The sequence below is a fragment of the Oncorhynchus clarkii genome, chromosome 9, assembly GCF_045791955.1.
Source record: "Oncorhynchus clarkii lewisi isolate Uvic-CL-2024 chromosome 9, UVic_Ocla_1.0, whole genome shotgun sequence".
NCBI classification, from domain to species: domain Eukaryota; kingdom Metazoa; phylum Chordata; class Actinopteri; order Salmoniformes; family Salmonidae; genus Oncorhynchus; species Oncorhynchus clarkii.
Window position 1 is genome coordinate 2,175,878 of NC_092155.1, and position 66,060 is coordinate 2,241,937.

The following is a 66,060-nucleotide window of genomic DNA, read 5'->3' on the forward strand; positions in this document are numbered from 1 at the left end:
TGCCTATAATTGGCGTCGTCCGGGTTTGGCCGGAGTAGGTCGTCTTAATTGTTATTAACTGACTTGCCAAGGTTACATTTAAAAATAATCTGAACAGTAGACGGAGATAGATATCGCGAGATGACATGAAGTTTAATGTCCATATCAGAACACTAGATGGAGCTAGATATCGCGAGATGATATTCAACTAGAAGTACTGTAAGTGAAAGTGAAAGTAAAGTGTGAAACTCCACCACCCTTTTCTCCCGTTATTTCTTAAACAGACGCAGTGTTACATTCTGTTTGTTGACAAATTAGCCTTTCAACTGTTTTGGTTTATGTTTCTAAACTCCTAATCATTTTATTGACCAGTTACAAACAGCTTTACCTTGGAGTCAGACTTGTTTTGTTAGTGAAATGAAGACCGTTCCGACCTCGGCGGTCTGGTATTTTGGGATTCTGTTCATCAGTGTATCATTGATAACGACAGGTAGGACACAACATTATTCCTTCATTATTTAGCCTGTAGGATATTTTATTATCTGAACATAATATTAACAAGAAAGAAACGGGGAGAATTGAAGTGCAGGATCAAAACCGAGTGCAGGAATTGTAGATGTCTTGTCGTCACTGTGTTGTTGTCTGATCAGACCGGGCAGTTTGGGTGTGGTGGTGCTTTAGGGTGGTGTCCGCGGCAGACACTGCAGTTAGGGTAATCTCCATCTCCATCAGACTGGAGAGTTTGTGGTGTGGTGGTGCTATAGGGTGGTGTCCGTGGAAGACAGGACAGTTTGGGGTGTGATGGTGCTATAGGTTGGTGGTGCTGTAGGGTGGTGGTGCTGTAGGGTGGTGGTGCTTTAGGGTGGTGGTGCTGTAGGGTGGTGTCCGTGGAAGACAGGACAGTTTGGGGTGTGGTGGTGCTGTAGGGTGGTGGTGCTGTAGGGTGGTGGTGCTGTAGGGTGGTGTCCGTGACCGACAGGACAGTTTGGGGTGTGGTGGTGCTGTAGGGTGGTGTCCGTGACCGACAGGACAGTTTGGGGTGTGGTGGTGCTGTAGGGTGGTGGTGCTGTAGGGTGGTGGTGTTGTAGGGTGGTGTCCGTGACAGACAGGACAGTTTGGGGTGTGGTGGTGCTGTAGGGTGGTGGTGCTGTAGGGTGGTGGTGCTGTAGGGTGGTGTCCGTGACCGACAGGACAGTTTGGGGTGTGGTGGTGCTGTAGGGTGGTGTCCGTGACCGACAGGACAGTTTGGGGTGTGGTGGTGCTGTAGGGTGGTGGTGCTGTAGGGTGGTGGTGTTGTAGGGTGGTGTCCGTGACAGACAGGACAGTTTGGGGTGTGGTGGTGCTGTAGGGTGGTGGTGCTGTAGGGTGGTGTCCGTGACAGACAGGACAGTTTGGGTGTGGTGATGTTGCAGAGTGGTAGTGCTGTAGGTTGGTATCCGTGGAAGACAGGACAGTTTGGTGTGTGGTGGTGCTGTAGGGTGGTGGTGCTGTAGGGTGGTGGTGCTGTAGGGTGGTGTCTGTGACAGACAGGGCAGTTTGGGGTGTGGTGGTGCTGTAGGGTGGTGTCCGTGACAGACAGGGCAGTTTGGGGTGTGGTGGAGTTTTAGGGTGGTGTCCGTATTTACACAATACTTCGATATGGCAGTGACTGTTTCATAGCAGGTTAGGAGAATTAGTTTAATTATTTTAAGGTTAGGAAAAGGGTTAGTGAACACCGAGGTAAAGACAGATTCTGGTCTGAATTGAAGAGATACAAAGAATTCAGATCGTAAAACGTCTTGTCTTTAGTATGAAGCTGGCTGAAGCTAAGGTCTTTATATCAGTACCATTATAGATTAGGGTAATGACAATAGAGATAGGTCTTTATATCAGTACCATTATAGATTAGGGTAATGACTATAGAGATAGGTCTTTATATCAGTACCATTATAGATTAGGGTAATGACTATAGAGGTAGAGGATTCATCTTTATATCAGTACCATTATAGATTAGGGTAATGACTATAGAGGTAGAGGATTCATCTTTATATCAGTACCATTATAGATTAGGGTAATGACTATAGAGATAGGTCTTTATATCAGTACCATTATAGATTAGGGTAATGCCTATAGAGATAGGTCTTTATATCAGTACCATTATAGATTAGGGTAATGACTATAGAGATAGGTCTTTATATCAGTACCATTATAGATTAGGGTAATGACTATAGAGATAGAGGTCTTTATATCAGTACCATTATAGATTAGGGTAATGACTATAGAGATAGGTCTTTATATCAGTACCATTATAGATTAAGGTAATGACTATAGAGGTCGAGGATTCATCTTTATAGCTGTGACATTATAGATTAAGGTAATGACTATAGAGATAGAGGACTCATCTTTATAGCTGTGACATTATATTGTCTGGTCAACTGTAAAACATACAGAATGCTGCAGGGTACTGACCAAGACCAGACGGAGAGAACACATCACACCGGTTTTAAGGTCTCTGCACTTGCTGCCTGAGAGTGTTAGAACGATTGTGCACCTCAATACATATCAGACATGTTTTTTTAGTTATGTACCCAGGTAGCACAAACATATGGGCTGATTTCCTGTTACTACAGATCTAAAACTGCTCTGGTCTGGTAGCTGGGTCCGGTCTGAGTCCCAAATGAATTACTGTACAGAGTAGGCCGGAGTCATTCAGCCCAGATCTGGCAGCCTGAACTGAGCCAAGCCTGCCATTTTAGGGCCAGATCAGCTCATCAATGCCCCAAATCCACTCGATTCTACCTCCTCTTCCGTCACTAAAAATAATATATGAAATGTAGGTAGTAATATTTATATGAAATGTAGGTAGTAATATTCATATTAAATGTGCCACCCCTCAACAGGCATTATGTATTAACAGTAGCATGGATGTATCCAAATAAATTTCACTAGAAAACAGATTCAACAAATTCAGCTACTTTGATGTGATTCTATCTGACCTGACCATGTAAGCCGTAGTTTTCTAGCTAGCAAGCAAGGGATAAGAACGTTACCGGCCTGCATAGCAATCAAACCAATAGAACTAACTAACTGATAGAACTAACAACCAGTCTGCTTCTCTAACAACCTAACTGATAGAACTAACAACCAGTCTGCTTCTCTAACAACCTAACTGATAGAACTAACAACCAGTCTGCTTCTCTAACAACCTAACTGATAGAACTAACAACCAGTCTGCTTCTCTAACAACTTAACTGATAGAACTAACAACCAGTCTGCTTCTGTAACAACGTAACTGATAGAACTAACAACCAGTCTGCTTCTCTAACAACCTAACTGATAGAACAAACAACCAGTCTGCTTCTCTAACAACCTAGCTGATAGAACTAACAACCAGTCTGCTTCTCGAGCAACCTAACTGATAGAACTAACAACCAGTCTGCTTCTATAGCAACCTAACTAATAGAACTAACAACCAGTCTGCTTCTATAGCAACCTAACTAATAGAACTAACAACCTATGTTCAACCTTCCATACTGTTCAACCTTCCATACTGTTCAACCTTCCATACTGTTCAACCTTCCATACTGTTCAACCTTCCATACTGTTCAACCTTCCATACTGTTCAACCTTCCATACTGTTCAACCTTCCGTACTGTTCAACCTTCCATACTGTTCAACCTTCCGTACTGTTCAACCTTCCATACTGTTCAACCTTCCATACTGTTCAACCTTCCGTACTGTTCAACCTTCCATACTGTTCAACCTTCCATACTGTTCAACCTTCCATACTGTTCAACCTTCCATACTGTTCAACCTTCCGTACTGTTCAACCTTCCATACTGTTCAACCTTCCGTACTGTTCAACCTTCCATACTGTTCAACCTTCCATATTGTTCAACCTTACATACACTTGGAAATGACTTATCAATGGACAAACAATGATAATAAACATAATTCTCATTCACTGTGAGGTTTACCAACTCAGAGACGTATGGCCTCTGTTCTATGATCACACCAAGCACACTCTCATTTCCATTTCTCATAGAACACTGATGAGAACGTGTCCGCTGGAGCTGTTGACTTCTTCCATCTCAACTTTCTCCTTCCGGTTCCTAAGAGAGTGACAGCACAAGACTTGAAGAGCAAAAAGAAACACAACACATAACAGTATTAACAATGTGGTAAGCTATACATTATTATATATGTGCGCAGTCTTATGTCTCTCCATCTGGTGTCGGAGGTGAAAGTGTTTCTCCTGACAATTGGCACGAGATGATGTAGACTATGGCTCTTTACTATTATTTTTTATTTTTTATGTCACCTTTATTTAACCAGGTAGGCCAGTAGAGAACACCTTTATTTAACCAGGTAGGCCAGTTGAGAACACCTTTATTTAACCAGGTAGGCTAGTTGAGAACACCTTTATTTAACCAGGTAGGCTAGTAGAGAACACCTTTATTTAACCAGGTAGGCTAGTTGAGAACACCTTTATTTAACCAGGTAGGCTAGTTGAGAACACCTTTATTTAACCAGGTAGGCTAGTTGAGAACACCTTTATTTAACCAGGTAGGCTAGTAGAGAACACCTTTATTTAACCAGGTAGGCTAGTTGAGAACACCTTTATTTAACCAGGTAGGCTAGTTGAGAACACCTTTATTTAACCAGGTAGGCTAGTTGAGAACACCTTTATTTAACCAGGTAGGCAAGTTGAGAACACCTTTATTTAACCAGGTAGGCTAGTTGAGAACACCTTTATTTAACCAGGTAGGCTAGTTGAGAACACCTTTATTTAACCAGGTAGGCTAGTTGAGAACACCTTTATTTAACCAGGTAGGCTAGTTGAGAACACCTTTATTTAACCAGGTAGGCCAGTTGAGAACACCTTTATTTAACCAGGTAGGCTAGTTGAGAACACCTTTATTTAACCAGGTAGGCTAGTTGAGAACACCTTTATTTAACCAGGTAGGCTAGTTGAGAACACCTTTATTTAACCAGGTAGGCCAGTTGAGAACACCTTTATTTAACCAGGTAGGCCAGTTGAGAACACCTTTATTTAACCAGGTAGGCCAGTTGAGAACACCTTTATTTAACCAGGTAGGCTAGTTGAGAACACCTTTATTTAACCAGGTAGGCTAGTTGAGAACACCTTTATTTAACCAGGTAGGCCAGTTGAGAACACCTTTATTTAACCAGGTGGCCAGTTGAGAACACCTTTATTTAACCAGGTAGGCCAGTTGAGAACACCTTTATTTAACCAGGTAGGCCAGTTGAGAACACCTTTATTTAACCAGGTAGGCCAGTTGAGAACACCTTTATTTAACCAGGTAGGCTAGTTGAGAACACCTTTATTTAACCAGGTAGGCCAGTTGAGAACACCTTTATTTAACCAGGTAGGCTAGTTGAGAACACCTTTATTTAACCAGGTAGGCCAGTTGAGAACACCTTTATTTAACCAGGTAGGCTAGTTGAGAACACCTTTATTTAACCAGGTAGGCCAGTTGAGAACACCTTTATTTAACCAGGTAGGCTAGTTGAGAACACCTTTATTTAACCAGGTAGGCTAGTTGAGAACACCTTTATTTAACCAGGTAGGCCAGTTGAGAACACCTTTATTTAACCAGGTAGGCTAGTTGAGAACACCTTTATTTAACCAGGTAGGCCAGTTGAGAACACCTTTATTTAACCAGGTAGGCCAGTTGAGAACACCTTTATTTACCCAGGTAGGCCAGTTGAGAACACCTTTATTTAACCAGGTAGGCCAGTTGAGAACACCTTTATTTAACCAGGTAGGCCAGTTGAGAACACCTTTATTTAACCAGGTAGGCTAGTTGAGAACACCTTTATTTAACCAGGTAGGCTAGTTGAGAACACCTTTATTTAACCAGGTAGGCTAGTTGAGAACACCTTTATTTAACCAGGTAGGCCAGTTGAGAACACCTTTATTTAACCAGGTAGGCTAGTTGAGAACACCTTTATTTAACCAGGTAGGCCAGTTGAGAACACCTTTATTTAACCAGGTAGGCCAGTTGAGAACACCTTTATTTAACCAGGTAGGCTAGTTGAGAACACCTTTATTTAACCAGGTAGGCCAGTTGAGAACACCTTTATTTAACCAGGTAGGCCAGTTGAGAACACCTTTATTTAACCAGGTAGGCCAGTTGAGAACACCTTTATTTAACCAGGTAGGCTAGTTGAGAACACCTTTATTTAACCAGGTAGGCTAGTTGAGAACACCTTTATTTAACCAGGTAGGCCAGTTGAGAACACCTTTATTTAACCAGGTGGACTAGTTGAGAACACCTTTATTTAACCAGGTAGGCTAGTTGAGAACACCTTTATTTAACCAGGTAGGCTAGTTGAGAACACCTTTATTTAACCAGGTAGGCCAGTTGAGAACACCTTTATTTAACCAGGTAGGCTAGTTGAGAACACCTTTATTTAACCAGGTAGGCTAGTTGAGAACACCTTTATTTAACCAGGTAGGCTAGTTGAGAACACCTTTATTTAACCAGGTAGGCTAGTTGAGAACACCTTTATTTAACCAGGTAGGCCAGTTGAGAACACCTTTATTTAACCAGGTAGGCTAGTTGAGAACACCTTTATTTAACCAGGTAGGCCAGTTGAACACCTTTATTTAACCAGGTAGGCTAGTTGAGAACACCTTTATTTAACCAGGTCGGCTAGTTGAGAACACCTTTATTTAACCAGGTAGGCTAGTTGAGAACACCTTTATTTAACCAGGTAGGCTAGTTGAGAACACCTTTATTTAACCAGGTAGGCTAGTTGAGAACACCTTTATTTAACCAGGTAGGCCAGTTGAGAACACCTTTATTTAACCAGGTAGGCCAGTTGAGAACACCTTTATTTAACCAGGTAGGCCAGTTGAGAACACCTTTATTTAACCAGGTAGGCTAGTTGAGAACACCTTTATTTAACCAGGTAGGCCAGTTGAGAACACCTTTATTTAACCAGGTAGGCCAGTTGAGAACACCTTTATTTAACCAGGTAGGCCAGTTGAGAACACCTTTATTTAACCAGGTAGGCTAGTTGAGAACACCTTTATTTAACCAGGTAGGCTAGTTGAGAACACCTTTATTTAACCAGGTAGGCTAGTTGAGAACACCTTTATTTAACCAGGTAGGCCAGTTGAGAACACCTTTATTTAACCAGGTAGGCCAGTTGAGAACACCTTTATTTAACCAGGTAGGCTAGTTGAGAACACCTTTATTTAACCAGGTAGGCCAGTTGAGAACACCTTTATTTAACCAGGTAGGCCAGTTGAGAACACCTTTATTTAACCAGGTAGGCCAGTTGAGAACACCTTTATTTAACCAGGTAGGCCAGTTGAGAACACCTTTATTTAACCAGGTAGGCCAGTTGAGAACACCTTTATTTAACCAGGTAGGCCAGTTGAGAACACCTTTATTTAACCAGGTAGGCTAGTTGAGAACACCTTTATTTAACCAGGTAGGCCAGTTGAGAACACCTTTATTTAACCAGGTAGGCCAGTTGAGAACACCTTTATTTAACCAGGTAGGCCAGTTGAGAACAAGTTCTCATTTACAACTGCGACCTGGCCAAGGGCTATATCTGTTCTTAGGTCTGCATTTTTTGAAAGGGGCATGCTTATTTAAGATGGTGAGGAAGGCACTTTTGAAGTACAACCAGGCATCCTCTACTGACGGGATGAGGTCAATAGCCTTCCAGGATACCCGGGCCAGGTCGAAATTCAAGTTGCACCCTCCTCGGCCTTGCTATCTCACTTTTATTTGAATGTTAACTGGTATAATAATAATATAGCAATAAAGAATCAGAAGAAATATAACCCCCTAATAACCAATACAACAGGCTTTCACCAGCTTCTCTGTTCTAACCCCTAATAACCAATACAACAGACTTTCACCAGCTTCTCTGCTCTATCCCCTAATAACCAATACAACAGGCTTTCACCAGCTTCTCTGCTCTAACCCCTAATAACCAATACAACAGGCTTTCACCAGCTTCTCTGTTCTAACCCCTAATAACCAATACAACAGGCTTTCACCAGCTTCTCTGTTCTAACCCCTAATAACCAATACAACAGGCTTTCACCAGCTTCTCTGCTCTATCCCCTAATAACCAATACAACAGGCTTTCACCAGCTTCTCTGCTCTATCCCCTAATAACCAATACAACAGGCTTTCACCAGCTTCTCTGTTCTAACCCCTAATAACCAATACAACAGACTTTCACCAGCTTCTCTGCTCTATCCCCTAATAACCAACGGAAACTAATACATTCTTTTTTTTTAAACTAGGCAAGTCAGTTAAGAACAAATTCTTATTTTCAATGACGGCCTAGGAACAGTGGGGTTAACTGCCTGTTCAGGGGCAGAATGACAGAGTTGTACCTTGTCAGCTCTGGGATTTGATATTTTCGGTTACTAGTCCAACGCTCTAACCACTACACTCTAACCACTGGGATACGCTGCCGCCCCTACATTCTAACCACTACACTCTAACCACTACACTCTAACCACTAGGCTATGCTGCTGCCCCAAAGCTTTGCTCCTTGAACCACTAATTATATTGGATAACATTTGTGTTTAAATCTACTTGTAAATATGCATTAAAAACCTAACTAAAATGACCTCTTTCAGGCTATTGGCAATGTAAAATCTTTGCCAGGAAATGGACAGTAGTTTCCCAATGACCCTCCAGACTGTTTCTTTTATAAGGAAGTACTTCCAGATGTTAACATGTGTATTATGAAGTAAACAGTTATTTAACATGGTGTAGACTGCATCACTCATTCCCTCTATATATTAACACATTCGATTATAAACAGTTATTTAACTTGGTGTAGACTGCATCACTCATTCCCTCTATATATTAACACATTAGATTATAAACAGTTATTTAACTTGGTGTAGACTGCATCACTCATTCCCTCTATATATTAACACATTAGATTAAGGCCAAAGGTTTTGAGAATGACAAATATTAATTTTCACAAAGTTTGCTGCTTCAGTGTCTTTAGATATTTTTGTCAGATGTTACTATGGAATACTGAAGTATAATTACAAGCATTTCATAAGGGTCAAAGGCTTTTATTGACAATTACATGAAGTTGATGCAAAGAGTCAATATTTGCTGTGTTGACCCTTCTTTTTCAAGACCTCTGCAATCCACCCTGGCATGCTGTCAATTAACTTCTGGGCCACATCCTGACTGATGGCAGCCCATTCTTGCATAATCAATGCTTGGAGTTTGTCAGAATTTGGAGGTTTTTGTTTGTCCACCCGCCTCTTGAGGATTGACCACAAGTTCTCAATGGGATTTAGGTCTGGGGAGTTTCCTGGCCATGGACCCAAAATATCAATGTTTTGTTCCCACTTAGTTTTCACCTTTGCCTTATGGCAAGGTGCTCCATCATGCTGGAAAAGGCCTTGTTCATCTCCAGAAGTTGTTGTGTTCTTAGGCAAAATTGTGGATGAGCCCACTCACTTGGCTGAGAAGCAACCCCACACATGAATGGTCTCAGGATGCTTTACTGTTGGCATGACACAGGACTGATGGTATTTGAGAGTGGGGGTATATCCCTGCGAGATCTGTAAAAAAAGGACAGAAGTCCCAGTTGCAGTGAGTTTTTTTTTAAAGACGAGAGTTCTAGAAAATAGTGAGTTAAAAAACAAAAATAAAATAGGATAGGATATTTGAACACTGTTTGATTTACGTGTAGTAGCAGTATCATATTGAGAGATGATGTATCAATAATAGAGATATTTGAGGAAGTACCGGAATAGGACATGAAGTCCTGTCCGTATTCTCCAGTAATAGATTCACAGAAGTCTATGGTATCGGTTCTAATACAAGGTATTAAGTGCCGTGACCAATTAATTATTATCCGGGGAAGAGTGTAGTGCTATCTTAGGAAATAGTTAATAGAAGGTGTGTATGATCGACATGAAGAAATCTAAAACACCCTGAACTCCTGTTGGGAGTGTTTAGGGAATAATAACTAGAGGCATGGCGACCAACAGACCTGTTTCTCCCTGTAATATAGAGATAGCGGAATTTAATAAATGCGCTGAAAGAAGTGCACGAGCATTCTACCAATTCAGCTGGAATATGGGAAAAATTTAGCAAATTAGAGAAAATTGGACAACATTTTCCTGCTGACGGAGAATTCAAATCAAATAAATAATTCAGGGAGGCAATTATGACTTGGCACAAGGACATAAAACCAGAATCAAAAGCTCAATATACCAGTGTTTAGATGTCAGCATTATATCAACAGAAAATGCGTAACGATAAACCCAGAAAGTGTAACACCAGAACACTAATACAGAAAGACTGGGGCCATAGAAAATATCACTAACTATAATTTCAATGACCATACCCATTACCTTCTGGTGTAGACCCTCTAAACCAAAGAAACATGGCGGAAAGCATCAAAGCATAGGGAGACCGAGTGTTTTAGCTGTGTGGCTATTTGGCCATTGGAAAAGGGAGTGTAAAGTGGGTGTGGTCATTGGAGAAGGGAGTGTAAAGTGGGTGTGGTCATTGGAAAAGGGAGTGTAAAGTGGGTGTGGTCATCGGAAAAGGGAGTGTAAAGTGGGTGTGGAACTGTATTCAGAGGAAATGCTGCCAGGCAAGCGTTTGCATCATTTTCAAAAGATCAACAACTACTCGTTTTGAGGTTAGCAAGAATGGAACTTTCACCTAGCGGTGTCTCTGTTCCATCGATATACATAGAGATTAAAGTTGTGAAGGAAGACGTATGAGATAACGTTTTACCTAACTGTTCAGTAAAGGCCAGGGATTAAATATTGTGGGATTCCTTGCGATGAGAAATTGGCTAAATTTGCCGCAGGAAAACATATTTTGGGTTGAAGATTCTAAACGCCAGGGGAACGGATTCTAAAGGTAACACATTTAAATATGGCCAAACATTCCTTGCAAAATGCAGGAGGCCTTAGGGTTTATTTAAATCATGGGACATTTTATGTGGTTTTATTTTTAAATACATTTACGTTTTATGTTGTCTTATTCTGGAATGGGATTCTAGAATGGACGAAAGGGTGGAGGGGTCACGAGGAATTAGCATTGGGGTTACCAAACCTAAAAGGAACTTATATATTTTTTTATGTGGTATGATGGAGAACCACATGGGGAAAAGGATCGGTGGTGAGATAATATGGCCGTGTTGTGGGATTTATAGGATGAAATGTTTTGAAGAGGTATTTAAATGGTTTCTGAAGGACAGGCAAAGAAAGGAGGAGGAAACATCTGAATGGTGAGGAAAAGCCTTGAATATTAACAATTCCTAATGAAGAATGATCAAGTTCATTATGAATTAAATAGACGGTTCATTATATAATTCACGAGAAACACCAGTCTCTATCCAAATTGTACCATTACTTTATGAGATACTACCATTTCCTTAGGGAGTTATAAAGAGTTGTGATTCTAAGTTGATTAGTTAAGTGAATTGGTTTATTTTTGATTTAACGTGTTTTTTTTAAATCACGTGTTTGAAAGTGGTAAATTCCCTGAGGTCCTGGTTTTTGGGCTACTTATACAGTGGTACTGTGTTCAGGCTGCATATAGGAAGGAAAATATGTGTTAATAAGGGATGACAGTTACTTGACATGGACTGTGATTTATGTGTTGTGTTTTTATTTTGATATAAATTTCACCAGAGGGATCGTGGAATTCTGCGAAGGGTTAGGGTGCCATCTTCATGATCTGGTAACTCTTCCTAGAGTGTTATGTTGTTATGATCTGTGCTTTTTTGAGGTTATCATGGAAGGTGACATCAGATCGTGTTTTAATGCATGAATTTTTGACCACAGACAGTGTGTGTCAACCTCAAAACCCTCCCTAACCGACTGAAGGAAGAGCGACAAAGGCTCTGAGAGACAGTGACTTTTACCACTCTGAGTCCGGGCCGTAAACCAGGGCCGGGGTGCTGAGAGCGTGGAGAGAGAGAACAAGCTCAGGTGAGAGACTCGTGTACGTGGGGGAAACGGAAGTATCTCCTTGGATATTAAAATCGGGACATTATCAAGGGCCATGAAATGTGACAGGCAAAAGTTTACATGTGCCTTTGGGAAAATTAACTGTAAATGACATCTGAACAAGACACGCCAGAATGATAGGTGCAGGGCGACGGAAATGGGAGGGGGTATACGCCTTGCTAACTATTTAAACTGGGAATGCATTGAGATCCTGATCTTTCTTGACCAGGCCACTCATGACAGGACAACAGGGACAAAAGGGGGGGCTGTAATGAGAAGAGTTATGACCGGCAGTAAAAGGTGGTTTATAAATGTGTGTTCTCACAGGGACGATCGAAGTTGATAAAACTGGAATTGGAGCCTAGTCTCAAAGTGAGCGCTGAGGTCAGTCATTCTAGATTCTGGTTGGGATAAATTATAAAATGTTTTCGTTGTGATTGGGATACAGCGAGAGAGAATTGCTAAAGCACGATGAGGGGTGGATACGCTGCTAACATTTATGCGGCCGAGAAACGTATCTCTCAGTGTCATGATGAAGGGAGGTGGTTTGTGTGGGGGAATCACTGGACGCCCTCGTGGGATCTAACCCATACTCTATCATTACATCTAACCCATACATCTAACCAATACTCTATCATTACATCTAACCCATACATCTAACCCACACTCTATCATTACATCTAACCCATACATCTAACCAATACTCTATCATTACATCTAACCCATACATCTAACCCATACTCTATCATTACATCTGACCCATACATCTAACCCATACTCTATCATTACATCTGACCCATACTCTATCATTACATCTAACCCATACATCTAACCCATACTCTATCATTACATCTAACCCATAACACACTATACTCCTCTATCACTACATCTATGTGAGAATGCTGTTCATCGACTACAGCTCGGCATTCAACACCATAGTACCCTCCAACCTCGTCATCAAGCTCGAGACCCTGGGTCTCGACCCCGCCCTGTGCAACTGGGTACTGGACTTCCTGACGGGCCGCCCCCAGGTGGTGAGGGTAGGCAACAACATCTCCTCCCCGCTGATCCTCAACACTGGGGCCCCACAAGGGTGCGTTCTGAGCCCTCTCCTGTACTCCCTGTTCACCCACGACTGCGTGGCCACGCACGCCTCCAACTCAATCATCAAGTTTGCGGACGACACAACAGTGGTAGGCTTGATTACCAACAACGACGAGACGGCCTACAGGGAGGAGGTGAGGGCCCTCGGAGTGTGGTGTCAGGAAAATAACCTCACACTCAACGTCAACAAAACTAAGGAGATGATTGTGGACTTCAGGAAACAGCAGAGGGAACACCCCCCTATCCACATCAATGGAACAGTAGTGGAGAGGGTAGAAAGTTTTAAGTTCCTCGGCATACACATCACAGACAAACTGAATTGGTCCACCCACACAGACAGCATCGTGAAGAAGGCGCAGCAGCGCCTCTTCAACCTCAGGAGGCTGAAGAAATTTGGCTTGTCACCAAAAGCACTCACAAACTTCTACAGATGCACAATCGAGAGCATCCTGGCGGGCTGTATCACCGCCTGGTATGGCTACTGCACCGCCCTCAACCGTAGTAAGGCTCTCCAGAGGGTAGTGAGGTCTGCACAACGCATCACCGGGGGCAAACTACCTGCCCTCCAGGACACCTACACCACCCGATGTCACAGGAAGGCCATAAAGATCATCAAGGACAACAACCACCCGAGCCACTGCCTGTTCACCCCGCTATCATCCAGAAGGCGAGGTCAGTACAGGTGCATCAAAGCTGGGACCGAGAGACTGAAAAACAGCTTCTATCTCAAGGCCATCAGACTGTTAAACAGCCACCACTAACACTGAGTGGCTGCTGCCAACACACTGACACTGACTCAACTCCAGCCACTTTAATAATGGGAATTGATGGGAAATGATGTAAATATATCACTAGCCACTTTAAACAATGCTACCTTATATAATGTTACTTACCCTACATTATTCATCTCATATGCATACGTATATACTGTACTCTATATCATCGACTGTATCCTTATGTAATACATGTATCACTAGCCACTTTAACTTCTTGACCATACTTGAGACGCAGACGTCTCAAGTAGGCACCTGGAAATGCAAATGCGCTACGCTAAATGCTAAATGTACTCGTTACAACTCAAACCTTGATCAAAATTCACAAGCAGGGTATTGAATTAAAGCTACACTCGGTGTGAACCTAGCCAGCAAGTCAGATTTTTAAAATGCTTTTCGGCGAAAGCATGAGAAGCTATTATCTGACAGCATGCACCCCCCAAAATGCCAGCACGACACGTAAACAACAGATTTTGCGGTAGCCGGCGCTACCCAAAACGCAGAAATAAAATATAAAACATTCATTACCTTTGACGAGCTTCTTTCTTGGCACTCCTATATGCCCCATAAACATCACTATTGGGTCTTTTTTTCGTTTAAATCGGTCCATATATACCCAAAATAGCTTTGTATGGAAGCTGTGTCATTCAGAAAAAAACATCGTTTTTAAAAGCTGCGTAATTTTTTAAAATAAAAAAAGTCGACGATAAACTTTCACAAAACACTTCGAAATCCTTTTGTAATCCAACTTTAGGTATTAGTAAACGTTTATAATCTATCAAAATGATTACAGGGCGATGTGTATTCAATAGGTCCTCGCTTGCAAATCAATGGCTGCCAATGTCTTCATTAACAACATCCGGGTGAAGACTGGGAAAATGGATGCCAGATAGATGGATTTTCCAACAATTAATTCAATTGAAAATGACGACAATGGCGACATCGTGTGGAATTTGTATGAATTGCAGGCAGGTCGATATTAAATTCTGTTCTCTTTTAACAACTCGTGGAAGTGACTTATGGAAATTATTTTTAGCTTTCAGAGAGCAGTTTTTCTTGCGTTTTTCAATGAAACACACGATCTGTTATAGTCACAGCCGTGATTTAACCAGTTTTAGAAACTTCAGAGTGTTTTCTATCCACACATACTAATCATATGCATATACTATATTCCTGGCATGAGTAGCAGGACGCTGAAAAGTTGCGCGATTTTTAACAGAATGTTCGAAAAAGGAGGGGGTAGAAGTAAGAGGTTTTAAACTATGCCACTTTGTTTACATACTCATCTCATATGTATATACTGTACTCGATACCATCTACTGTATCTTGCCTATGCTGCTCTGTACCATCACTCATTCATATATCCTTATGTACATATTCTTTATCCCTTTACACTGTGTACAAGACAGTAGTTTTGGAATTGTTAGTTAGATTACTTGTTATTACTGCATTGTCGGAACTAGAAGCACAAGCATTTTGCTACACTCGCATTAACATCTGCTAACCATGTGTATGTGACAAATAACATTTGATTTGATTTGATTTTGATCTAACCCATAACACACTATACTCTATCACTACATCTAACCCATAACACACTATACTCTATCACTACATCTAACCTATAACACACTATACTCTATCATTACATCTAACCCATAACACACTATACTCTATCACTACATCTAACCCATAACACACTATACTCCTCTATCATTACATCTAACCCATAACACACTATACTCTATCACTACATCTAACCCATAACACACAATACTCTATCACTACATCTAACCCATAACACACTATACTCTATCATTACATCTAACCCATAACACACTATACTCTATCACTACATCTAACCCATAACACACTATACTCTATCACTACATCTAACCCATAACACACTATACTCTATCATTACATCTAACACACTATACTCCTCTATCATTACATCTAACCCATAACACACTATACTCTATCACTACATCTAACCCATAACACACTATACTCTATCATTACATCTAACACACTATACTCCTCTATCATTACATCTAACCCATACATCTAACACACTATACTCTATCATTACATCTAACCCATACATCTAACACACTATACTCTATCATTACATCTAACCCATACATCTAACACACTATACTCTATCACTACATCTAACCCATAACACACTATACTCTATCACTACATCTAACCTATAACACACTATACTCTATCACTACATCTAACCCATAACACACTATACTCTATCATTACATCTAACCCATAACACACAATACTCTATCACTACATCTAACCCATAACACACTATAATCTATCACTACATCTAACCCATAACACACTATACTCTATCACTACATCTAACCCATAACACACTATACTCTATCACTACATCTAACCCATAACACACTATACTCCTCTATCATTACATCTAACCTATAACACACTATACTCTATACATACAGTGTTGATTTCCCTCAAGAGGATGGAACATGGATTAGTGATCCACACTTCCATGTCAGGTGTTCGTGCCTATCAGGTAAAATGGAGGAGAAGGGGAACAAAGAGAAAATGACATGACTTGGGAACACCTCTCGGGAAACCTGGCGCCTAAATGGGAAGACTGGGTGAAAGCACGAGGAAGCATCATTAGGGCTTTATAGTCCGGCAGGAAAGTGTCCTGGAGGCATAGAGTCAGGTGAAGAGAAAGTGGGAATTGTCATGGTTTCAGGCTTTGGTTGTCATGCATATATAATTATGCATAGCTTATCACATTGTTAACACTGTTATTTCTTTGTGTTTTTTGTTGCTTTCCAAGTCTTGTGTTTTGTGTGTCGTTTTGTTGCTTTCCAAGTCTTGTGCTGTCACTCTCTTAGGAACCAGAAGTGGGAAGTGCAGAAACTGAAAGCTGCTCCATCTGTCATTGAACGAGACGGCCGATTCAGCTGGAATTACATTTTGTTGTGTGATCATAGTTCAGAGGCCATAAGTCTCTGAATTTGTTCACCTCACGGTGACTGTTCATTGGTTGTTCATTTGTTTGTTTGTTTAATTAATGTTTTATAATAATTTGTTAGGTTTTATTCATGTTTTATTATCATTGTTTATACATGTATTAGTAATTTCCAAGTTCATATGAGTTGAACATTAGGATGCTATTGTTCAAGACGAGGGACTGTTGGGTTCCACATTTTGAACATTGAGATATTAATTAAACGAAAGAAGCATAGAATCCAAGGAGAAAAAGACTGGGCCTCTGTAGAAAAACAGATAGCTGTGGAATGGGTTGGAATGAGTTGGAATGAGTTGGAATGGGTTGGAATGGGTTGGAATGGGTTGGAATGGGTTGGAATGGGTTGGAATGGGTTGGAATGGGTTGGAATGGGTTGGAATGGGTTGGAATGAGTTGGAATGGGTTGGAATGGGTTGGAATGGGTTGGAATGGGTTGGAATGGGTTGGAATGGGTTGGAATGTGTTGGAATGGGTTGGAATGGGTTGGAATGAGTTGGAATGGGTTGGAATGGGTTGGAATGAGTTGGAATGGGTTGGAATGAGTTGAGGGAGTAGAGCAACGGTTGAGATAGGGGAGACAGATGGACATCTGTTGACTCGGGGACAGAGGGGTTGAGATAGGGGAGACAGATGGTCGTCTGTGGACTAGGGGACGGAGGGGTTGAGATAGGGGAGACAGATGGTCGTCTGTGGACTAGGGGACGGAGGGGTTGAGATAGGGGAGACAGATGTTCGTCTGTGGACTAGGGGAAGGAATGGTTGAGGTCAGGAGGTGAGGTCAGTTCCTCTTAAGTTAGTAATCAGGGTTTAGTATCTGGTTACCTTCTTCCTGTTGAGCATAAGATGTAACGATTGGAGACAAGAGGGAGTGTCTTAAGTGGGACATAAATATCTGGATGGAACAAATGTTGGGTTGTCTGATTACAGCTGTACAGAACCTTTGGGAAGAATTCAACTTGGTTAAAGCTTCTCTAGTGTCCGTGGGTTATTTACTCTGAAAAATAAGAACCTAACACAGGTAACCATGGAAGAACAATGATTCCAAGCACCACCCTCCTTTTCAAGCTTCCAGTCTGTTATTCGAACTCAATCACCATGACAGAGTGATCTCCAGCCTTGTCCTCGTCAACACTAACCTCTGTTAACGAGAGAATCACTGACATAATGTCAGCTGGTCCTTTTGTGGCAGGGCTGAAATGCAGTGGAAATGTTTTTGGGGGATCAGTTCATTTGCATGGCAAAGAGGGACTTTGCAATACATTGCAAATCATCTGATCGCTCTTGATAACATTCTGGAGTTTACCCAAACTGCCATCAAACAAACTAAGGCAGCAGACATTGTGGACTGTAGACTGTAGACTGTAGACCCATACAAGCTGTGTAGCTCTCGTAGTAGATAAACTGTATGTTCAGAAACACAAAGACTACTCCATGTCTAATCTAAAAATTACAATGTTCTCATAGAGGGGGCAAATAATGAAACACACAATTCTAGCCATGTTAGGGATTGAAATAACAAAATATAGGAAAACAATAAAATACAACAATTGATAAAGAAATAAACTACAACTATACCAACCAAGACAGGGAATGGTGAAAATATATATATGTATTTTAGTATTCAACTGTATTTTTTAAAATATTTTTCCTTGTTTTTACAGTATTTTATAAATAGATAAGACAGCATTAGAAGAAAGGATAATTAGCTAAATAATAATTATTGAAATAACACATCTTCAAGTAAAGGAACTGGAACAGTAAAGAACTGAATCAACATGGTAAACACACAGCAAACACAGGAACAATATGTGGGGATGGAAGATGGGTTTGGAAAAGTGTTATGTGAGTGAACAAAATGTAATGGTTGCAAATCCCAGAGCCCATGTTTGTGAGCAGGAGTGAGAGAGAGCTTTCCATTTTGTGCAGATGAGGGATATACATTTTAAAATAAATTATTAATATCGTTTATTTATTGTCCTATCATGACACCTCATGATGCCTGGTGGCATAAAATCATCAAAAAGTCTGACTGCAGAGATGCTTGGGGAAAAGGTCACAATGGGGGGCCTGTGTGTGTTTCAGGGGACAGGGGTGAATCTGATCTCCTTTTACTTGACAATGGTCACAACGGGGGGCCTGTGTGTGTTTCAGGGGACGGGGGTGAATCTGATATCCATCACCTAGGACTTGACAATGGTCAAATCTCAAATTTTTGGCATATGGTACTGTATTCATTAGTGGTAGAGTATGGAACTGTTTAACATATAGAGCTGATGGTTGTTATGGTACTGTATTCATTAGTGGTAGAGTATGGAACTGTTTAACATATAGAGCTGATGGTTGTTATGGTACTGTATTCATTAGTGGTAGAGTATGGAACTGTTTAACATATACAGTTGATAAACAGTTGAAGTCGGAAGTTTACATACACCTTATCCAAATACATTTAAACTCAGTTTTTCACAATTCCTGACATTTAATCCTAGTAAAAATGAGGATCACCACTTTATTTTAAGAATGTGAAATGTCAGAATAATAGTAGAGAGAAGGATTTATTTCAGCTTTTATTTCTTTCATCACATTCCCAGTGGGTCAGAAGTTTACATACACTCAAATAGTATTTGGTAGCATTGCCATTAAATTGACTAACTTGGGTCAAACGTTTTGGGTAGCCTTCCACAAGCTTCCCACAATAAGTTGGGTGAATTTTGGCCCATTCCTCCTGACAGAGCTGGTGTAACTGAGTAAGGTTTCTAGGCCTCCTTGCTCACAAATGCATTATCAGTTCTGCCCACACATTTTCTATAGGATTGAGGTCAGGGCTTTGTGATGGCCTCTCCAAAACCTTGACTTTGTTGTCCTTAAGCCATTATTCCACAACTGGAAGTATGCTTGAGGTCATTGTCCATTTGGAAGACCCATTTGCGACCAAGCTTTAACTTCCTGACTGATGCCTTGAGATGTTACTTCAATATATCCACATAAATGTCCGATCTCATGATGCCATCTATTTTGTGAAATGCACCAGTCCGTCCTGCAGCAAAGCACCCCCACAACATGATGCTGCCTCCCCCGTGCTTCACGTTTGGGATAGTGTTCTTCGGCTTGCAAGCCTCCCTCTTTTTCCTCCAAACTTAACGATGGTCATTATGGCCAAACAGTTCTACTTTTGTTTCATTAGAAACAAACAAAAAGCACGATCTTTGTCCCCATGTGCAGTTGCAAACCGTAGTCTGGCTTTTCTATGACGGTTTTTGTAGCAGTGGCTTCTTCCTTGCTGAGTGGCCTTTCAGGTTATGTCGATATAGGACTTGTTTTACTGTGGAAATAGATAATTTTGTACCTGTTTCCTCCATCATCTTCACAAGGCCCTTTGCTGTTGTTCTGGGATTGATTTGCACTTTTCGCACCAAAGTACGTTCATCCCTACGAGACAGAACAAGTCTCCTTCCTGAGCGGTATGACGGCTGCGTGGTCCCATAGTGTTTATACTTGCGTACTAATGTTTGTACAGATGAACGTGGTACCTTCAGGTGTTTGGAAATTGCTCCCAAGGATGAATCAGGCTTGTGGAGGTCTACAATTTACAATTTGCCCCCTCTATGATGTCTTGGCTGATTTTCTTTGGATTTTCCCATGATGTCAAGCAAAGAGGCACTGAGTTTGAAGGTAGGCCTTGAAATACATCCACAGGTACACCTCCAATTGACTCAAATTATGTAAATTAGCCTATCAGAATCTTCTAAAGCCATGACATAATTTTCTGGAATTGTCCAAGCTGTTTAAAGGCACAGTCAACTTAGTGTGTGTAAACTTCTGACCCACTGGAATTGTGATACAGTGAATTATAAGTGAAAATAATCTGTCTGTAAACAATTGTTGGAAAAATGACTTGTTTCATGCACAAAGTAGATGTCCCAACCGACTTGCCAAAACTGTAGTTTGTTAAGAAGACATTTGTTGAGTGGTTGAAAAACGAATTTTAATGACTCCAACCTAAGTAAACTTTCGACTTCAACTGTACTTTACATTAACAAAATGCTCATTGCAATTTAAATGTATATATGTCGTTGTTGTCTTCTCTGTTGTAATCTGATCCGTCTGCTGGAGAGTTCATCAGAGTCTCTCTGGTTGTGTTTCCCCGAAGATCAAAGCCTTTCGTTGTTGTTAGAATGGATACTTCAGAGTACCATTCGGAAATGTTCTCATAGATAGATATTTCGGCGGTTGTCTGTATCCTCGTTCTAGGTTCTCTCTGTGGTAACAAAGGATTTTCAAAAGATCATTCTATAGAATGGAGAGAGAGAGAGTTTCGGTATTTATGGGGGGGTCATAAACCGGTGGGGGGGGGGGGGGGAAGAGAGAGAAAGGGGGTTTTCTGACCATCACCCAACAGGGCAAAGTCTTTGCAGAAGCTACAATCTATCTACAATATTAAAGCTGATCTACCCCCTAGAAAATAAAGGGATCACAGCTTTCACCTGGATTCACCTGGTCAGTCTATGTCATGGAAAGAGCAGAGCTGTGTTCGAATACTCATACTAACAACACTAACTGTACTATTTGTGATGTGAATATAGTATATAGTATGCTTATTGGTCATAGTATGGATACAGTTAGTATGCTTATTGGTCATAGTATGGATATAGTTAGTATGCTTATTGGTCATAGTGTGGATACAGTTAGTATGCTTATTGGTCATAGTATGGATATAGTTAGTATGCTTATTGGTCATAGTATGGATACAGTTAGTATGCAAAAAGTTCCCGGATGTTGTACTAAATTCGCCAAAATATGAGGTATACTCGCAGAGGACATTATTATCAACGTATTTTAGGGCCCACAATGCAATTCTTCAGGAAATAGAGGTTCACATCAGCGTAGCCTAGTGGTTAGAGTGTTGGACTAGTAACCGGAAGGTTGCAAGTTCAAACCCCCAAGCTGACAAGGTACAAATCTGTTGTTCTGCCCCCTGAACAAGGCAGTTAACCCCACTGTAGGCTGTCACTGAAAATAAGAATTTGTTCTTAACTGACTTGCCTAGTTAAATAAAGATAAAATACGATTTTAAGAAAATTATATTATACATCAAACTTGCCAGTATATTTACTACTGGATATCTAACTACCCAACGTTTATTGACTTGATTATTCCCATCATTCTTAGCTTAGCTAAATGGTGTATTCGTTGTGCTTTCTCAATGGACATTCGGGTGCTTTTTCGTAAATTCGCTCTGGATATCTACACTGATTTCAGAGCACTCTTGTCTGAGTGTACCAGAGCACAGAATAATGAATTTATGAGTGCTCAACACCCTTTGAATATGAATGATGTCAGTTAACGTCAGCAAAAAAAGCTAAATTAAATTGTTGCCAACAGCACAGTTAGTCACCTCTCTAAATAAATGGTCAGAGTGGTCTCATTTGTGTCTGGAAGTAGCTAGCAAGCTAGCCAGCTTGGGTACTTGACTACCGTTGTAAGGTCAGAATGCTCATATCAACCCTACTCCTCGGCCCGAGCGTGTAGTTTGTGCCACGAGAGCGAAACACTTTGATTTTACAATCTGACAATGCTCTGAATTTATGAGTGCACTCCGGCACTCCAGATTAAATTTAAGAACACACCCGAAGTCGTAAAATGTCGTAGTCATTTGTTACGCTAACTAGATAGTAAGAGGTTGCATAGCAACAGCATCAACTTCCGGTAGACAGGCGAAGAGCTAGTACACTCAACTGAAAGGATCCTGTTCAGTTACAGTATTCTAAAATGAACTAATAGTATGTAGTATATACTCAATAAGTATGTAGTATACAGCATGTTAGTATGGGTATTCGAACACAGCTCAGGTGTTCATAATGTTTTGTATGCTCAGTGTATAGTTGGCCTACAACTTGAGTTACTTAATGAGAGGGAGCAGCATTGAGCTAGCAACGTCACTTCCTGGAGTAGCTAAAACTGTCTACAAAAATGTCCCACATGAGACACCACCTGAGTCTTCACATAGGTATGAATGGTGTCATATGGGCCAGAATCAGAAACAGGAAGTTACCAGGTGTCTTTAACTGTGTGTCCTTTGTTTTTCTCCAGGGTCGTCTGAGGTTCAGGTTGTTGGACCGGCTGACCGAGTCGTTGCCTTAGCTGGTGATGACGTCATTCTGCCATGTTCCCTGAAACCCAATGTCAGTGCTGAGGACATGGCAGTGGAGTGGACAGGATTGTACCTGAAAACAAGAAATGTCCATCTTTACCGTCAAGGTCGAGACTCGAATGAGGAGCAGTTTACATCCTACAGGGGAAGGACATCAATGTTTCATGAAGAACTGAAGAACAGCAACTTCTCCTTAAAGCTGACCAGAGTTACTCTCTCTGATGCTGGAAGCTACAGGTGCTTCATTCCAACACTGACCAGCCAGGTGAAGAACACCACTGTTCAACTCTTTGTTGGTGAGTCATGAATACTGGAGATGTGATCAGAGGTTGTATTGGTAAATCTGGCTAAATGATTGCCTGCTAAAAAGTCAACATGTCTTCCTCCTTCATCATCATTTCATTCCTCTGTTATAGATCATGTATTCAGCTGGTCTTCCTCCCTCATCATTCCTTCCTCTGTTATAGATCATGTATTCAGCTGGTCTTCCTCCCTCATCATGTATTCAGCTGGTCTTCCTCCCACATCATTCCTTCCTCTTTTATAGATCATGTATTCAGCTGGTCTTCCTCCCTCATCATGTATTCAGCTGGTCTTCCTCCCTCATCATTCCTTCCTCTGTTATAGATCATGTATTCAGCTGGTCTTCCTCCCTCATCATTCCTTCCTCTGTTATAGATCATGTATTAGGCTGGTCTTCCTCCCTCATCATGTATTCAGCTGGTCTTCCTCCCTCATCATATATTCAGCTCGTCTTCCTCCCTCATCATTCCTTCCTCTGTTAGAGGTCATGTATTCAGCTGGTCTTCCTCCCTCATCATGTATTCAGCTGGTCTTCCTCCCTTATCATGTATTCAGCTGGTCTTCCTCCCTCATCATTCCTTCCTCTGTTATAGATCATGTATTCAAATCAAATCAAATCAAATTTTATTTGTCACATACACATGGTTAGCAGATGTTAATGCGAGTGTAGCGAAATGCTTGTGCTTCTAGTTCCGACAATGCAGTAATAACAAGTAATCTAACTAACAATTCCAAAACTACTGTCTTGTACACAGTGTAAGGGGATAAAGAATATGTACATAAGGATATATGAATGAGTGATGGTACAGAGCAGCATAGGCAAGATACAGTAGATGGTATCGGGTACAGTATGTACAAATGAGATGAGTATGTAAACAAAGTGGCATAGTATAGTATAAAGTGGCTAGTGATACATGTATTACATAAGGATACCGTCGATGATATAGAGTACAGTATATACGTATGCATATGAGATGAATAATGTAGGGTAAGTAACATTTATATAAGGTAGCATTGTTTAAAGTGGCTAGTGATATATTTACATCATTTCCCATCAATTCCCATTATTAAAGTGGCTGGAGTTGAGTCAGTGTCAGTGTGTTGGCAGCAGCCACTCAGTGTTAGTGGTGGCTGTTTAACAGTCTGATGGCCTTGAGATAGAAGCTGTTTTTCAGTCTCTCGGTCCCAGCTTTGATGCACCTGTACTGACCTCGCCTTCTGGATGATAGCGGGGTGAACAGGCAGTGGCTCGGGTGGTTGATGTCCTTGATGATCTTTATGGCCTTCCTGTGACATCGGGTGGTGTAGGTGTCCTGGAGGGCAGGTAGTTTGCCCCCGGTGATGCGTTGTGCAGACCTCACTACCCTCTGGAGAGCCTTACGGTTGAGGGCGGTGCAGTTGCCATACCAGGCGGTGATACAGCCCGCCAGGATGCTCTCGATTGTGCATCTGTAGAAGTTTGTGAGTGCTTTTGGTGACAAGCCGAATTTCTTCAGCCTCCTGAGGTTGAAGAGGCGCTGCTGCGCCTTCTTCACGATGCTGTCTGTGTGAGTGGACCAATTCAGTTTGTCTGTGATGTGTATGCCGAGGAACTTAAAACTTGCTACCCTCTCCACTACTGTTCCATCGATGTGGATAGGGGGGTGTTCCCTCTGCTGTTTCCTGAAGTCCACAATCATCTCCTTAGTTTTGTTGACGTTGAGTGTGAGGTTGTTTTCCTGACACCACACTCCGAGGGCCCTCACCTCCTCCCTGTAGGCCGTCTCATCGTTGTTGGTAATCAAGCCTACCACTGTTGTGTCGTCCGCAAACTTGATGATTGAGTTGGAGGCGTGCGTGGCCCCGCAGTCGTGGGTGAACAGGGAGTACAGGAGAGGGCTCAGAACGCAACCTTGTGGGGCCCCAGTGTTGAGGATCAGCGGGGAGGAGATGTTGTTGCCTACCCTCACCACCTGGGGGCGGCCCGTCAGGAAGTCCAGTACCCAGTTGCACAGGGCGGGGTCGAGACCCAGGGTCTCGAGCTTGATGACGAGCTTGGAGGGTACTATGGTGTTGAATGCCGAGCTGTAGTCGATGAACAGCATTCTCACATAGGTATTCCTCTTGTCCAGATGGGTTAGGGCAGTGTGCAGTGTGGTTGAGATTGCATCGTCTGTGGACCTATTTGGGCGGTAAGCAAATTGGAGTGGGTCTAGGGTGTCAGGTAGGGTGGAGGTGATATGGTCCTTGACTAGTCTCTCAAAGCACTTCATGATGACGGATGTGAGTGCTACGGGGCGGTAGTCATTTAGCTCAGTTACCTTAGCTTTCTTGGGAACAGGAACAATGGTGGCCCTCTTGAAGCATGTGGGAACAGCAGACTGGTATAGGGATTGATTGAATATGTCCGTAAACACACCGGCCAGCTGGTCTGCGCATGCTCTGAGGGCGCGGCTGGGGATGCCATCTGGGCCTGCAGCCTTGCGAGGGTTAACACGTTTAAATGTCTTACTCACCTCGGCTGCAGTGAAGGAGAGACCGCATGTTTTCGTTGCAGGCCGTGTCAGTGGCACTGTATTGTCCTCAAAGCGGGCAAAAAAGTTATTTAGTCTGCCTGGGAGCAAGACATCCTGGTCCGTGACTGGGCTGGGTTTCTTCCTGTAGTCCGTGATTGACTGTAGACCCTGCCACATGCCTCTTGTGTCTGAGCCGTTGAATTGAGATTCTACTTTGTCTCTGTACTGGCGCTTAGCTTGTTTGATAGCCTTGCGGAGGGAATAGCTGCACTGTTTGTATTCGGTCATGTTACCAGACACCTTGCCCTGATTAAAAGCAGTGGTTCGCGCTTTCAGTTTCACACGAATGCTGCCATCAATCCACGGTTTCTGGTTAGGGAATGTTTTAATCGTTGCTATGGGAACGACATCTTCAACGCACGTTCTAATGAACTCGCACACCGAATCAGCGTATTCGTCAATGTTGTTATCTGACGCAATACGAAACATCTCCCAGTCCACGTGATGGAAGCAGTCTTGGAGTGTGGAGTCAGCTTGGTCGGACCAGCGTTGGACAGACCTCAGCGTGGGAGCCTCTTGTTTTAGTTTCTGTCTGTAGGCAGGGATCAACAAAATGGAGTCGTGGTCAGCTTTTCCGAAAGGGGGGCGGGGCAGGGCCTTATATGCGTCGCGGAAGTTAGAGTAACAATGGTCCAAGGTCTTTCCTCCCCTGGTTGCGCAATCGATATGCTGATAAAATTTGGGGAGTCTTGTTTTCAGATTAGCCTTGTTAAAATCCCCAGCTACAATGAATGCAGCCTCCGGATAAATTGTTTCCAGTTTGCAGAGAGTTAAATAAAGTTCGTTCAGAGCCATCGATGTGTCTGCTTGGGGGGGGATATATACGGCTGTGATTATAATCGAAGAGAATTCTCTTGGTAGATAATGCGGTCTACATTTGATTGTGAGGAATTCTAAATCAGGTGAACAGAAGGATTTGAGTTCCTGTATGTTTCTTTCGTCGCACCATGTCACGTTAGTCATAAGGCATACGCCCCCGCCCCTCTTTTTACCAGAAAGATGTTTTTTCCTGTCTGCGCGATGCGTGGAGAAACCTGTTGGCTGCACCGATTCGGATAGCGTCTCTCCAGTAAGCCACGTTTCCGTGAAGCAAAGAACGTTACAGTCTCTGATGTCCCTCTGGAATGCTACCCTTGCTCGGATTTCATCAACCTTGTTGTCAAGAGACTGGACATTGGCAAGAAGAATGCTAGGGAGTGGTGCGCGCTGTGGCCGTCTCCGGAGTCTGACCAGAAGACCGCCTCGTTTCCCTCTCTTTCGGAGTCGTTTTTTTGGGTCGCTGCATAGGATCCACTCCGTTGTCCTGTTTGTAAGGCAGAACACAGGATCCGCGTCGCGAAAAACATATTCTTGGTCGTACTGATGGTGAGTTGATGCTGATCTTATATTCAGTAGTTCTTCTCGACTGTATGTAATGAAACCTAAGATGACCTGGGGTACTAATGTAAGAAATAACACGTAAAAAAACAAAAAACTGCATAGTTTCCTAGGAACGCGAAGCGAGGCAGCCATCTCTGTCGGCGCCGGAAGCTGGTCTTCCTCCCTTGTCATGTATTCAGCTGGTCTTCCTCCCTCATCAGTCCTTCCTCTGTTATAGATCATGTATTCAGCTGGTCTTCCTCCCTCATCATGTATTCAGCTGGTCTTCCTCCCTCATCATGTATTCAGCTGGTCTTCCTCCCTCATCAGTCCTTCCTCTGTTATAGATCATGTATTCAGCTGGTCTTCCTCCCTTATCATGTATTCAGCTGGTCTTCCTCCCGTATCATTCCTTCCTCTGTTAGAGATCATGTATTCTGCTGGTCTGTCACACTGTCTGTGTCCCAATATTCCTACTACCTACTGTTGACTCACTGGCTGTGTCCAAATATTCCTACTACCTACTGTTGACTCACTGTCTGTGTCCCAATATTCCTACTACCTACTGTGGACTCACTCTCTGTGTCCCAATATTCCTACTACCTACTGTATTGTCCCAATATTCCTACTACCTACTGTTGACTCACTGGCTGTGTCCAAATATTCCTACTACCTACTGTTGACTCACTGTCTGTGTCCCAATATTCATACTACCTACTGTTGACTCACTGTCTGTGTCCCAATATCCCTACTACCTGCTGTTGACTCACAGTAGTTACTATGTACTGATAGTAATACATACTGTAGAGAATGTATTGTATAGTCAACAGCATTGTGCTGTTTTGCTAATTGATTTGTCCAAGGCTTTTGACACAGTGAATTATTGATGTCTGTCAAGTAAAGCTGTTATGGTTTAATGATTATCTCAGTGTTACATCACAATGTATTCAGGTTGATGACATGGTAATGCTGGAGTGCTGCAGGGTTCTGTTAATACTGGAGTGCTGCAGGGTTCTGTTAATACTGCAGTGTTGCAGGGTTCTGTTAATACTGGAGGTGCTGCAGGGTTCTGTTAATACTGGAGTGCTGCAGGGTTCTGTTAATACTGGGGTGCTGCAGGGTTCTGTTAATACTGGAGTGCTGCAGGGTTCTGTTCATGACTTCTGACCATCTTTCTGTCAATACTCTGTTGTATCTTGTATCTGTGTAAGTGCTGTATCTCAGCCAGTGATCTCTGTTTTATCTTGTATCTGTAGGTGCTGTATCTCAGCCAGTGATCTCTGTTTTATCTTGTATCTGTAGGTGCTGTATCTCAGCCAGTGATCTGTTTTATCTTGTATCTGTGTAGGTGCTGTATCTCAGCCAGTGATCTGTTTTATCTTGTATCTGTGTAGGTGCTGTATCTCGGCCAGTGATCTCTGTTTTATCTTGTATCTGTATCTCAGCCAGTGATATCTGTTTTATCTTGTATCTGTGTAGGTGCTGTATCTCGGCCAGTGAACTCTGTTTTATCTTGTATCTGTATCTCAGCCAGTGATCTCTGTTTTATCTTGTATCTGTAGGTGCTGTATCTCAGCCAGTGATCTCTATTGATGGAACTAAAGACTGGGGGGTGGTCCTGAAGTGTGAGTCTGGAGGCTGGTTTCCTGAACCTGAGATGGAGTTTCTGGACAGTTCTGGAACCATCCTACCTGCTGATGGACCTCCAGAGAAATATAGAGACTCAGAAGGCCTCTACGCTGTGAGACGACATGTCACCGTGGACCAGACTGACACCAACAGGTTCACCTGTAGAGTTCACCAGACGGAGATCAATCACCTGAAGGAGACAGAGATTCATGTCCCAGGTGAGGTCTTCATTGGTTAACCCAAATACCTGAGACCTCTAGTTAGTTAGACTAGTTGGTGGAGGACGGTTTCCTAGGGTGTGACCTTATTGGTCTGTTCAGTAGTATGTATAAATGATGCTTTACTTCCTGTACAGGACATATGTAGTGTTGTAATGGTTTGACATGGCTTCTCTGTTTCAGATGACGTGTTTCCTATATTACCCTACTGGTGGAAGGTTGGTCTACTAATAGCTGCAGCTGTTATAGTTCTTGCAGCTGTTGTAGTTCTCACAGCTTCAGCTGGTGTCTACATGTGGAGAAAACATACAGGTGAGTTTAACCTTGATGTCTGACTGGTCCTTGATCTCTGACTGGTCATTGATCTCTGACTGGTCATTGATGTCTGACTGGTCCTTGATGTCTGACTGGTCCTTGATCTCAGACTGGTCATTGATGTCTCAACATTAAACAAGTGAACTTTCAGTTTACATTTATTTGATTAATTTGTAAAAATTTCTGAAAACCTGTTTTTGCTTTGTCATTGTGGCGTATTGTGATGTCCTTATGGGGTATTGTGATGTCATTATGGGTTATTGTGATGTCCTTATGGGGTATTGTGATGTCATTATTGGGTATTGTGATGTCATTATGGGGTATTGTGATGTCCTTATGGGGTATTGTGATGTCATTATAGGGTATTGTTGTCACCTATTCCTAATCAGTTGTCTTCACCGGTATCCCTTTTTCATTTTCGTTTGTTTCTGTCTAATTGTTTTCACCTGTTCCTTGTTGTTGTTGTCTTGTTAGAGTTTCACATATAGATATTATGATTATTACTATAATACTGATGGGTCAACTGTTAATCACAGACCTCATGGTTTATTACTATAATACTGATGGGTCAACTGTTAATCACAGACCTCATGGTTTATTACTATAATACTGATGGGTCAACTGTTAATCACAGATCTCATGGTTTATTACTATAATACTGATGGGTCAACTGTTAATCACAGACCTCATGGTTTATTACTATAATACTGATTGGTCAACTGTTAATCACAGACCTCATGGTTTATTACTATAATACTGATGGGTCAACTGTTAATCACAGACCTCATGGTTTATTACTATAATACTGATGGGTCAACTGTTAATCACAGACCTCATGGTTTATTACTAGAATACTGATGGGTCAACTGTTAATCACAGACCTCGTGGTTTATTACTATAATACTGATGGGTCAACTGTTAATCACAGACCTCATGGTTTATTACTATAATACTGATGGGTCAACTGTTAATCACAGACCTCATGGTGTATTACTAGAATACTGATGGGTCAACTGTTAATCACAGACCTCGTGGTTTATTACTATAATACTGATGGGTCAACTGTTAATCACAGACCTCATGGTTTATTACTATAATACTGATGGGTCAAATGTTAATCACAGACCTCATGGTTTATTACTATAATACTGATGGGTCAACTGTTAATCACAGACCTCATGGTTTATTACTATAATACTGTTTATTCATGTGTTTCTAAAGTGAAGTAGCCATCTCTTTTCTATCCTGACTAGTAATGTCCTCTAGTTCTACATCTAACCTGACTAGTAATGTCCTCTTGTTCTACACTATATAACTCTACATCTAACCTGACTAGTAATGTCCTCTTGTTCTACACTATATAACTCTACATCTAACCTGACTAGTAATGTCCTCTACATCTAACCTGACTAGTAATGTCCTCTTGTTCTACAGTATATAACTCTACATCTAACCTGACTAGTAATGTCCTCTTGTCCTACAGTATATAACTCTACATCTAACATGACTAGTAATGTCCTCTTGTTCTACAGTATATAACTCTACATCTAACCTGACTAGTAATGTCCTCTAGTTCTACAGTATATAACTCTACATCTAACCTGACTAGTAATGTCCTCTACATCTAACCTGACTAGTAATGTCCTCTTGTTCTACAGTATATAACTCTACATCTAACCTGACTAGTAACGTCCTCTACATCTAACCTGACTAGTAATGTCCTCTACATCTAACCTGACTAGTAATGTCCTCTAGTTCTACAGCATATAACTCTACATCTAACCTGACTAGTAATGTCCTCTACATCTAACCTGACTAGTAATGTCCTCTTGTTCTACAGTATATAACTCTACATCTAACCTGACTAGTAATGTCCTCTTGTTCTACAGTATATAACTCGATTCAGTTTTCAGGAGAGTTTGACCTTTTTAGAACATGTCTGACCCCCAGGGCAGGTCCTCAGGTCCTCTGAGAGAATGTCATGGCTTTAAGGTTCGCTCACCAACATGTATGTTCTGACTGACTATCTGTTCTTGTCCTCAGGGGGAGCTGATGACAGGACGTCATCAGAGAACCAAAGCAATCACAGTCTTTATGATTCTCATGTTTCCTAGTATTACTGGTCAGTTTATTGTGAATGTTGTTGCTTCATTCTAAATCATCCTTTATATGTTTAATAGATTCTGAGGGGATTGAAGAGATGGAGATGGATACTGCCTGATCGGGCGATGCTCGGCGGTCGTTGTTTCCGGCCTACTAGCCGCCGCAGATCTCGTTTTCCTTTTCTGTTAGTTTAGTCTTATTGGTTGCACCTGTTCCAATTTGTGTATTCTTCATTTGCTCGTCTATTTAAGCTTGTGAGGCTCACTCTTGTTTGTGCGGGATTATTTTGTTTTGAGTTGGAGGTGTTTTGTGCTCCGGACTGTGTTACCCTGTGTTTTGGGTTGGTCAGTGTTTTGGGTTGGTCAGTGTTTTGGGTTGGTCAGTGTTTTGGGTTGGTCAGTGTTTTGGGTTGGTCAGTGTTTTGGGTTGGTCAGTGTTTTGGGTTGGTCAGTGTTTTGGGTTGGTCAGTGTTTTGGGTTGGCCAGTGTTTTCCACCCTGTGTTTTGGGCATGACCAGCTGGTTTCTCCATGCATCGCGCCGACAGAAACAAACATATTTCTGGTAAGAAGAGGGGCGGGGCGTAGGCCTTATGGTTAACAACAACATACAGGAACTCAAGTCCTTCTGTTCACATAGCAATGATTAAAACATTCCCAAACCAGAAACCGTGGATTGATGGCAGCATTCGCGTGAAACTGAAAGCGCAAACCACTGCTTTTAATCATGGCAAGGTGTCTGGTAACATGACCGAATACAAACAGTGCAGCTATTCCCTCCGCAAGGCAATCAAACAAGCTAAGCTTCAGTATAGAGACAAAGTAGAGTCACAATTTAACAGCTCAGACACAAGAGGTATGTGGCAGGGTCTACAGTCAATCACCGATTACAAAAAGAAAACCAGCCCCGTCACGGACCAGGATGTCTTGCTCCCAGGCAGACTAAATAACTTTTTTGCTCGCTTCGAGGACAATACAGTGCCAATGACACGGCCAGCAACCAAAACATGCGGACTCTCCTTCACTGCAGCCGACGTGAGTAAAACATTTAAACGTGTTAACACTCGCAAGGCTGCAGGTCCAGACGGCATCCCAAGCCGCGCCCTCAGAGTATGCACAGACCAGCTGGCTGGTGTGTTTACGGACATATTCAATCAATCCTTATCCCAGTCTGCTGTTCCCACATGCTTCAAGAGGGCCAACATTGTTCCTGTTCCCAAGAAAGCTAAGGTAACTGAAGTGAAGTGCTTTGAGAGACTAGTCAAGGACCATATCACCTCCACCCTACCTGACACCCTAGACCCACTCCAATTTGCTTACCGCCCAAATAGGTCCACAGACGATGCAATCTCAACCACACTGCACACTGCCCTAACCCATCTGGACAAGAGGAATACCTATGTGAGAATGCTGTTCATCGACTACAGCTCAGCATTTAACACCATAGTACCCTCCAAACTCGTCATCAAGCTCGAGACCCTGGGTCTCGACCCCGCCCTGTGCAACTGGGTACTGGACTTCCTGACGGGCCGCCCCCAGGTGGTGAGTGTAGGTAACAACATCTCCACCCTGCTGATCCTCAACACTGGGCCCCACAAGGGTGCGTTCTGAGACCTCTCCTGTACTCCCTGTTCACCCACGACTGCGTGGCCACGCACGCCTCCAATTCAATCATAAAGTTTGCGGACGACACTACAGTGGTAGGCTTGATTACCAACAACGACGAGACGGCCTACAGGGAGGAGGTGAGGGCCCTCGGAGTGTGGTGTCAGGAAAATAACCTCACACTCAACGTCTAAACTAAGGAGTTGATTGTGGACTCGGAAACAGCAGAGGGAGCACCCCCCTATCCACATCGATGGGACAGTAGTGGAGAGGGTAGTAAGTTTTAAGTTCCTCGGCGTACACATCACAGACAAACTGAATTGGTCCACCCACACAGACAGCATTGTGAAGAAGGCGCAGACCAGTCCTCTACTGGCTGTACTGGGTAGAGAGGAACCAGGCTCTGAGGGGTGACCAGTCCTCTACTGGCTGTACTGGGTAGACCAGAGGAACCAGGCTCTGAGGGGTGACCAGTCCTATACTGGCTGTACTGGGTAGAGAGGAACCAGGCTCTGAGAGGTGACCAGTCCTCTACTGGCTGTACTGGGTAGAGAGGAACCAGGCTCTGAGGGGTGACCAGTCCTCTACTGGCTGTACTGGGTATACCAGATGAACCAGGCTCTGAGGGGTGACCAGTCCTCTACTTGCTGTACTGGGTAGAGAGGAACCAGGCTCTGAGGGGTGACCAGTCCTCTACTGGCTGTACTGGGTAGACCAGAGGAACCAGGCTCTGAGTGGTGACCAGTCCTCTACTGGCTGTACTGGGTAGTGAGGAACCAGGCTCTGAGGGGTGACCAGTCCTCTACTGGCTGTACTGGGTAGAGAGGAACCAGGCTCTGAGGGGTGACCAGTCCTCTACTGGCTGTACTGGGTAGAGAGGAACCAGGCTCTGAGGGGTGACCAGTCCTCTACTGGCTGTACTGAGTAGACCAGAGGAACCAGGCTCTGAGGGGTGACCAGTCCTCTACTGGCTGTACTGGGTAGAGAGGAAACAGGCTCTGAGGGGTGACCAGTCCTCTACTGGCTGTACTGGGTAGAGAGGAACCAGGCTCTGAGGGGTGACCAGTCCTCTACTGGCTGTACTGGGTATACCAGATGAACAAGGCTCTGAGGGGTGACCAGTCCTCTACTGGCTGTACTGGGTAGATAGGAACCAGGCTCTGAGGGGTGACCAGTCCTCTACTGGCTGTACTGGGTAGACCAGAGGAACCAGGCTCTGAGGGGTGACCAGTCCTCTACTGGCTGTACTGGATAGACCAGAGGAACCAGGCTCTGAGGGGTGACCAGTCCTCTACTGGCTGTACTGGGTAGAGAGGAACCAGGCTCTATGGGGTAACCAGTCCTCTACTGGCTGTAATGGGTAGAGAGGAACCAGGCTCTGAGGGGTGACCAGTCCTCTACTGGCTGTACTGGATAGACCAGAGGAACCAGGCTCTGAGGGGTGACCAGTCCTCTACTGGCTGTACTGGGTAGAGAGGAACCAGGCTCTAAGGGGTAACCAGTCCTCTACTGGCTGTAATGGGTAGAGAGGAACCAGGCTCTGAGGGGTGACCAGTCCTCTACTGGCTGTACTGGGTAGACCAGAGGAACCAGGCTCTGAGGGGTGACCAGTCCTCTACTGGCTGTACTGGGTATACCAGATGAACCAGGCTCTGAGGGGTGACCAGTCCTCTACTGGCTGTACTGGGTAGATAGGAACCAGGCTCTGAGGGGTGACCAGTCCTCTACTGGCTATACTGGGTAGACCAGAGGAATCAGGCTCTGAGGGGTGACCAGTCCTCTACTGGCTGTACTGGATAGATAGGAACCAGGCTCTGAGGGGTGACCAGTCCTCTACTGGCTGTACTGGGTAGACCAGAGGAACCAGGCTCTGAGGGGTGACCAGTCCTCTACTGGCTGTACTGGATAGACCAGAGGAACCAGGCTCTGAGGGGTGACCAGTCCTCTACTGGCTGTACTGGGTAGAGAGGAACCAGGCTCTATGGGGTAACCAGTCCTCTACTGGCTGTAATGGGTAGAGAGGAACCAGGCTCTGAGGGGTGACCAGTCCTCTACTGGCTGTACTGGGTAGACCAGAGGAACCAGGCTCTGAGGGGTGACCAGTCCTCTACTGGCTGTACTGGGTATACCAGATGAACCAGGCTCTGAGGGGTGACCAGTCCTCTACTGGCTGTACTGGGTAGATAGGAACCAGGCTCTGAGGGGTGACCAGTCCTCTACTGGCTATACTGGGTAGACCAGAGGAATCAGGCTCTGAGGGGTGACCAGTCCTCTACTGGCTGTACTGGATAGATAGGAACCAGGCTCTGAGGGGTGACCAGTCCTCTACTGGCTGTACTGGGTAGACCAGAGGAACCAGGCTCTGAGGGGTGACCAGTCCTCTACTGGCTGTACTGGATAGACCAGAGGAACCAGGCTCTGAGGGGTGACCAGTCCTCTACTGGCTGTACTGGGTAGAGAGGAACCAGGCTCTATGGGGTAACCAGTCCTCTACTGGCTGTAATGGGTAGAGAGGAACCAGGCTCTGAGGGGTGACCAGTCCTCTACTGGCTGTACTGGATAGACCAGAGGAACCAGGCTCTGAGGGGTGACCAGTCCTCTACTGGCTGTACTGGGTAGAGAGGAACCAGGCTCTAAGGGGTAACCAGTCCTCTACTGGCTGTAATGGGTAGAGAGGAACCAGGCTCTGAGGGGTGACCAGTCCTCTACTGGCTGTACTGGGTAGACCAGAGGAACCAGGCTCTGAGGGGTGACCAGTCCTCTACTGGCTGTACTGGGTATACCAGATGAACCAGGCTCTGAGGGGTGACCAGTCCTCTACTGGCTGTACTGGGTAGATAGGAACCAGGCTCTGAGGGGTGACCAGTCCTCTACTGGCTATACTGGGTAGACCAGAGGAAGCAGGCTCTGAGGGGTGACCAGTCCTCTACTGGCTGTACTGGATAGATAGGAACCAGGCTCTGAGGGGTGACCAGTCCTCTACTGGCTGTACTGGGTAGACCAGAGGAACCAGGCTCTGAGGGGTGACCAGTCCTCTACTGGCTGTACTGGGTAGAGAGGAACCAGGCTCTAAGGGGTAACCAGTCCTCTACTGGCTGTAATGGGTAGAGAGGAACCAGGCTCTGAGGGGTGACCAGTCCTCTACTGGCTGTACTGGGTAGACCAGAGGAACCAGGCTCTGAGGGGTGACCAGACCTCTACTGGCTGTACTGGGTAGACCAGAGGAACCAGGCTCTGAGGGGTGAACAGTCCTCTACTGGCTATACTGGGTAGAGAGGAACCAGGCTCTGAGGGGTGACCAGTCCTCTACTGGCTGTACTGGATAGACCAGAGGAACCAGGCTCTGAGGGGTGAACAGTCCTCTACTGGCTGTACTGGGTATACCAGATGAACCAGGCTCTGAGGGGTGACCAGTCCTCTACTGGCTGTAATGGGTAGATAGGAACCAGGCTCTGAGGGGTGACCAGTCCTCTACTGGCTATACTGGGTAGACCAGAGGAATCAGGCTCTGAGGGGTGACCAGTTCTCTACTGGCTGTACTGGATAGACCAGAGGAACCAGGCTCTGAGGGGTGACCAGTCCTCTACTGGCTGTACTGGATAGACCAGAGGAACCAGGCTCTGAGGGGTGACCAGTCCTCTACTGGCTGTACTGGGTAGAGAGGACCCAGGCTCTGAGGGGTGACCAGTCCTCTACTGGCTGTACTGGGTAGAGAGGAACCAGGCTCTGAGGGGTAACCAGTCCTCTACTGGCTGTAATGGGTAGAGAGGAACCAGGCTCTGAGGGGTGACCAGTCCTCTACTGGCTGTATTGGGTAGACCAGAGGAACCAGGCTCTGAGTGGTGACCAGTCCTGTTCTGGCTGTACTGGGTAGACCAGAGGAACCAGGCTCTGAGTGGTGACCAGTCCTGTTCTGGCTGTACTGGGTAGACCAGAGGAACCAGGCACTTAGGGGTGACCAGTCCTCTACTGGCTGTACTGGGTAGACCAGAGGAACCAGGCTATGAGGGGTGAACAGTCCTATACTGGCTTTATTGGGTAGAGAGGAACCAGGCTCTGAGGGGTGACCAGTCCTCTACTGGCTGTACTGGGTAGACCAGAGGAACCAGGCTCTGAGGGGTGACCAGTCCTCTACTGGCTGTACTGGGTAGAGAGGAACCAGGTTCTGAGGGGTGACCATTCCTCTACTGGCTGTACTGGGTATACCAGATGAACCAGGCTCTGAGGGGTGACCAGTCCTCTACTGGCTGTACTGGGTAGATAGGAACCAGGCTCTGAGGGGTGACCAGTCCTCTACTGGCTGTACTGGGTAGACCAGAGGAACCAGGCTCTGAGGGGTGACCAGTCCTCTACTGGCTGTACTGGATAGACCAGAGGAACCAGGCTCTGAGGGGTGACCAGTCCCCTACTGGCTGTACTTGGTAGACCAGAGGAACCAGGCTCTGAGGGGTGACCAGTCCTCTACTGGCTGTACTGGGTAGAGAGGAACCAGGCTCTGAGGGGTGACCAGTCCTCTACTGGCTGTACTGGGTAGAGAGGAACCAGGCTCTGAGGGGTAACCAGTCCTCTACTGGCTGTACTGGGTAGACCAGAGGAACCAGGCTCTGAGGGGTGACCAGTCCTCTACTGGCTGTACTGGGTAGAGAGGAACCAGGTTCTGAGGGGTGACCAGTCTTCTACTGGCTGTTCTGGGTATACCAGATGAACCAGGCTCTGAGGGGTGACCAGTCCTCTACTGGCTGTACTGGGTAGAGAGGAACCAGAATCTGAAGGGTGGCCAGTCCTCTACTGGCTGTACTGGGTAGAGAGGAACCAGGCTCTGAGGGGTGACCAGTCCTCTACTGGCTGTACTGGGTAGACCAGAGGAACCAGGCTCTTAGGGGTGACCAGTCCTCTACTGGCTGTACTGGGTAGACCATAGGAACCAGGCTCTGAGTGGTGACCAGTCCTCTACTGACTGTACTGGGTAGAGAGGAACCAGGCTCTGAGGGGTGACCAGTCCTCTACTGGCTGTACTGGGTAGAGAGGAACCAGGCTCTGAGGTGTGACCAGTCCTCTACTGACTGTACTGGGTAGAGAGGAACCAGGCTCTGAGGGGTGACCAGTCCTCTACTGGCTGTACTGGGTAGAGAGGAACCAGGCTCTGAGGGGTGACCAGTCCTCTACTGGCTGTACTGGGTAGAGAGGAACCAGGCTCTGAGGGGTGGCCAGTCCTCTACTGGCTGTACTGGGTAGACCAAAGGAACCAGGCTCTGAGGGGTGACCAGTCCTCTACTGACTGTACTGGGTAGAGAGGAACCAGGCTCTGAGGGGGGACCAGTCCTCTACTGGCTGTACTGGGTAGAGAGGAACCAGGCTCTGAGGGGTGACCAGTCCTCTACTGGCTGTACTGGGTAGAGTGGAACCAGGATCTGAGGGGTGGCCAGTCCTCTACTGGCTGTACTGGGTAGACCAAAGGAACCAGGCTCTGAGGGGTGACCAGTCCTCTACTGGCTGTACTGGGTAGACCAGAGTAATCAGGCTCTGATGGGTGACCAGTCCTCTACTGGCTGTACTGGGTAGACCAGAGGATCCAGGCTCTGAGGGGTGACCAGTCCTCTACTGGCTGTACTGGGTAGAGAGGATCCAGGGTCTGAGAGGTGACCAGTCCTCTACTGGCTGTACTGGGTAGACCAGAGGAACCAGGCTCTGAGGGGTGACCAGTCCTCTACTGGCTGTACTGGGTACAGAGGAACCAGGCTCTGAGGGGTGACCAGTCCTCTACTGACTGTACTGGGTAGACCAGAGGAACCAGGCTCTGAGGGGTGACCAGTCCTCTACTGGCTGTACTGGGTAGAGAGGAACCAGGCTCTGAGGGGTGACCAGTCCTCTACTGGCTGTACTGGGTAGACCAGAGGAACCAGGCTCTGAGGGGTGACCAGTCCTCTACTGGCTGTACTGTGTAGACCAGAGGAACCAGGCTCTGAGGGGTGACCAGTCCTCTACTGGCTGTACTGGGTAGACCAGAGGAAACAGGCTCTGAGGGGTGACCAGTCCTCTACTGGCTGTACTGGGTAGACTAGAGGAACCAGGCTCTGAGGGGTGACCAGTCCTCTACTGGCTGTACTGGGTAGAGTGTTTCTGTGAAAAGTGAAAAGGGAAGTAAAGCATAAGTAGTCATCTCTTTTCTAACTAACCTGACTAGTAATGTCCTCTAGATCTACAGTATATAACTCTACATCTAAACTGACTAGTAATGTCCTCTAGATCTACAGTATATAACTCTACATCTAACCTGACTAGTAATGTCCTCTACATCTAACCTGACTAGTAATGTCCTCTACATCTAACCTGACTAGTAATGTCCTCTAGATCTACAGTATATAACTCTACATCTAACCTGACTAGTAATGTCCTCTACATCTAACCTGACTAGTAATGTCCTCTACATCTAACCTGACTAGTAATGTCCTCTACATCTAACCTGACTAGTAATGTCCTCTACATCTAACCTGACTAGTAATGTCCTCTACATCTAACCTGACTAGTAATGTCCTCTACATCTAACCTGACTAGTAATGTCCTCTACATCTAACCTGACTAGTAATGTCCTCTTGTTCTATAGTATATAACTCTACATCTAACCTGACTAGTAATGTCCTCTTGTTCTACAGTATATAACTCTACATCTAACCTGACTAGTAATGCCCAATACATCTAACCTGACTAGTAATGTCCTCTACATCTAACCTGACTAGTAATGTCCTCTACATCTAACCTGACTAGTAGTGTCCTCTTGTTCTACACTATATAACTCTACATCTAACCTGACTAGTAATGTCCTCTACATCTAACCTGACTAGTAATGTCCTCTACATCTAACCTGACTAGTAATGTCCTCTACATCTAACCTGACTAGTAATGTCCTCTTGTTCTACAGTATATAACTCTACATCTAACCTGACTAGTAATTTTCTCTAGTTCTACAGTATATAACTCTACATCTAACCTGACTAGTAATGTCCTCTACATCTAACCTGACTAGTAATGTCCTCTTGTTCTACAGTATATAACTCGATTCAGTTTTCAGGAGAGTTTGACCTTTTTAGAACATGTCTGACCCCCAGGGTAGGTCCTCAGGTCCTCTGAGAGAATGTCATGGCTTTAAGGTTCGCTCACCAACATGTATGTTCTGACTGACTATCTGTTCTTGTCCTCAAGGGGAGCTGATGACAGGACGTCATCAGAGAACCAAAGCAATCACAGTCTTTATGATTCTCATGTTTCCTAGAATTACTGGTCAGTTTATTGTGAATGTTGTTGCTTCATTCTAAATCATCCTTTATATCTTTAATAGAGTCTGAGGGGATTGAAGAGATGGAGATGGATACTGCCTGATCGGGTGCTCGTTGTTTCCGGCCTACTAGCCGCCGCAGATCTCGTTTTCCTTTTCTGTTAGTTTAGTCTTATTGGTTGCACCTGTTCCAATTTGTGTATTCTTCATTTGCTCGTCTATTTAAGCTTGTGAGGCTCACTCTTGTTTGTGCGGGATTATTTTGTTTTGAGTTGGAGGTGTTTTGTGCTCCGGACTGTGTTACCCTGTGTTTTGGGTTGGTCAGTGTTTTGGGTTGGTCAGTGTTTTGGGTTGGTCAGTGTTTTGGGTTGGTCAGTGTTTTGGGTTGGTCAGTGTTTTGGGTTGTTCAGTGTTTTGGGTTGGCCAGTGTTTTCCACCCTGTGTTTTGGGCATGACCAGCTGGTTTCTCCATGCATCGCGCCGACAGAAACAAACATATTTCTGGTAAGAAGAGGGGCGGGGCGTAGGCCTTATGGTTAACAACAACATACAGGAACTCAAGTCCTTCTGTTCACATAGCAATGATTAAAACATTCCCAAACCAGAAACCGTGGATTGATGGCAGCATTCGCGTGAAACTGAAAGCGCAAACCACTGCTTTTAATCATGGCAAGGTAACCGGAAACATGACCGAATACAAACAGTGTAACTATTCCCTCCGCAAGGCAATCAAACAAGCTAAGCTTCAGTATAGAGACAAAGTAGAGTCGCAATTTAACAGCTCAGACACAAGAGGTATGTGGCAGGGTCTACAGTCAATCACCGATTACAAAAAGAAAACCAGCCCCGTCACGGACCAGGATGTCTTGCTCCCAGGCAGACTAAATAACTTTTTTGCTCGCTTCGAGGACAATACAGTGCCAATGACACGGCCAGCAACCAAAACATGCGGACTCTCCTTCACTGCAGCCGACGTGAGTAAAACATTTAAACGTGTTAACCCTCGCAAGGCTGCAGGTCCAGACGGCATCCCAAGCCGCGCCCTCAGAGTATGCACAGACCAGCTGGCTGGTGTGTTTACGGACATATTCAATCAATCCTTATCCCAGTCTGCTGTTCCCACATGCTTCAAGAGGGCCAACATTGTTCCTGTTCCCAAGAAAGCTAAGGTAACTGAGCTAAAGGACTACCGCCCCGTAGCAGTCACTTCCGTCATCATGAAGTGCTTTGAGAGACTAGTCAAGGACCATATCACCTCCACCCTACCTGACACCCTAGACCCACTCCAATTTGCTTACCGCCCAAATAGGTCCACAGACGATGCAATCTCAACCACACTGCACACTGCCCTAACCCATCTGGACAAGAGGAATACCTATGTGAGAATGCTGTTCATCGACTACAGCTCAGCATTTAACACCATAGTACCCTCCAAACTCGTCATCAAGCTCGAGACCCTGGGTCTCGACCCCGCCCTGTGCAACTGGGTACTGGACTTCCTGACGGGCCGTCCCCAGGTGGTGAGTGTAGGTAACAACATCTCCACCCTGCTGATCCTCAACACTGGGCCCCACAAGGGTGCGTTCTGAGACCTCTCCTGTACTCCCTGTTCACCCACGACTGCGTGGCCACGCACGCCTCCAATTCAATCATAAAGTTTGCGGACGACACTACAGTGGTAGGCTTGATTACCAACAACGACGAGACGGCCTACAGGGAGGAGGTGAGGGCCCTCGGAGTGTGGTGTCAGGAAAATAACCTCACACTCAACGTCTAAACTAAGGAGTTGATTGTGGACTTGGAAACAGCAGAGGGAGCACCCCCCTATCCACATCGATGGGACATTAGTGGAGAGGGTAGTAAGTTTTAAGTTCCTCGGCGTACACATTACAGACAAACTGAATTGGTCCACCCACACAGACAGCATTGTGAAGAAGGCGCAGACCAGTCCTCTACTGGCTGTACTGGGTAGAGAGGAACCAGGCTCTGAGGGGTGACCAGTCCTCTACTGGCTGTACTGGGTAGACCAGAGGAACCAGGCTCTGAGGGGTGACCAGTCCTATACTGGCTGTACTGGGTAGAGAGGAACCAGGCTCTGAGAGGTGACCAGTCCTCTACTGGCTGTACTGGGTAGAGAGGAACCAGGCTCTGAGGGGTGACTAGTCCTCTACTGGATGTACTGGTTATACCAGATGAACCAGGCTCTGAGGGGTGACCAGTCCTCTACGTGCTGTACTGGGTAGAGAGGAACCAGGCTCTGAGGGGTGACCAGTCCTCTACTGGCTGTACTGGGTAGACCAGAGGAACCAGGCTCTGAGTGGTGACCAGTCCTCTACTGGCTGTACTGGGTAGTGAGGAACCAGGCTCTGAGGGGTGACCAGTCCTCTACTGGCTGTACTGGGTAGAGAGGAACCAGGCTCTGAGGGGTGACCAGTCCTCTACTGGCTGTACTGGGTAGAGAGGAACCAGGCTCTGAGGGGTGACCAGTCCTCTACTGGCTGTACTGAGTAGACCAGAGGAACCAGGCTCTGAGGGGTGACCAGTCCTCTACTGGCTGTACTGGGTAGAGAGGAAACAGGCTCTGAGGGGTGACCAGTCCTCTACTGGCTGTACTGGGTAGAGAGGAACCAGGCTCTGAGGGGTGACCAGTCCTCTACTGGCTGTACTGGGTATACCAGATGAACAAGGCTCTGAGGGGTGACCAGTCCTCTACTGGCTGTACTGGGTAGATAGGAACCAGGCTCTGAGGGGTGACCAGTCCTATACTGGCTGGACTGGGTAGACCAGAGGAACCAGGCTCTGAGGGGTGACCAGTCCTCTACTGGCTGTACTGGGTAGAGAGGAACCAGGCTCTAAGGGGTAACCAGTCCTCTACTGGCTGTAATGGGTAGAGAGGAACCAGGCTCTGAGGGGTGACCAGTCCTCTACTGGCTGTACTGGATAGACCAGAGGATCCAGGCTCTGAGGGGTGACCAGTCCTCTACTGGCTGTACTGGGTAGAGAGGAACCAGGCTCTAAGGGGTAACCAGTCCTCTACTGGCTGTAATGGGTAGAGAGGAATCAGGCTCTGAGGGGTGACCAGTCCTCTACTGGCTGTACTGGATAGACCAGAGGAACCAGGCTCTGAGGGGTGACCAGTCCTCTACTGGCTGTACTGGGTAGAGAGGAACCAGGCTCTAAGGGGTAACCAGTCCTCTACTGGCTGTAATGGGTAGAGAGGAACCAGGCTCTGAGGGGTGACCAGTCCTCTACTGGCTGTACTGGGTAGACCAGAGGAACCAGGCTCTGAGGGGTGACCAGTCCTCTACTGGCTGTACTGGGTATACCAGATTAACCAGGCTCTGAGGGGTGACCAGTCCTCTACTGGCTGTACTGGGTAGATAGGAACCAGGCTCTGAGGGGTGACCAGTCCTCTACTGGCTCTACTGGGTAGACCAGAGGAATCAGGCTCTGAGGGGTGACCAGTCCTCTACTGGCTGTACTGGATAGATAGGAACCAGGCTCTGAGGGGTGACCAGTCCTCTACTGGCTGTACTGGGTAGACCAGAGGAACCAGGCTCTGAGGGGTGACCAGTCCTCTACTGGCTGTACTGGGTAGAGAGGAACCAGGCTCTAAGGGGTAACCAGTCCTCTACTGGCTGTAATGGGTAGAGAGGAACCAGGCTCTGAGGGGTGACCAGTCCTCTACTGGCTGTACTGGGTAGACCAGAGGAACCAGGCTCTGAGGGGTGACCAGACCTCTACTGGCTGTACTGGGTAGACCAGAGGAACCAGGCTCTGAGGGGTGAACAGTCCTCTACTGGCTGTACTGGGTAGAGAGGAACCAGGCTCTGAGGGGTGACCAGTCCTCTACTGGCTGTACTGGGTAGATAGGAACCAGGCTCTGAGGGGTGACCAGTCCTCTACTGGCTATACTGGGTAGACCAGAGGAATCAGGCTCTGAGGGGTGACCAGTCCTCTACTGGCTGTACTGGATAGACCAGAGGAACCAGGCTCTGAGGGGTGACCAGTCCTCTACTGGCTGTACTGGGTAGACCAGAGGAACCAGGCTCTGAGGGGTGACCAGTCCTCTACTGGCTGTACTGGTTAGAGAGGACCCAGGCTCTGAGGGGTGACCAGTCCTCTACTGGCTGTACTGGGTAGAGAGGAACCAGGCTCTGAGGGGTAACCAGTCCTCTACTGGCTGTAATGGGTAGAGAGGAACCAGGCTCTGAGGGGTGACCAGTCCTCTACTGGCTGTATTGGGTAGACCAGAGGAACCAGGCTCTGAGTGGTGACCAGTCCTGTTCTGGCTGTACTGGGTAGACCAGAGGAACCAGGCACTGAGGGGTGACCAGTCCTCTACTGGCTGTACTGGGTAGACCAGAGGAACCAGGCTATGAGGGGTGAACAGTCCTATACTGGCTGTATTGGGTAGAGAGGAACCAGGCTCTGAGGGGTGACCAGTCCTCTACTGGCTGTACTGGGTAGACCAGAGGAACCAGGCTCTGAGGGGTGACCAGTCCTCTACTGGCTGTACTGGGTAGAGAGGAACCAGGCTCTGAGGGGTGACCATTCCTCTACTGGCTGTACTGGGTATACCAGATGAACCAGGCTCTGAGGGGCGACCAGTCCTCTACTGGCTGTACTGGGTAGATAGGAACCAGGCTCTGAGGGGTGACCAGTCCTCTACTGGCTGTACTGGGTAGACCAGAGGAACCAGGCTCTGAGGGGTGACCAGTCCTCTACTGGCTGTACTGGATAGACCAGAGGAACCAGGCTCTGAGGGGTAACCAGTCCCCTACTGGCTGTACTTGGTAGACCAGAGGAACCAGGCTCTGAGGGGTGACCAGTCCTCTACTGGCTGTACTGGGTAGAGAGGAACCAGGCTCTGAGGGGTGACCAGTCCTCTACTGGCTGTACTGGGTAGAGAGGAACCAGGCTCTGAGGGGTAACCAGTCCTCTACTGGCTGTACTGGGTAGACCAGAGGAACCAGGCTCTGAGGGTTGACCAGTCCTCTACTGGCTGTACTGGGTAGAGAGGAACCAGGTTCTGAGGGGTGACCAGTCTTCTACTGGCTGTAATGGGTAGAGAGGAACCAGGCTCTGAGGGGTGACCAGTCCTCTACTGGCTGTACTGGGTAGACCAGAGGAACCAGGCTCTGAGGGGTGACCAGTCCTCTACTGGCTGTACTGGGTAGAGAGGAACCAGGCTCTAAGGGGTAACCAGTCCTCTACTGGCTGTAATGGGTAGAGAGGAACCAGGCTCTGAGGGGTGACCAGTCCTCTACTGGCTGTACTGGGTAGACCAGAGGAACCAGGCTCTGAGGGGTGACCAGACCTCTACTGGCTGTACTGGGTAGACCAGAGGAACCAGGCTCTGAGGGGTGAACAGTCCTCTACTGGCTGTACTGGGTAGAGAGGAACCAGGCTCTGAGGGGTGACCAGTCCTCTACTGGCTGTACTGGGTATACCAGATGAACCAGGCTCTGAGGGGTGACCAGTCCTCTACTGGCTGTACTGGGTAGATAGGAACCAGGCTCTGAGGGGTGACCAGTCCTCTACTGGCTATACTGGGTAGACCAGAGGAATCAGGCTCTGAGGGGTGACCAGTCCTCTACTGGCTGTACTATATAGACCAGAGGAACCAGGCTCTGAGGGGTGACCAGTCCTCTACTGGCTGTACTGGGTAGACCAGAGGAACCAGGCTCTGAGGGGTGACCAGTCCTCTACTGGCTGTACTGGGTAGAGAGGACCCAGGCTCTGAGGGGTGACCAGTCCTCTACTGGCTGTACTGGGTAGAGAGGAACCAGGCTCTGAGGGGTGACCAGTCCTCTACTGGCTGTATTGGGTAGACCAGAGGAACCAGGCTCTGAGTGGTGACCAGTCCTGTTCTGGCTGTACTGGGTAGACCAGAGGAACCAGGCACTGAGGGGTGAACAGTCCTATACTGGCTGTATTGGGTAGAGAGGAACCAGGCTCTGAGGGGTGACCAGTCCTCTACTGGCTGTACTGGGTAGACCAGAGGAACCAGGCTCTGAGGGGTGACCAGTCCTCTACTGGCTGTACTGGGTAGAGAGGAACCAGGCTCTGAGGGGTGACCATTCCTCTACTGGCTGTACTGGGTATACCAGATGAACCAGGCTCTGAGGGGTGACCAGTCCTCTACTGGCTGTACTGGGTAGACCAGAGGAACCAGGCTCTGAGGGGTGACCAGTCCTCTACTGGCTGTACTGGGTAGACCAGAGGAACCAGGCTCTGAGGGGTGACCAGTCCTCTACTGGCTGTACTGGATAGACCAGAGGAACCAGGCTCTGAGGGGTGACCAGTCCCCTACTGGCTGTACTTGGTAGACCAGAGGAACCAGGCTCTGAGGGGTGACCAGTCCTCTACTGGCTGTACTGGGTAGAGAGGAACCAGGCTCCGAGGGGTGACCAGTCCTCTACTGGCTGTACTGGGTAGAGAGGAACCAGGCTCTGAGGGGTAACCAGTCCTCTACTGGCTGTACTGGGTAGACCAGAGGAACCAGGCTCTGAGGGGTGACCAGTCCTCTACTGGCTGTACTGGGTAGAGAGGAACCAGGTTCTGAGGGGTGACCAGTCTTCTACTGGCTGTACTGGGTATACCAGATGAACCAGGCTCTGAGGGGTGACCATTCCTCTACTGGCTGTACTGGGTAGATAGGAACCAGGCTCTGAGGGGTGACCAGTCCTCTACTGGCTGTACTGGGTAGAGAGGAACCAGGCTCTGAGGGGTGACCAGTCCTCTACTGGCTGTACTGGGTAGAGAGGAACCAGGCTCTGAGGGGTGACCAGTCCTCTACTGGCTGTACTGGGTAGACCAGAGGAACCAGGCTCTGTGGGGTGACCAGTCCTCTACTGGCTGTACTGGGGAGAGAGGAACCAGGCTCTGAGGGGTGACCAGTCCTCTACTGGCTGTACTGGGTAGAGAGGAACCAGGCTCTGAGGGGTGACCAGTCCTCTACTGGCTGTACTGGGTAGACCAGAGGAACCAGGCTCTGAGGGGTGGCCAGTCCTCTACTGGCTGTACTGGGTAGAGAGGAACCAGAATCTGAAGGGTGGCCAGTCCTCTACTGGCTGTACTGGGTAGAGAGGAACCAGGCTCTGAGGGGTGACCAGTCCTCTACTGGCTGTACTGGGTAGAGAGGAACCAGGCTCTGAGGGGTGACCAGTCCTCTACTGGCTGTACTGGGTAGACCAAAGGAACCAGGCTCTGAGGGGTGACCAGTCCTCTACTGACTGTACTTGGTAGACCAAAGGAACCAGGCTCTGAGGGGTGACCAGTCCTCTACTGGCTGTACTGGGTAGAGAGGAACCAGGCTCTGAGGGGTGACCAGTCCTCTACTGGCTGTACTGGGTAGACCAAAGGAACCAGGCTCTGAGGGGTGACCAGTCCTCTACTGACTGTACTGGGTAGAGAGGAACCAGGCTCTGAGGGGGGACCAGTCCTCTACTGGCTGTACTGGGTAGACCAGAGGAACCAGGCTCTGAGGGGTGACCAGTCCTCTACTGGCTGTACTGGGTAGAGAGGAACCAGGCTCTGAGGGGTGGCCAGTCCTCTACTGGCTGTACTGGGTAGACCAAAGGAACCAGGCTCTGAGGGGTGGCCAGTCCTCTACTGGCTGTACTGGGTATACCAGAGGAACCAGGCTCTGAGGGGTGACCAGTCCTCTACTGGCAGTACTGGGTAGACCAGTGGAATCAGGCTCTGAGGGGTGACCAGTCCTCTACTGGCTGTACTGGGTAGACCAGAGGATCCAGGCTCTGAGGGGTGAACAGTCCTCTACTGGCTGTACTGGGTAGAGAGGATCCAGGGTCTGAGAGGTGACCAGTCCTCTACTGGCTGTACTGGGTAGACCAGAGGAACCAGGCTCTGAGGGGTGACCAGTCCTCTACTGGCTGTACTGGGTACAGAGGAACCAGGCTCTGAGGGGTGACCAGTCCTCTACTGACTGTACTGGGTAGACCAGAGGAACCAGGCTCTGAGGGGTGACCAGTCCTCTACTGGCTGTACTGGGTAGAGAGGAACCAGGCTCTGAGGGGTGACCAGTCCTCTACTGGCTGTACTGGGTAGACCAGAGGAACCAGGCTCTGAGGGGTGACCAGTCCTCTACTGGCTGTACTGTGTAGACCAGAGGAACCAGGCTCTGAGGGGTGACCAGTCCTCTACTGGCTGTACTGGGTAGACCAGAGGAAACAGGCTCTGAGGGGTGACCAGTCCTCTACTGGCTGTACTGGGTAGACTAGAGGAACCAGGCTCTGAGGGGTGACCAGTCCTCTACTGGCTGTACTGGGTAGAGTGTTTCTGTGAAAAGTGAAAAGGGAAGTAAAGCATAAGTAGTCATCTCTTTTCTAACTAACCTGACTAGTAATGTCCTCTAGATCTACAGTATATAACTCTACATCTAAACTGACTAGTAATGTCCTCTAGATCTACAGTATATAACTCTACATCTAACCTGACTAGTAATGTCCTCTACATCTAACCTGACTAGTAATGTCCTCTACATCTAACCTGACTAGTAATGTCCTCTAGATCTACAGTATATAACTCTACATCTAACCTGACTAGTAATGTCCTCTACATCTAACCTGACTAGTAATGTCCTCTACATCTAACCTGACTAGTAATGTCCTCTACATCTAACCTGACTAGTAATGTCCTCTACATCTAACCTGACTAGTAATGTCCTCTACATCTAACCTGACTAGTAATGTCCTCTACATCTAACCTGACTAGTAATGTCCTCTTGTTCTATAGTATATAACTCTACATCTAACCTGACTAGTAATGTCCTCTTGTTCTACAGTATATAACTCTACATCTAACCTGACTAGTAATGTCCTCTACATCTAACCTGACTAGTAATGTCCTCTACATCTAACCTGACTAGTAATGTCCTCTACATCTAACCTGACTAGTAGTGTCCTCTTGTTCTACACTATATAACTCTACATCTAACCTGACTAGTAATGTCCTCTACATCTAACCTGACTAGTAATGTCCTCTACATCTAACCTGACTAGTAATGTCCTCTACATCTAACCTGACTAGTAATGTCCTCTTGTTCTACACTATATAACTCTACATCTAACCTGACTAGTAATGTCCTCTACATCTAACCTGACTAGTAATGTCCTCTAGTTCTACAGTATATAACTCTACATCTAACCTGACTAGTAATGTCCTCTACATCTAACCTGACTAGTAATGTCCTCTACATCTAACCTGACTAGTAATGTCCTCTTGTTCTACAGTATATAACTCTACATCTAACCTGACTAGTAATTTTCTCTTGTTCTACAGTATATAACTCGATTCAGTTTTCAGGAGAGTTTGACCTTTTTAGAACATGTCTGACCCCCAGGGTAGGTCCTCAGGTCCTCTGAGAGAATGTCATGGCTTTAAGGTTCGCTCACCAACATGTATGTTCTGACTGACTATCTGTTCTTGTCCTCAGGCGGAGCTGATGACAGGACGTCATCAGAGAACCAAAGCAATCACAGTCTTTATGATTCTCATGTTTCCTAGAATTACTGGTCAGTTTATTGTGAATGTTGTTGCTTCATTCTAAATCATCCTTTATATTTTTAATAGAGTCTGAGGGGATTGAAGAGATGGAGATGGATACTGCCTGATCGGGTGCTCGTTGTTTCCGGCCTACTAGCCGCCGCAGATCTCGTTTTCCTTTTCTGTTAGTTTAGTCTTATTGGTTGCACCTGTTCCAATTTGTGTATTCTTCATTTGCTCGTCTATTTAAGCTTGTGAGGCTCACTCTTGTTTGTGCGGGATTATTTTGTTTTGAGTTGGAGGTGTTTTGTGCTCCGGACTGTGTTACCCTGTGTTTTGGGTTGGTCAGTGTTTTGGGTTGGTCAGTGTTTTGGGTTGGTCAGTGTTTTGGGTTGTTCAGTGTTTTGGGTTGGCCAGTGTTTTCCACCCTGTGTTTTGGGCATGACCAGCTGGTTTCTCCATGCATCGCGCCGACAGAAACAAACATATTTCTGGTAAGAAGAGGGGCGGGGCGTAGGCCTTATGGTTAACAACAACATACAGGAACTCAAGTCCTTCTGTTCACATAGCAATGATTAAAACATTCCCAAACCAGAAACCGTGGATTGATGGCAGCATTCGCGTGAAACTGAAAGCGCAAACCACTGCTTTTAATCATGGCAAGGTAACCGGAAACATGACCGAATACAAACAGTGTAACTATTCCCTCCGCAAGGCAATCAAACAAGCTAAGCTTCAGTATAGAGACAAAGTAGAGTCGCAATTTAACAGCTCAGACACAAGAGGTATGTGGCAGGGTCTACAGTCAATCACCGATTACAAAAAGAAAACCAGCCCCGTCACGGACCAGGATGTCTTGCTCCCAGGCAGACTAAATAACTTTTTTGCTCGCTTCGAGGACAATACAGTGCCAATGACACGGCCAGCAACCAAAACATGCGGACTCTCCTTCACTGCAGCCGACTTGAGTAAAACATTTAAACGTGTTAACCCTCGCAAGGCTGCAGGTCCAGACGGCATCCCAAGCCGCGCCCTCAGAGTATGCACAGACCAGCTGGCTGGTGTGTTTACGGACATATTCAATCAATCCTTATCCCAGTCTGCTGTTCCCACATGCTTCAAGAGGGCCAACATTGTTCCTGTTCCCAAGAAAGCTAAGGTAACTGAGCTAAAGGACTACCGCCCTGTAGCATTGAGAGCTTTGAGAGACTAGTCAAGGACCATATCACCTCCACCCTACCTGACACCCTAGACCCACTCCAATTTGCTTACCGCCCAAATAGGTCCACAGACGATGCAATCTCAACCACACTGCACACTGCCCTAACCCATCTGGACAAGAGGAATACCTATGTGAGAATGCTGTTCATCGACTACAGCTCAGCATTTAACACCATAGTACCCTCCAAACTCGTCATCAAGCTCGAGACCCTGGGTCTCGACCCCGCCCTGTGCAACTGGGTACTGGACTTCCTGACGGGCTGCCCCCAGGTGGTGAGGGTAGGTAACAACATCTCCACCCTGCTGATCCTCAACACTGGGGCCCCACAAGGGTGCGTTCTGAGCCCTCTCCTGTACTCCCTGTTCACCCACGACTGCGTGGCCACGCACGCCTCCAACTCAATCATAAAGTTTGCGGACGACACTACAGTGGTAGGCTTGATTACCAACAACGACGAGACGGCCTACAGGGAGGAGGTGAGGGCCCTCGGAGTGTGGTGTCAGGAAAATAACCTCACACTCAACGTCTAAACTAAGGAGATGATTGTGGACTTGGAAACAGCAGAGGGAGCACCCCCCTATCCACATCGATGGGACAGTAGTGGAGAGGGTAGTAAGTTTTAAGTTCCTCGGCGTACACATCACAGACAAACTGAATTGGTCCACCAACACAGACAGCATTGTGAAGAAGGCGCGGCAGCGCCTCTTCAACCTCAGGAGGCTGAAGAAATTTGGCTTGTCACCAAAAACACTCACAAACTTCTACAGATGCACAATCGAGAGCATCCTGTCGGGCTGTTTCACCGCCTGGTACGGCAACTGCTCCGCCCACAACCGTAAGGCTCTCCAGAGGGTAGTGAGGTCTGCACAACGCATCACCGGGGGCAAACTACCTGCCCTCCAGGACACCTACACCACCCGATGTCACAGGAAGGCCATAAAGATCATCAAGGACAACAACCACCCGAGCCACTGCCTGTTCACCCCGCTATCATCCAGAAGGCGAGGTCAGTACAGGTGCATCAAAGCTGGGACCGAGAGACTGAAAAACAGCTTCTATCTCAAGGCCATCAGACTGTTAAACAGCCACCACTAACATTGAGTGGCTGCTGCCAACACACTGACTCAACTCCAGCCACTTTAATAATGGGAATTGATGTAAAATATATCACTAGCCACTTTAAACAATGCTACTTAATATAATGTTTACATACCCTATATAATTTATCTCATATGTATACGTATATACCGTACTCTATATCATCTACTGCATCTTTATGTAATACATGTATCACTAGCCACTTTAAACTATGCCACTTTGTTTACATACCATACATTACTCATCTCATATGTATATACTGTACTCGATACAATCTACTGCATCTTGCCTATGCCGCTCTGTACCATCACTCATTCATATATCTTTATGTACATATTATTTATCCCTTTACACTTGTGTGTATACGGTAGTTGTTGTGAAATTGTTAGTTAGATTACTCGTTAGTTATTACTGCATTGTCGGAACTAGAAGCACAAGCATTTCGCTACACTCGCATTAACATCTGCTAACCATGTGTATGTGACAAATAAAATTTGATCTGATTTGATTTGAGATAAGACCTCGAAAATCAACTTTAACACTTCACCTTCTCTGAGTGTTCTCATATCACCTGCTCTGCATGTTCTCATATCACCTGTTCTGCATGTTCTCATATCACCTGCTCTGTGTGTTCTCATATCACCTGTTCTGCATGTTCTCATATCACCTGCTCTGCATGTTCTCATATCACCTGCTCTGCGTGTTCTCATATCACCTGCTCTGCATGTTCTCATATCACCTGCTCTGCATGTTCTCATATCACCTGCTCTGCGTGTTCTCATATCACCTGCTCTGAGTGTCCCTCACCTGCTCCGAGTGTTCTCATATCATCTTCTCTGAGTGTTCTCATATCACCTGTTCTGAGTGTTCCCTCACCTGCCCTGAGTGTTCCCTCACCTGCCCTGAGTGTTCCCTCACCTGCTCTGAGTGTTCTCATATCACCTTTGTTGGTTCCACCTTTTCTTGGCTCCGTTATTTACTTAACAACTTAGGAATACTCAAAATGTTCATATATATTTAAGATATTTTAATTAAAATACAGCCGTAGTCAGAAGTCAAAGATAAACATACAACTTATGTCTCTTCTGAGATCTTCCCCGAACAAAAGAAAGACACCTTATGGCATCATCTCCTATGTCAAAACCTGCATGTGCAGCTAAAATAAGTTAATCTTAACACAAGGTTTCTGAGAACCTGTCTCAGCGGTCTGCAAATCTGCCCTTGTTTCAGAGAAAAACAGACGCTGACTCTTTGTGTCTCACTATCACCCTCAGTCCCTTTTTTCACCTATTCTCACAGACGCGGGGCTGCGGGTTTTGGCAGAGAGCTGGATACAGAGAGGCCTCAATATTCAGCTATACAGTGAGCATAAGTACAATGGCACGTAAACAAATTAATAACAACATGATCAATGGTAGGGGTCTTTAGAAGACCCCCCAAAATCAACTTTAACCCTTCACCTTCTTTGAGTGTCCCTCACCTGCTCCGAGTGTTCCCTCACCTGCTCCGAGTGTTCCCTCACCTGCACTAAGTGTTCCCTCACCTGCTCCGAGTGTTCCCTCACCTGCACTAAGTGTTCCCTCACCTGCTCCGAGTGTTCCCTCACCTGCACTAAGTGTTCCCTCACCTGCTCTGAGTGTTCCCTCACCTGCTCTGAGTGTTCCCTCACCTGCACTAAGTGTTCCCTCACCTGCTCTGAGTGTTCCCTCACCTGCACTAAGTGTTCCCTCACCTGCTCCGAGTGTTCCCTCACCTGCACTAAGTGTTCCCTCACCTGCTCTGAGTGTTCCCTCACCTGCACTAAGTGTTCCCTCACCTGCTCCGAGTGGTCCCTCACCTGCACTAAGTGTTCTCTCACCTGCTCTGAGTGTTCCCTCACCTGCTCCTAGTGTTCCCATATCACCTTCTTTGAGTGTTCCCCCACCTGCTCCAGGTGTTCCCTCACCTGCTCCGAGTGTTCCCTCACCTGCTCCGAGTGTTCCCTCACCTGCTCCAAGTGCTCCTTCACCTGCTCCAAAGTGATCCCTCACCTACCCCGAGTGGGAGTGTTCACAATTTTCCAACACCTTTACGAACCCCACTCAACACTCAACAAGAATTTACACAGCTTTTTCAGCCGTATGCAACCCTGTTCAATCCTCTAGGGACCAAAGCGCAGAGGAAGAGGAAGCATGAGACCTGGAGTCACACATTTTGTTATTGCCTCATTTTGTTATTGCCTCCTCTAGAGCTGCCCACCTCAACGGAGAAGGCTCTCTTGGGCAACATTTGCCTGTGGAAGAAACAGGTCACGTTCGAGGACGGTGGGCCCTGGATTTTTCTGGACACCCTTGAGTCCTATTTCTTTTTGAAATCCTCCGTCCAGTGTCCAGAGCCCGGTCTCTGACCCTTCTGCCTCTGCCTCCAACCAGGTACACTGTAAGGTACATTACGGAGGATTGTGGCATTAACCAGGCCATTGCCTACATAAGGCCCATCCGGGCTGACCTTCCGGTTGTGATGACAGCCGTTTCTGAGGAGGTAAGGATCATTTCAATTTCAAGTCAAATTAAATAGACCTTAATTTCATGACTTCCACCGAATTCGGTTCCTCTCCTTGTTCAGGAGGCGCTCGGAGCTCGGCTTCGCCCGTCTTTGAGCCATCGTCGATCCACTTTTAATTTTCCATTTGTTTTGTCTTGTTTTTCCACACAGCTGGTTTCAATTCCCTCATTTACTTGTTGTTTATTTAACCCTCTGTTCCCCCTATGTCTTGGTGTGGGATTCTGTAGCGGGTTGCGTAACTGGCGACAGAGAAGTCGGGAGCAGAACTGGGTAATAACCGGAGTAGATTTTTCAGCAAAACCAACAGTATCCAGGACAACAAGTATAAATGGGTACAAAATAACCTGTCGCGTGTCAGTCAAAAGTGCACAAGCACTACAACAAACAATCCCACACAAAGACATGGGGGAACAGAGAGTTAAATTAACATCAAAACTATGAAATAACACATATGGAATCATGTAGTAACCAAAAAAAGAGTTAAACAAATCAAAATATTTTTTTTTGTATTCAGACCCCTTGACTTTTTCAAAAAAAATTACGTTACAGCCTTCTTTCATGCCGTCCCTACATTACTCATCTCATATGTGACATAGGTGACACCCTCTACCATTGTCTACCCTCTACCATTGTCTACCCTCTACCATTGTCTACCCTCTACCATTGTCTACCGTCTACCATATAAATGACATCACTTTGTTTTCACTAATAAATATGGTCAAATGGAACCAAATGATCTGTTTCTGTCTTTTTAAATAGGGCAGATTGCCTTCAGTAGTGGAACATGTTATTAATCTACTAGATTAGAGACAATGTCTTCAGTAGTGGAACACTATATTACTCCACTAGATTAGAGACAATGTCTTCAGTCGTGGAATATGCTATTACTCCAACCTGGATTAGAGACAATGACTTCAATAGTGGAACATATTATTACTCCAACCTGGATTAGAGACAATGTATTCAGTAGTGTAACATGTTATTATTCCAACCTGGATTAGAGACAATGTCTTCAGTAGTGGAACATGTTATTACTCCACTAGATTAGAGACAATGTCTTCAGTCGTGGAATATGCTATTACTCCAACCTGGATTAGAGACAATGACTTCAATAGTGGAACATGTTATTACTCCACTAGATTGGAGACAATGTCTTCAGTAGTGGAACATGTTATTACTCCAACCAAGATTAGAGACAATGTCTTCAGTAGTGGAACATGTTATTACTCCAAACTAGATTAGAGACAATGTCTTCAGTAGTGGAACATGTTAGTACTCCACTAGATTGGAGATGATGTCTTCAGTAGTGGAACATGTTATTATTCCACAAGATTAGAGACAATGTCTTCAGTAGTGGAACACTATATTACTCCACTAGATTAGAGACAATGTCTTCAGTATTAGAACATGTTATTACTCCAGTAGATTAGAGACAATGACTTCAGTAGTGGAACATGTTATTACTCCACTATATTAGAGACAATGTCTTCAGTAGTGGAACATGTTATTACTCCAAGCTAGATTAGATACAATGTCTTCAGTAGTGGAACATGTTATTACTCCAAGCTAGATTAGAGACAATGTCTTCAGTAGTGGAACATGTTATTACTCCAAGCTAGATTAGAGACAATGTATTCAGTAGTGGAACATGTTATTAATCTACTATATTAGAGACAATGTCTTCAGTAGTGGAACATGTTATTACTCCAAGCTAGATTAGAGACAATGTCTTCAGTAGTGGAACATGTTATTACTCCAAGCTAGATTAGAGACAATGTCTTCAGTAGTGGAACATGTTATTACTCCAAGCTAGATTAGAGACAATGTCTTCAGTAGTGGAACATGTTATTAATCTACTAGATTAGAGACAATGTATTCAGTAGTGGAACATGTTATTACTCCACTAGATTAGAGACAATGACTTCAGTAGTGGAACATGTTATTACTCCACTAGAATAGAGACAATGCCTTCAGTAGTGGAACATGTTGTTAATCTACTAGATTAGAGACAATGTCTTCAGTCGTGGAACATGTTGTTACTCCAAACTGGATTAGAGACAATGACTTCAATAGTGGAACATGTTATTACTCCACTAGATTAGAGACAATGTCTTCAGTAGTGGAACATGTTGTTACTCCAACCTGGATTAGAGACAATGACTTCAATAGTGGAACATGTTATTACTCCACTAGATTGGAGACAATGTCTTCAGTAGTGGAACATGTTGTTACTCCAACCTGGATTAGAGACAATGACTTCAATAGTGGAACATGTTATTACTCCACTAGATTAGAGACAATGTCTTCAGTAGTGGAACATGTTATTACTCAACTAGATTAGAGACAATGTCTTCAGTCGTGGAATATGCTATTACTCCAACCTGGATTAGAGACAATGACTTCAATAGTGGAACATGTTATTACTCCACTAGATTAGAGACAATGTCTTCAGTAGTGGAACATGTTATTACTCAACTAGATTAGAGACAATGTCTTCAGTCGTGGAAAATGCTATTACTCCAACCTGGATTAGAGACAATGACTTCAATAGTGGAACATGTTATTACTCCACTAGATTGGAGACAATGTCTTCAGTAGTGGAACATGTTGTTACTCCAACCTGGATTACAGACAATGTCTTCAGTAGTGGAACATGTTATTTCTCCACTAGATTAGAGACAATGAATTCAGTAGTGGAACATGTTAGTACTCCACTAGATTGGAGACGATGTCTTCAGTAGTGGAACATGTTATTATTCCACTAGATTAGAGACAATGTCTTCAGTAGTTGAACACGATATAACTCCACTAGATTAGAGACAATGTCTACAGTAGTGGAACATGTTATTACTCCAACCTAGATTAGCGACAATGTTTTCAGTGGTGGGAAATCGTATTACTCCAACCTGGATTAGAGACAATGTCTTCAGTAGGGGAACATGTTATTACTCCACTAGATTAGAGACAATGTCTTCAGTAGTGGAACACTATATTACTCCACTAGATTAGAGACAATGTCTTCAGTAGTGGAACATGTTATTACTCCAAACTAGATTAGAGACAATGTCTTCAGTAGTGGAACATGTTATTACTCCAACCTGGATTAGAGACAATGACTTCAATAGTTTAACATGTTATTACTCCAAACTAGATTAGAGACAATGTCTTCAGTAGTGGAACATGTTATTACTCCAAACTAGATTAGAGACAATGTCTTCAGTAGTGAAACATGTTATTACTCCAACCTAGAATAGAGACAATGTCTTCAGTAGTGGAACATGTTATTTCTCCACTAGGTTAGAGACAATAAATTCAGTAGTGGAACATGTTAGTACTCCAGTAGATTGGAGACGATGTCTTCAGTAGTGGAACATGTTATTATTCCACTAGATTAGAGACAACGTCTTCAGTAGTGGAACATGTTATTACTCCACTAGATTAGAGACAATGTCTTCAGTAGGTGAACATGTTATTACTCCACCCTGGATTAGAGACAATGTCTTCAGTAGTGGAACATGTTATTACTCCAAACTAGATTAGAGACAATGTCTTCAGTATTAGAACATGTTATTTCTCCAAACTAGATTAGAGACAATGTCTTCAGTCGTGGAATATGCTATTACTCCAACCTAGAATAGAGACAATGTCTTCAGTAGTGGAACATATTATTTCTCCACTAGATTAGAGACAATGAATTCAGTAGTGGAACATGTTAGTACTCCACTAGATTGGAGACGATGTCATCAGTAGTGGAACATGTTATTATTATTCCAGTAGATTAGAGACAATGTCTTCAGTAGTTGAACACGATATAACTCCACCTGATTAGAGACAAGGTCTACAGTAGTGGAACATGTTATTACTCCAACCTAGATTAGAGACAATGTTTTCAGTGGTGGGAAATCTTATTACTCCAACCTGGATTAGAGACAATGTCTTCAGTAGTGAAACATGTTATTACTCCACCCTGGATTAGAGACAATGACTTCAGTAGTGGAACATGTTATTACTCCACTAGAATAGAGACAATGCCTTCAGTAGTGGAACATGTTATTACTCCAACCTGGATTATAGACAATGTCTTCAGTAGTGGAACATGTTATTACTCCAACCTAGATTAGAGACAATGTTTTCAGTAGTGGAACATGTTATTACTCCACCCTGGATTAGAGACAATGACTTCAGTAGTGGAACATGTTATTATTCCACTAGATTAGAGACAATGTCTTCAGTAGTGGAACACTATATTACTCCACTAGATTAGAGACAATGTCTTCAGTATTAGAACATGTTATTACTCCAGTAGATTAGAGACAATGTCTTCAGTAGTGGAATATGCTATTACTCCAACCTGGATTAGAGACAATGACTTCAATAGTTTAACATGCTATTACTCCAAACTAGATTAGAGACAATGTCTTCAGTAGTGGAACATGTTATTACTCCAAAATAGATTAGAGACAATGTCTTCAGTAGTGGAACATGTTATTTCTCCACTAGATTAGACACAATAAATTCAGTAGTGGAACATGTTAGTACTCCACTAGATTGGAGACGATGTCTTCAGTAGTGGAACATGTTATTATTCCACTAGAATAGAGACAATGTCTTCAGTAGTGGAACACTATATTACTCCACTAGATTAGAGACAATGTCTTCAGTATTAGAACATGTTATTACTCCAAACTAGATTAGAGACAATGTCTTCAGTCGTGGAATATGCTATTACTCCAAACTAGATTAGAGACAATGTCTTCAGTAATGGAACATGTTATTACTCCAACCTAGAATAGAGACAATGTCTTCAGTAGTGGAACATGTTATTTCTCCACTAGATTAGAGACAATGAATTCAGTAGTGGAACATGTTAGTACTCCACTAGATTGGAGACGATGTCATCAGTAGTGGAACATGTTATTATTATTCCACTAGATTAGAGACAATGTCTTCAGTAGTTGAACACGATATAACTCCACTAGATTAGAGACAATGTCTACAGTAGTGGAACATGTTATTACTCCAACCTAGATTAGAGACAATGTTTTCAGTGGTGGGAAATCTTATTACTCCAACCTGGATTAGAGACAATGTCTTCAGTAGTGAAACATGTTATCACTCCACCCTGGATTAGAGACAATGACTTCAGTAGTGGAACATGTTATTATTCCACTAGATTAGAGACAATGTCTTCAGTAGTGGAACACTATATTACTCCACTAGATCAGAGACAATGTCTTCAGTATTAGAACATGTTATTACTCCAGCAGATTAGAGACAATGTCTTCAGTAGTGGAACACAATATAACTCCACTAGATTAGAGACAATGTCTTCAGTAGTGGAACATGTTATTACTTCACCAGATTAGAGACAATGTCTTCAGTAGTGGAACATGTTATTACTCCACTAGATTAGAGACAATGTCTTCAGTAGTGGAACATGTTATTACTTCACCAGATTAGAGACAATGTCTTCAGTAGTGGAACATATTATGACTCCACTAGATTAGAGACAATGTCTTCAGTAGTGGAACATATTATGACTCCACTAGATTAGAGACAATGTCTTCAGTAGTGGAACACTATATTACTCCACTAGATCAGAGACAATGTCTTCAGTATTAGAACATGTTATTACTCCAGCAGATTAGAGACAATGTCTTCAGTAGTGGAACACAATATAACTCCACTAGATTAGAGACAATGTCTTCAGTAGTGGAACATGTTATTACTCCACTAGAATAGAGACAATGCCTTCAGTAGTGGAACATGTTATTACTCCAACCTGGAATATAGACAATGTCTTCAGTAGTGGAACATGTTATTACTCCAACCTAGATTAGAGACAATGTTTTCAGTGGTGTGAAATCTTATTACTCCAACCTGGATTAGAGACAATGACTTCAGTAGTGGAACATGTTATTACTCCACCCTGGATTAGAGACAATGACTTCAGTAGTGGAACATGTTATTATTCCACTAGATTAGAGACAATGTCTTCAGTAGTGGAACATGTTATTACTCCAACCTAGATTAGAGACAATGACTTCAGTAGTGGAACATGTTATTACTCAAGTAGATTAGAGACAATGTCTTCAGTAGTGGAACATGTTGTTACTCCACTAGATTAGAGACAATGTCTTCAGTAGTGGAACATGTTATTTCTTCACCAGATTAGAGACAATGTCTTCAGTATTAGAACATGTTATTACTACAACCTAGATTAGAGACAATGTTTTCAGTGGTGGGAAATCTTATTACTCCAACCTGGATTAGAGACAATGACTTCAGTAGTGGAACATGTTATTACTCCACCCTGGATTAGAGACAATGACTTCAGTAGTGGAACATGTTATTATTCCACTAGATTAGAGACAATGTCTTCAGTAGTGGAACATGTTATTACTCCAACCTAGATTAGAGACAATGACTTCAGTAGTGGAACATGTTATTACTCAAGTAGATTAGAGACAATGTCTTCAGTAGTGGAACATGTTATTTCTTCACCAGATTAGAGACAATGTCTTCAGTATTAGAACATGTTATTACTACAACCTAGATTAGAGACAATGTTTTCAGTGGTGGGAAATCGTATTACTCCAACCTGGATTAGAGACAATGACTTCAGTAGTGGAACATGTTATTACTCCACTAGAATAGAGACAATGCCTACAGTAGTGGAAAATGTTATTACTCCAACCTGGATTATAGACAATGTCTTCAGTAGTGGAACATGTTATTACTCCACCCTGGATTGGAGACAATGACTTCAGTAGTGGAACATGTTATTATTCCACTAGATTAGAGACAATGTCTTCAGTAGTGGAATATGCTATTACTCCAACCTGGATTAGAGACAATGACTTTAGTAGTGGAACATGTTATTATTCCACTAGATTAGAGACAATGACTTCAGTAGTGGAACATGTTATTACTCATCCAGATTAGAGACAATGTCTTCAGTAGTGGGACACGATATTACTCCACTAGATTAGAGAGAATGTCTTCAGTAATGGAACATGTTATTACTCCACTAGATTAGAGACAATGTCTTCAGTAGTGGAACATGTTATTACTAACACCTAGATTAGAGACAATGTTTTCAGTGGTGGGAAATCTTATTACTCCAACCTGGATTAGAGACAATGTCTTCAGTAGTGGGACACGATATTACTCCACTAGATTAGAGACAATGTCTTCAGTAATGGAACATCTTATTACTCCATTAGATTAGAGACAATGTCTTCAGTAGTGGAACATGTTATTACTCCACTAGATTAGAGACAATGTCTTCAGTAGTGGAACATGTTTATAGTCTACTAGATTAGAGACTATGTCTTCAGTAGTGGAACATGTTATTACTTCACTAGATTAGAGACAATGTCTTCAGTAGTGGAACACAATATAACTCCACTAGATTAGAGACAATGTCTTCAGTAGTGGAACATGTTATTACTTCACCAGATTAGAGACAATGTCTTCAGTATTAGAACATGTTATTACTAACACCTAGATTAGAGACAATGTCTTCAGTAGTGGAACATATTATTACTCCACTAGATTAGAGACAATGTCTTCAGTAGTGGAACATGTTATTACTTCACCAGATTAGAGACAATGTCTTCAGTATTAGAACATGTTATTACTCCAACCTAGATTGGAGACAATGTTTTCAGTGGTGGGAAATCTTATTACTCCAACCTGGATTAGAGACAATGTCTTCAGTAGTGGAACATGTTATTACTCCACCCTGGATTAGAGACAATGACTTCAGTAGTGGAACATGTTATTATTCCACTAGATTAGAGACAATGTATTCAGTAGAGGAACATGTTATTACTCCAACCTAGATTAGAGACAATGTCTTCAGTAGTGGAACATGTTATTACTCAAGTAGATTAGAGACAATGTCTTCAGTAGTGGAACATGTTGTTACTCCACTAGATTAGAGACAATGACTTCAGTAGTGGAACATGTTATTACTCCACTAGATTAGAGACAATGTCTTCAGTACTGGAACATGTTATTACTCCAACCTAGAATAGAAACAATGTCTTCAGTAGTGGAACATGATATTTCTCCACTAGATTAGAGACAATGTCTTCAGGTGTGGAACATGTTATTACTCCACTAGATTAGAGACAATGTCTTCAGTAGTGGAACATGTTATTACTACAACCTAGATTAGAGACAATGTCTTCAGTAGTGGAACATGTTATTTCTTCACCAGATTAGAGACAATGTCTTCAGTATTAGAACATGTTATTACTACAACCTAGATTAGAGACAATGTTTTCAGTGGTGGGAAATCTTATTACTCCAACCTGGATTAGAGACAATGACTTCAGTAGTGGAACATGTTATTACTCCACCCTGGATTAGAGACAATGACTTCAGTAGTGGAACATGTTATTATTCCACTAGATTAGAGACAATGTCTTCAGTAGTGGAACATGTTATTACTCCAACCTAGATTAGAGACAATGACTTCAGTAGTGGAACATGTTATTACTCAAGTAGATTAGAGACAATGTCTTCAGTAGTGGAACATGTTATTTCTTCACCAGATTAGAGACAATGTCTTCAGTATTAGAACATGTTATTACTACAACCTAGATTAGAGACAATGTTTTCAGTGGTGGGAAATCGTATTACTCCAACCTGGATTAGAGACAATGACTTCAGTAGTGGAACATGTTATTACTCCACTAGAATAGAGACAATGCCTACAGTAGTGGAAAATGTTATTACTCCAACCTGGATTATAGACAATGTCTTCAGTAGTGGAACATGTTATTACTCCACCCTGGATTGGAGACAATGACTTCAGTAGTGGAACATGTTATTATTCCACTAGATTAGAGACAATGTCTTCAGTAGTGGAATATGCTATTACTCCAACCTGGATTAGAGACAATGACTTTAGTAGTGGAACATGTTATTATTCCACTAGATTAGAGACAATGACTTCAGTAGTGGAACATGTTATTACTCATCCAGATTAGAGACAATGTCTTCAGTAGTGGGACACGATATTACTCCACTAGATTAGAGAGAATGTCTTCAGTAATGGAACATGTTATTACTCCACTAGATTAGAGACAATGTCTTCAGTAGTGGAACATGTTATTACTAACACCTAGATTAGAGACAATGTTTTCAGTGGTGGGAAATCTTATTACTCCAACCTGGATTAGAGACAATGTCTTCAGTAGTGGGACACGATATTACTCCACTAGATTAGAGACAATGTCTTCAGTAATGGAACATCTTATTACTCCATTAGATTAGAGACAATGTCTTCAGTAGTGGAACATGTTATTACTCCACTAGATTAGAGACAATGTCTTCAGTAGTGGAACATGTTTATAGTCTACTAGATTAGAGACTATGTCTTCAGTAGTGGAACATGTTATTACTTCACTAGATTAGAGACAATGTCTTCAGTAGTGGAACACAATATAACTCCACTAGATTAGAGACAATGTCTTCAGTAGTGGAACATGTTATTACTTCACCAGATTAGAGACAATGTCTTCAGTATTAGAACATGTTATTACTAACACCTAGATTAGAGACAATGTCTTCAGTAGTGGAACATATTATTACTCCACTAGATTAGAGACAATGTCTTCAGTAGTGGAACATGTTATTACTTCACCAGATTAGAGACAATGTCTTCAGTATTAGAACATGTTATTACTCCAACCTAGATTGGAGACAATGTTTTCAGTGGTGGGAAATCTTATTACTCCAACCTGGATTAGAGACAATGTCTTCAGTAGTGGAACATGTTATTACTCCACCCTGGATTAGAGACAATGACTTCAGTAGTGGAACATGTTATTATTCCACTAGATTAGAGACAATGTATTCAGTAGAGGAACATGTTATTACTCCAACCTAGATTAGAGACAATGTCTTCAGTAGTGGAACATGTTATTACTCAAGTAGATTAGAGACAATGTCTTCAGTAGTGGAACATGTTGTTACTCCACTAGATTAGAGACAATGACTTCAGTAGTGGAACATGTTATTACTCCACTAGATTAGAGACAATGTCTTCAGTACTGGAACATGTTATTACTCCAACCTAGAATAGAAACAATGTCTTCAGTAGTGGAACATGATATTTCTCCACTAGATTAGAGACAATGTCTTCAGGTGTGGAACATGTTATTACTCCACTAGATTAGAGACAATGTCTTCAGTAGTGGAACATGTTATTACTACAACCTAGATTAGAGACAATGTCTTCAGTAGTGGAACATGTTATTACTCCACTAGATTAGAGACAATATCTTCAGTACTGGAACATGTTAATAGTCTACTAGATTAGAGACAAAGTCTTCAGTAGTGGAGCATGTTATTACTCCACTAGATTAGATACAATGTCTTCAGTAGTGGAATATGTTATTAATCCAACCTAGAATAGAGACAATGTCTTCAGTAGAGGAACATGTTATTACTCCACTAGGTTAGAGACAATGTCTTCAATAGTGTAACATGCTATTACTCCACTATATTAGAGACAATGTCTTCAGTGGTGGAACATGTTATTACTCCAAACTAGATTAGAGACAATGTCTTCAGTGATGGAACATGTTATTACTCCACTAGATTAGAGACAATGACTTCAGTAGTGGAACATGTTATTACTCCAAACTAGATTAGAGACAATGTCTTCAGTGATGGAACATGTTATTACTCCACTAGATTAGAGACAATGACTTCAGTAGTGGAACATGTTATTACTCCACCAGATTAGAGACAATGTCTTCAGTAGTGGGACACAATATTACTCCACTAGATTAGAGACAATGTCTTCAGTATTAGAACATGTTATTACTCCACTAGATTAGAGACAATGTCTTCAGTAGTGCAATATGCTATTACTCCAACCTGGATTAGAGACAATGACTTCAGGTGTGGAACGTGTTATTACTAATCCAGATTAGAGACAATGTCTTCAGTAGTGGGACACGATATTACTCCACTAGATTAGAGACAATGTCTTCAGCAATGGAACATGTTATTACTCCACTAGATTAGAGACAATGTCTTCAGTAGTGGAACATGTTATTACTCCACTAGATTAGAGACAATGTCTTCAGTAGTGGAACATGTTATTACTAACACCTAGATTAGAGACAATGTCTTCAGTGATGGAACATGTTATTACTCCAAACTAGATTAGAGACAACGTCTTCAGTGATGGAACATGTTATTACTCCATTAGATTAGAGACAATGTCTTCAGTAGAGGAAAATCTTATTACTCCACTAGATTAGAGACAATGTCTTCAGTAATGGAACAT

At 44.4% G+C, this 66,060-nt stretch overlaps 1 protein-coding gene across 2 annotated transcripts; it reads left to right on the forward strand.

The window, feature by feature from the left end:
- The first annotated feature begins 4,001 nt into the window (after positions 1 to 4,001).
- Positions 4,002 to 29,466, forward strand: LOC139415766 (butyrophilin subfamily 2 member A2-like). 2 transcript variants are annotated; one of them, XM_071163849.1, is made up of 5 exons: positions 4,010 to 4,139; positions 11,795 to 11,941; positions 22,955 to 23,311; positions 28,795 to 29,079; positions 29,263 to 29,466. In XM_071163849.1, the coding sequence occupies exons 3-5, from the start codon at positions 23,062 to 23,064 to the stop codon at positions 29,412 to 29,414; spliced, it is 687 nt and encodes a 228-aa protein (XP_071019950.1). In that variant the 5' UTR covers positions 4,010 to 4,139; positions 11,795 to 11,941; positions 22,955 to 23,061; the 3' UTR covers positions 29,415 to 29,466. The 2 variants fall into 2 exon arrangements, with proteins under 2 accessions (XP_071019951.1, XP_071019950.1); XM_071163850.1 differs by lacking the exon at positions 11,795 to 11,941 and having other exon boundaries at positions 4,002 to 4,139.
- The last annotated feature ends 36,594 nt before the right edge of the window (positions 29,467 to 66,060 follow it).

Coding starts and splice junctions, on each gene's coding strand:
- LOC139415766 (XM_071163850.1), top strand. CDS start 23,062: ATGGCAGTGGAGTGGACAGGATTGTACCTGAAAACAAGAAATGTCCAT. Junction 23,312..28,794: donor CACTGTTCAACTCTTTGTTG/GTGAGTCATGAA, acceptor TTGTATCTGTAG/GTGCTGTATCTCAGCCAGTG. Junction 29,080..29,262: donor GACAGAGATTCATGTCCCAG/GTGAGGTCTTCA, acceptor TCTCTGTTTCAG/ATGACGTGTTTCCTATATTA.